General features: G+C 32.7%; 7 protein-coding genes across 7 annotated transcripts; 1 reads left to right on the forward strand and 6 right to left on the reverse strand.

Annotated features, from left to right (window-relative positions):
* The first annotated feature begins 24,428 nt into the window (after nt 1-24,428).
* Nucleotides 24,429-25,395, forward strand: LOC106720438 (UDP-glucuronosyltransferase 1A5). The gene is made up of 3 exons (XM_045684125.1): nt 24,429-24,661; nt 25,007-25,246; nt 25,368-25,395. Exons 1-3 carry the CDS (start codon nt 24,534-24,536, stop codon nt 25,393-25,395), a joined length of 396 nt encoding a protein of 131 aa, XP_045540081.1. The 5' UTR covers nt 24,429-24,533.
* Nucleotides 25,396-26,197: 802 nt separating this feature from the next.
* Nucleotides 26,198-28,568, reverse strand: LOC106720345 (UDP-glucosyltransferase 2-like). Its single transcript, XM_014514998.2, has 4 exons — nt 27,753-28,568; nt 27,447-27,669; nt 27,008-27,227; nt 26,198-26,483 (listed from the first exon to the last, which is right to left on the reverse strand). Exons 1-4 carry the CDS (start codon nt 28,566-28,568, stop codon nt 26,198-26,200), a joined length of 1,545 nt encoding a protein of 514 aa, XP_014370484.2.
* A 1,781-nt stretch (nt 28,569-30,349) lies between these two features.
* LOC123722416 (UDP-glucosyltransferase 2-like) lies at nt 30,350-37,220 on the reverse strand. The gene is made up of 8 exons (XM_045684126.1): nt 37,212-37,220; nt 36,659-36,699; nt 32,413-32,639; nt 32,212-32,358; nt 31,871-32,064; nt 31,462-31,684; nt 31,051-31,270; nt 30,350-30,632 (listed from the first exon to the last, which is right to left on the reverse strand). The coding sequence occupies exons 1-8, from the start codon at nt 37,218-37,220 to the stop codon at nt 30,350-30,352; spliced, it is 1,344 nt and encodes a 447-aa protein (XP_045540082.1).
* A 1,178-nt stretch (nt 37,221-38,398) lies between these two features.
* LOC123722417 (vitellin-degrading protease-like) lies at nt 38,399-40,404 on the reverse strand. Its single transcript, XM_045684127.1, has 5 exons — nt 40,395-40,404; nt 39,813-39,984; nt 39,431-39,683; nt 39,047-39,196; nt 38,399-38,608 (listed from the first exon to the last, which is right to left on the reverse strand). Exons 1-5 carry the CDS (start codon nt 40,402-40,404, stop codon nt 38,399-38,401), a joined length of 795 nt encoding a protein of 264 aa, XP_045540083.1.
* Nucleotides 40,405-42,302: 1,898 nt separating this feature from the next.
* Nucleotides 42,303-49,850, reverse strand: LOC106720353 (transmembrane protease serine 9-like). Its single transcript, XM_045684129.1, has 11 exons — nt 49,811-49,850; nt 49,476-49,665; nt 48,936-49,194; nt 48,556-48,705; nt 48,038-48,187; nt 47,579-47,582; nt 44,108-44,200; nt 43,598-43,766; nt 43,078-43,330; nt 42,763-42,912; nt 42,303-42,486 (listed from the first exon to the last, which is right to left on the reverse strand). Exons 1-11 carry the CDS (start codon nt 49,848-49,850, stop codon nt 42,310-42,312), a joined length of 1,635 nt encoding a protein of 544 aa, XP_045540085.1. The 3' UTR covers nt 42,303-42,309.
* A 1,749-nt stretch (nt 49,851-51,599) lies between these two features.
* Nucleotides 51,600-58,095, reverse strand: LOC106720367. Its single transcript, XM_014515037.2, has 8 exons — nt 57,079-58,095; nt 56,403-56,625; nt 56,059-56,278; nt 55,389-55,639; nt 54,017-54,852; nt 52,923-53,145; nt 52,309-52,528; nt 51,600-51,891 (listed from the first exon to the last, which is right to left on the reverse strand). Exons 1-8 carry the CDS (start codon nt 57,907-57,909, stop codon nt 51,603-51,605), a joined length of 3,093 nt encoding a protein of 1,030 aa, XP_014370523.2. The 5' UTR covers nt 57,910-58,095; the 3' UTR covers nt 51,600-51,602.
* A 5,679-nt stretch (nt 58,096-63,774) lies between these two features.
* Nucleotides 63,775-66,123, reverse strand: LOC106720439 (UDP-glucosyltransferase 2). Its single transcript, XM_014515142.2, has 4 exons — nt 65,278-66,123; nt 64,965-65,187; nt 64,493-64,712; nt 63,775-64,061 (listed from the first exon to the last, which is right to left on the reverse strand). The coding sequence occupies exons 1-4, from the start codon at nt 66,100-66,102 to the stop codon at nt 63,776-63,778; spliced, it is 1,554 nt and encodes a 517-aa protein (XP_014370628.2). The 5' UTR covers nt 66,103-66,123; the 3' UTR covers nt 63,775.
* Nucleotides 66,124-72,089: the final 5,966 nt, after the last annotated feature.

Genomic DNA, 72,089 nt, shown 5'->3' on the forward strand with positions numbered 1-72,089 from the left:
AACAATAATTCACATTTACGGTAACTGGGTTACAATTTTTTTATCTTTTATATTAAATAATAATACTGAGAAAAACAAATAACTAAATTTTAATTACGTCTTGAATATTAAACAAATTTAATTACATCTTATATCAATAGAAAGCTCTTGATATTCTTATTTTTAAATTGTAATGACAAAGTCAACTAAATAGCGTCAGATGTTTCAATAATAATTTTCCTATTATAATGTAAATTAAAACATTTATAAAATTAGAAATGTTCTCACAAAGAACAAGGCTCCTAGCGATTTTATATCCATTTTTAATCTTTATAACAAAATTTATGTTGAACATAAATTTACTATCATTTTGCGGCAGTGGCGTGAAAATGAAAAGAAAGATATTGGCCGGAAATAGAGACCGGATGATCTAATGAAAAACTGAGATACTGTGTAGATAGAAAAAAGGCAATTTATAGCTTTATAGACTGAGATAAAGATAAAAATGTACAGCTATATTTGTTCTTTAATCAAATATTCCTCGAATCAAAGATTTATCCATATTATTTATTTCGAATTACGAGCAGTATGAAATAAATTGTCAACAACGTTGAATCATAACAAAAGTAAATATCTATAATTGTTTAACAAATACAATGTATAATATAAAATTATGTTTTTTATATTTACTTAGGTAAAAAAAAATAATTTTAAAATATTACAATAATGTAAAAATAATAATAACTTATGACAACACAGAAGAATTTATTTTTCTAGATACCTATATGGTTCCACAAGCTGTCGCCTGCGACTCCGTCTGCGCGGAATAAAGAAAAACTTAGTAGCCTCAGTGTTCTTTCAGACTATGTTCTACATCTATGCCAAATTTACACGAGATCTGTTGAACCGTTCTGGAGATACCCTTCAAACATCCATCCATCTAAACATTCGCATTTATAATACTTGCAAGATTTGAAGAATTCCTCTAGAAAATGTTTAGAGCTCTAAACTTTATGCTTCAAAAGTACTGAATTCAATTACACAAAAATATAAACTCTCCTTTAAAAGAATGGTTTACAAAGTAAAGAATTAAAACTCTCACAGAAATGAGATTATAAAATTGATATCAACGTGAATACAGAAATTATATTTAATAAGCGAAGGCATATGAAATAAATGGTAACCTTAGTATACACGAATTTAATTAAGCATAAAATAAATATAATCGTTCAAATAAAGACTTCCATTTCCACGCAAATATAAGCATTGTGTCTGTCGCCCGTGACTTCGTCTGCTTGTACGATTAATTTTCATTAAATAATGTTTTTGTCAATACATTTATGCTATTATTGTTAACAGGAAAGATTTCGCATTGCATTGAATAGGCTCCGAAACTACTGAATCGACTTGAAAAAATATTTAATTGTTGGAAAGGTTTTATATTATAAGGTGAGGAACGAGAGAGCGGCCACCTGATTCGTCGAAATAGAGAAGCCACCGCGAAAGTTTTTGTGTTCCTATTGGGATATATGTTTGAAATAACTGCGTGAAGATTTTATTTTACATTTTAGTTTGAACAGAGTATCATATAAATTATTCATACGAACGATAATAATGCAAATGGCAAGTTTAAAATCAATATTTGTCAGTTCTAAGTCCATCAGCTAAGAAAGTAACAACTAACTTCGTGTAACTTGAACAAAACTTAAACTTTACTAACTTTGAAACGTTGAAACGAAATTATCGAATTAAAACTTTACTACGAACTATATAGAACTTGCTTTTGTTAGAGGTACGTAAACTTTAGCAGAGTTTTGGGCAACAAATTGTGAACATGGAAAAGAAATAAAGCACACACAAAATAATCTTACGTTAGTTTCACAGTAGGGTAGAACGACGACACAAAACACAAAATTATTCTGTTTTGGTTTTATGTGTTCGTAAATAGCAATACTGCAATGCTTCAATCCTCTGTCTTTATGTGAAAATAGCATTATTACTCAAGTAGAAAATATTACAGTATCTTGTCTTTGTCGACTTTACCACGGTAACAATTAGTACGATAATTGGTGCAAAAGTTTTGATAGTTTACTGAGGAAATAGTTTAATAATAGAAATACAATATTCTAATGTAAAACAAAAAATGCAAAGGAAAAACATTGTCCATTTCAATAAAAAGTTCATTCAAACAAATAAATGCTTAAGTCTACATAAATAAAAGTACCGGGTTTTAAATTACTATCTTTACTCCGATGCTGTAACACCATGCTAAGAATTTTCTTCCAGTTGACCTCTGATTTGCAAAGTTTCCAATTTAGTAGCATCACAGCAAGAAATTTCCACACAGACTCGTACAATTGTTCCGCAAAACTTCATCCGGTTCGTGTACTGTTTGAAAAGACTAGCCAAGTGTAGTGCCTCTCTAGTTGCAAGTTACTCTGTAATAAAACTTGCTACCCCTTGTTTAAGCCTTGATCCCCTCCGACTTAGACCTAGTTAGTTATTTGTTTGTTGACGGTATTATTTTGCGGAAGTATAATTCCATTTAAGGCGTTATATGTTTTTATTTTAATAAGAAGGGATTTAAATAAGTTAGATTACAGAAGTAAATTTGAATGACATCAAAATAAAAGTTATATATTATTATTATAAATTAAGTTCACTTTCTCATATATCAGGTATTTTTTTATTCCAAATCGTTGACTTTTTATTGTAATTAATGATTAATTTGTTTGTTTTATTCATCCTAAATCTTTTAACAATGTTAGTTGAAATTCCAAAAGTACTTTACTATACATTATTTCATATTAATTTATTACCTTATTATCTATATAATACATGTTATAAAAATATTAACAAAATATTATACCACCGGCTGCGGGAATCCCACGACTCAAACAACCAGTGGTGAAGGTTATAGAGACAGGAACCTCCTCACTATGCGCGCGGTTTCTAAAATAACTGCCTTATCAGGTCCCTAATCCGACTGTTTAGCGAGAGCTTCTTAAGATGTAGGTCGAAGCTCTTCGTTATCAGTCCATTCACCAATACGACTATTGGAATAATGGTTAGTCGATTACATACATACATATTACTATACGATACATTATTATTATTATTTTCTGTAAAAAATTTGTTACTTTCATGGTCTAGTTACTCTAGTTGATCCATTTGTCAACCCGCAATTATTCTACTGATGAAGTCTCATAACATGTCGATTAACGTTCTTATTTATAACTTACCACATTTGCAATAGAATTATATAATTATCAAGTACGTGTTATTCTATGTAACAAGAAAATAAAACTCAATCGGTGAACACAAAGCGCGTGCACAAATAGGTCGCATGTATGAATACGGCTTTATGTACAACAATAACAGAGCCACTAACGTAACTATTGTAATGTACGTCGTTTAAAGTGAATGTTTGCGCTTTTATTTCATTTCTAGGTCTTGTGTTATCAATATAAATATCATAAAGAGGAAAATTTAATAAAATTAAGCTGTTATTGATTTTCTATTCCATTTAGATTCTCAAGGTTACAAAATGGAAATACAGTTTTTTTTTTTAAATATTACTAATGAAGTTTGCAATAATTTTGTTTAAAACGTGAGTTTGATACGAGAGTCAATGACCTTTAGTACATCAAACGTTTGGTCATGGAGCTAAATTCACCATGTGAAATGATGTGATACGAACTATTAGTTTATAGCTTTCCAGACAATTTGACGTGGCGTTAGTATATCCTTCGAACAATAGCGGTGAAACGTTTACATTAATGAACATTATACTGTGTCGTATTCCTGGTAAATGGACAGGCAGTACAAATGAGTTTGGAACAGCCAACAATTTTAATTGAATAAGACTAACCGCAAGAACATATTCTAAGAAAGTTAATCTTCTAAGAATCCTAATTTACGCACATTCTGTTTGTTTGATATATTTAATTTAATTATAGTATACACATTAAAAATCTGCGCCATAACACGTGCACATGTTTGTGCAACGTCATCTATTGCCTCAATACTGTGTTTTAAAGTGACTACAACGCCATCTAGTTAATCTAATCCAAATTATTTTTTTTATTAGCATAGTATAACATTATTATTTATTTACGTTTTCTTTAAAAATCTATAAAAGCACATAGTCCTTGCCGAAAATAATAGCCTTAGTAAAGTCTTAACAAAGGGATTCTATTGTGTACCGAGGGGAATATTGCACAACTTTTTTAATCTCTTAAAGAGATTTAGGTCTACTTCCTTTAGTCGATTAAACTTTCTTTTACACAAAGGTTTATATTCTTTTTAGCTTTTTAGGAAGGACAATGTTATTTGATAGTTTTAGCATCAGCTAAAACCACCAATCAAATAGCAAAATGTATGAAATATTACAAAATGTATTTATCAATAACATCATTATTTAAATTGCCGTGGATTTCCAAATACTCTTACGTACGAGTACACATGTTTTTATATCTTTCACTTTGTCTTTCGTTAGTGGAAAAGATCTTTCGCAGTTGTACGCTTCAAAACAATAACTTTAAAAATAAATACTTCTTGTTAACAAATAGAGTGTGTAGAGAAGGTTAATGATGCGTAGAATGTTGTCTAAATTCGTAATAAATGAGAGCAATATAAACTTTATACATTTTGATGTAACGACACCCTTTGCCAGCTCACTGTACAGTCACTGTATCGTAGAAACTTCGGGAAGTGTAATGTAAACTAATAACGGCCTATCTACTGGAAGAAAACGCTATCTCTCTACGTCCTGAAATACTCAGAGAATGTAAATAGTGATAACTGGCAGTTACGAACATTTGTATTTGATTCTATCAAATGTAAGGTAGAAGCACTTAACGAATTCAAAACTGAAGACGACCGCTTAGGCGACTTAATCAAGTCTTTAATTTCTGTTACGTAATAGAAATATCAAGAACTGGGCACTAATAATAATTTTCATGTTTTTAAAAGTTGGATAATAATGAAAATGAATAACAGAGCAAATGCAAATTCGAATAATAAAAATATTTTCAAACGACGTCTATAAGAAAAATCTTTATTAAGCAGAGCAATATGAATGATGTTCAATTTCCTTAACGACTGTAATAAAACTCCTGGTACAGGTTAGCAGTAAACAACTTAAAGATAAAATAAGGAAAATGTAGGCGAATGTAATTACATAGATAGGGTCGCATTCATCTGCATAGGATATGGAAATAAAGTCGATTAGAGACAACCCAACTTATAAAGTCTTGGTAAGGCACTGAAAAGAAAGAGAGACAAGACAATTCATAGTGCAAGTTAACAGAAGCATTGGAGAAAAACGAAAGAGAGATGATTTTAAGAGAACCCGAAATAACGTGGGTTATTGTTTGGATGTATCCCAAGCGATGAAACTGTCTACATATAAAAAACATAGCGTGTTTTCATCTAATTTAAAATTTCTACTGAAAAAAACTTTCGCACCGATACAAAAGTTGAGCAAAAGTGCGAAGCCTAAAACGTTAACGTGATTTATTAATCAACTTCCAGCACTCAAATTAATAACCTGAACTTGTATATGGGAAGCCAACAAAACTTTTTTCCAACAAAACGTTTAGCTTTAAATTTATGGACGATGAGAAATGTTTTTACATGTCTACGCAACGGTATTTTCTGGTCTATTAATTAATTGGAGTTTTTTACTGCCCAATTTCGTGAAGTTTATTTACAACTTCGATCCCTTTCGAGTGCTTCATATTATAAGAAAAATATTTTTTCATAGTATTTTCTTCTTCGTCGCTACAGTCTTTTCAGACTGGTCGTGGTCATCATGTATCGGTGACCCGCTGTACTAAGCGCCGCCACTCCTCCCTACTCTCTGCCTTTTTTGTGCATTCGTGCAGGGGGACAGCTACAGCCGCTCTAATCTGGTCGGCCCATCTCATGGGCGACCTTCCCCGTGGTCTGGTGCCCTCTAATTTCCCCTGCACCACCAAGCGCTCGATAGACTCGTCATTACGTCTGCAGACGTGACCGAAAAAAGTGAGTATCCGAGTCCGAACAATGGATGACAGACGCTGCTTGATGCCAAGTTCCTCGAGGATTGACTTATTAGTCCGGAATGCGGTCCAAGGTATATAGTACATAGTATTTTAGTTATATCAATTTGAAATGTAAGCAACAGTAAAATCAAATAAAAATATTTAGACCCAGAAAACTTCCTCTTGATACTCTTGTGGAAATATAATAATAGTCATCTGAATCTTTAAAATTCATCAAGAAATTTTGGCTACAAGAGGTGTATGTTTTCATGTGTTAGTGAAAAACATTGCCCTCTCCTTAACCTTCATAAAGTTTTTCTTATCAGAAAGTATGGGAAGGATATGTGGATTTGGCGGAAGAGGAGACACATAGGAAGGGCAAATATCCTCTTTCTGTACGTTCCCTTTTCCGTTGATTAAAGCTCGGCAATACACCTGCATTTGCGGATGTCTATGGGCAAAGGTTGCCTCGCTATTTCGGCGAATGGATGGCCGTTTGCTCGTTTGCCACTTGAAAAAAGACGTGAAGATAGTTTTAGAGAAGTAAACAATAGGTTTTAATATACGATTATAAGTAACTTATCACTCTTGTTTCTATAGTCATTTGTGTAAACATTTAAGTGTAATGCGGTTTCCATGATGTCGCTTTAACTGTTTTATAGCCAACAATAACAGTTACCGCAAACGTCTGCATGTCTCTGTTTCTCGTGATATGATTACACTTAACATAGAGTTTAATCTAGCATTAGTTGTAGTTAGTAGTAGTTTGCCTGATCTTAAAATTATAAATTTCTACAGAGTTTCTACTGCGGTTATTGTAAATCTAATGTGTATATTTTTTCTTGTTTAATTGCTAGTAATTCCCTAAAATATGTTAGTGTTAAAGAAAAATTGGCCATTTTAAAATTTATTTATTTTAGAACGTGTTTTGTATAAAATAAAGTGTGATTCAGTTAATGTGTGAAGTAATTTGTCCACCGCTTTCCGTTGGCTCAAATGATTTCTGTTGAAAATGACCTTTAATTTGTCTCTAGTTTCGACCACCACATTACGGTTAAACGTGACATCACGAAGCTAAAATAAATCCAACATAAGGTAAATTGTATTAATTCAATATTACATTATTTTATTTCGCATATCTTTAATTTTTGCAAATAAATCGTAATCCCATAATTTTTCCATTCCCACAAAGAATTTCATCAAATTTTGCGAAAAACACAAACAATTTTTTGGTAGAAAAAAAAAAATCAATCTATTCAAAGCGGTCAAAAACCACTGACCAATTTCTTTCTTTGTTTTATATTCGTTTGATCAGTAACATAACAACAGATCTTCTCGGTATAGGCGCAAAATATCAAATGCGAGAATTGGGTTGTGTGATGCTTTGTTCAACAATTCCGTTTGTGCGACATGGAATTGGACGACGGCGACGGATATATCAAGACAATAGACTCACTCAGGTGTCTTATCGTAGTACGCTTGAAATTCTATACAATGTTTTGGTATTTTCACAGTTAATAAATGACATTGTGAATCATTATGCTATTAGTAGCGGTCAGTCCCAGCTTATAGTGGTATTTAAGTATGTTCAAAACTTTTTTTAATTACCCTACGCAATTGTGGTACAATGCAGCATTTTATCCCCGAAAGAATTTTAAAATGACACCAGTAATTTTTAACTTTATTCATAGCAAACATACAATTTTTTTTAAGTTATAATGTAATATAAGCTTTAGCCCGCGACTTCTTCCGCGCGGAATTTACAAAAAAACTTGATTAGTAGCGAGCTAGCTGTGCTAAGTTTCATCAAGAACAGTTGTACTGCACCGGAGATACCTCCATACAAACATCCATCCATCCATCTATCCATCCGTCCATCAAAACATTCGCATTTATAATATTAGTAAGATTATGTAAGGAGCAAGTTAGCTTCTAGAAGTATGTTATACGGAGGTATTAAGGGCACAAATATTACAGCAATAAAAATGTTCGTAGAAGGTTTACAAGTGTAAAGGAATATCGATAAAAACTATGGATGGTTTCTACCAAAGGTAATGTGCATACCAATTATTGAATTCATATGTATTAGCTATTAGAGGAATATGGAAGAAATATGTTGTGACAATGCTATCTGGCATTTAACAAAAATGATACTAAAGTCTATTTTGTCTTTTATGTACTTGCTGATTAATAAATAGGAGAAGGAAAGATAGATGATTTATTACCTAATCACCTAGATGATTAATTTAATTTGGGGTAGGCTTAAATTGGCTTTTTACTAAAATGCTACCCGTCTAACAGTCTCTAACCCATCTAGCTAGTGGAAATACTAAGCCATACCACATCGACGTATGTGTGGTCACCAAGTGGTATGTACACATTTAAAAAGTATAAAAGATCTTGTTTGTTGTTAAATGCAATTTGTACTTAATTTTCTCTTGCACCATTTTTACCGAAGAAAAGTCGCATATAAAAATGTTCAATAAAACATCCTGTATACGACCGTTATAAGACACGAAAGAAAAGTTGTTCACCCTTGTTCTCTGTAATGGTACAAGTAAACACAATTTACAATCTTTATAAAAATGCCAAGTCGACGTTGTTTCGTGTGAATTACCAGCTATATAGGTTTTATAACGCTGGAGAAGAGTAAAGTTTTTACCAATCCCTTACACTTACATCTATATCAGACCAGATGGTTTATTTATTACATTTTAAACTATGTGATTAATTCGAATGTTATGATATTCAATATACTACAAAGATTCCAATTGCAAATTATTATACATTTAGAACTTGTATCTATATTTTTATGTAAATCGAAAAAATAATAATTACATAATGTACATTTATCCGACGTTCTTACGGTGAAGGAAAACATCGTGATGCAACTTGCACATATCTGAGAAGGATATAAAGATATGTGTGAAGTTAACCAACCCGCACTTGGCCAGCGTGGTTGACTATGGCCTAGTCACCCCTAATTTGGGGTAGGCTCCGAGCCCCTCGGTGGGGACGTATAGTAAGCTGATAATGATGATCTATATTTTTATTTTTCATTCAGTACATGGGTATTCTGTAACCTTACTTTAACTAAGCTGTAATATTAATGAAACAAAAAACCTAACAATACTTTTTTTAATTAATATTTAACTTGACCCTTTCGAATATCATAAATCGTGCTATCACATTCCAAGCCACTTAGCACCACGTGCGGTTTACCAAATGATTGCGGAGGGTCCGAACCCTGAGTCGGCATTTTATCACATCCTATATACTCTTATAGTAACCATTCTATCACTTTCATTAATCGATTAATTAATAATTAAATATAATTAATACGCTTGATTATTAAATAAGTATAACTAAACAGTTTCTTTCCACCTAGCAGGATTACAATATTTTTCACCAGTATTGAAAGTAATGCTCAATACGTAGTGAACTGAGGTACTATCACGAACATTCGTGAGAATGCTTTTCGGATGACCATCGACAAAAATTGTTATAAAAATTTATTCATTATTAAAGTACACCATTATACAAAATTTTTACATATGTATATTGTCGATGACGTTACGAAACCGCATGTCGCAAATATTCGTGCTAGGCCTTCTGAATACCTCGTTTCAATCTAGTGTAAAAGTGAAGTAAACATAAGAACGTCAAATTCCATAAAGGGCATTATAATATTTCACTTTTTCAATAAAAAACTGTGACACATAAAGGTAGTGATACTGTAAAATAAAGTTATGGTACAAATATGTTGTAAATAATAAAATGAAATTAAAAAAGGTACAGATTGACTAATTTAACGAGAAATTAATGTTACTACTTAATTAAAATACATTCAGACGACTGACCTTCTGACATATGCAATGGACAGATCTCTGCTAGGAAATCAGTGATTTTGATTCGTTCCCTAAAAAGCGCCAGTTCAGTTTATTGTCGGCTACTTCTATCTCTATTATTTATCGACACTGCTAACGTCTGTGCTAAAATGGGCAAATGGAAAATCAAATCGGCACAAATTACCACGACTCTTAGCCTAACCAGTGGAATGTAGATGTCAGTGACTCGACGTTTACGCAATTGTGCATGAGTAATGTCATAAATCATTTCATTATCACTTTACGGGCCGTTTGATATCACAATTGCTTATTGCAGTCTACGGGGAGTGCCTACTAATTCGCACTCAAAAACTCATTCAACGAGTTCAGAATGCCTGTGCACGATTCTGTTTTCAGATTCCTCGAAGATCACACGTAACACCTTACCTGAATAACGCTAACTGGCTTAAAATGAAAGCAGCTCGACAACTTCACTTTGCCACCCTTCTCTTCGGTATTATTAGATCACGTAAACCCCTATATTTGTTCGACAAACTTCAGTTCTCCAAACGGCATGGGAGAACCATTTGTGAACGTCTACTCTGTCCTAAGCACCATTCGGCAGCATTCCGAGGCAGTTTTTGTTACAACGCTGCAAAATGTTGGAACAACATACCACCTCCTCTGAGGTGTTTTAAATCTAAATTTACCTTTAAAAAAAGATATAAAAACCTTCTAATTGATAATCAAAAAACCTAGATATTGCTGTGTCAAATTGTTTCGGCATCTCGGAGTTGCCTGTATATTAGTAGTTTTTATACCTTTGTTTGATTTGTGTTGTTTTTTTTCTTTTATTACTATTTTTTTTTTTTATTATTTTATATAACGATCATAATTGTTGATTTTTTTTTGTTCTCTTTTAGGTCTGTATGTTACATTTGTTAGTTGTAATTTTTGTCATAAGTTTAAGTCTCACGGTTGACTGAGCATTTATTCTAAATATTTATTTATAGTTTTTCTTTTATATTGTTTACTGTACTCATTTTTTAGGGTTCATTGAAAATCGGCGCTGCGGTACCCGCCGCAGCACATGTCGAATGAACACCTTTTCTTCTGAATAAATGTATTTCTTTCTTTTCTTTCTTTCTTTCTTAATAAACAAGAAGGGATTTATATAGATACTAGCTGTAGCTTGCAACAACGTCTGCGGGGAATTAAAAAAAAAACTTAATAAGTAAGTTGTGTTCTTCCAGACTATGTTCTACAACTGTGCCAAATTTCATAAAGATCCGTTGGGCCGTTCCACAGATACCTTCAAACAAACACCCAACCATCTAAACATTCGCATTTAAAATATTAGTATAACGATCAACGTACGCGTGTACTTAAGACTAATCCTACATAAATTTATGTTACTTGTTTTTTACGTCTTTTTTTTAATTACTAAGTAGTTTAAACGAGACAAGAGTCTTTTTACTTTTCTTGGTCAGTGTAATCTTATTTAGTAGTTGTCTACACGTGCACAACAAAACTTTCTACTCCACAAAACTTAAAGAAACTCGTTAAAACACTTTGCAAGTTTTCCGAAACGTTATTAGATTCAGGACGTTGATACTTGCAAAATATTATTGTCGGTCGAATGAAAGCAATCTCGACTCCAAATTGAACTTTACGTTTTGGGAATTACAATTTATATAAATGGAAAATGTTTTGATAAGGGACATTCCCTCGCCTTTATCCACCAAATACAAATGGGTCTTAAGTTCGCAGTGTTTTGTTAGAATGTGTGTATATTATGTTTCTACAAAAATTTAATAGAGATGTGGTTGGTTGTGGTAACAGAAATTGATTATTGGATAGACCAAAATTCACTTTACTTGTCAATCAGAAAATCGTTTAAGTTAGAAAACAATTCTAAAATAAAACAACAATACATAGTTCTCTATGCGGAATCCTTTAAACCAGTGATTCTCAAAGTGCTTCAGATCGACCCCTAATACCCACGATACACCTGAGTGGGACATCGATGGTGGATAATAAAACTGAGAATTTTCAAGTTGAAGAAAAACTTCAGCTGCAAGGGGGATCTATTTAAAAATATTTTTGGGAATCTCTGCTTAAAATAGCATAATTTACAAATATTTTAACTCAAATTTTATTCAACAAAAATAAAAAGGTTATTAAAATAAAAAATTAAACAGAGGTGTTGTTATTATTACTATAGCGTGTGACGTAAATCCGTTGGCAAAATGATTTAAAATGATTTGAAGTAATGGTCACGCTGCCGCATTTTGTTGGCTTGTGGCAGATCAAAATCACAATGAATGGATTTAAAACATATTGTTTCATAAAATAATCCGTTAAGGCACGAATTTTCATACAAATGTTAATAATAAAAATACACTTAAAATAATAAAAACAACGCGTTAATCTCGGTAAATAGAAAAAGTTAAAGTCATGAACAGTAGAAATTCGCCATTTTTATTTCTTCTCTTACAGGTATGTTTAAAGAAATTGATTGGTTAATAAACATTTATTTAATTCAAAATGAATCCGACTTTGGAATAAGATTTTGTGTGAAAGATTTTTTCAAATTGATCTTGTAATTTTTGAATTTATTACATACATACTAAAATTTAAAAATATAAATGTGTCCTCTTTATAATAATACCCTGGAAAAAACGTAATTGCATAATCTTTTCCACAACAATCTTCAGAATTTTAGTGTGGTGGTGATTTTCGACAGTACGACGTTAGCGTCCGGTATATGGACCAATAAAATGCCCACTAACGATCCAGAGTCACTGCGAATGTTCACCGAACGTTCGGCGAATATTCGCGCGCAGCGTCAAGTGGCCTGGAAAGCGATAACCTTGCAATTTATGTCCGCACTATTTGAATAGATCGCGTTCTATGTTGCCAACTGAATTTCAACTGAAGTTGTTTAAGGTTTTAATACACCCTGCCTCTTAAAAATAAATATTTTTCGTTTCAAAAGCCACCGTCAATAAATCCAACTCTATAGTTTTTAAACCGTTGATGTCGTCAAAGTGTTTAATATAATGTGTTTCTACACGTGGAAAATTACGAAGAAATGTTATTTTTCTTTGAAATGTTTTGGAACCAGCTTTGAGAAATTCTTTCTGTAATTAAATTGGAACAATTTTCTGCTTCAGACCGCTAATCAAATCGAAAACATTTTTGTCTTTTTAAAGATTTATAATTACATTTTTACCTCACAGAAGATCTCTACCCAACTAATTACTTTTCTCCTAGTGGTTATTTAATATGTTTTTTCCGAGATCCACTTTTGTCATTAGTTAGTTTATGATATTAACAGTGCAACTATAACAGATTTATACAACAAACTAAATTAAAAATTAAAAACGCACAACTATGGGATGTAATCCGTTGTCAACAACGACTAGTTTCAAAAACTTCGGGGGTCCTTCTTCGTGAAGAGTGATATATGCTTCGCGGTCGCGTTAACTGTACGCACTGACTTCTACTACTTTAAAAATTATATACATAGATTGTTTTATAGTAGAAAGTGGTAAGTAGCAAGCGGCTTACTAATTTCGCTAAAATAGCGAAGTAATCGTTGCAACTAGTTGTATATGCGCCGCCTACCTTAAATAAAAAGAGGACCCCCCTGTCCAATCCTATCCGCTCCTATCCTACAATAACATAAATGCAATAAATTAAATATTAACTTGTCTTTAAATAACTTTATTTTATTTCCAATTTGTATTAACTAGTGGTCGCGCATTGCTCGAAATTGAACCATAATTCAAACTGAAATAAAATTGATTTTTAATTAAATATACTCGTAGCTTTATGCACTTCACGGTCACCCATAGTTTGCTTGCCGTATTTATCTTATAAATAAAATTATCGTAATATGTTAGTTACCGTACTCCGCCGAAACGATTTGCCTCGATTTTTATGTTATTTTATATGAATACTTAGTAGATAGCTTTTTTAAATGTGTGCGAATGGAGTCGCGGGTGACAGCTACTATAAATAACGATACGTAAAACGAGATTTAACATGTATTTTATTTGACACAATACGCACGCTACCACACCGCCATTTCACGTTTCATCCAATGATTGTAAATTCTATTACATGTGTCGTAAGATGTAACAACGGGAACAGATTTGTATCAATAAATAAACCGAGCAGATAGGACATTTCATTATCATAATTTTCTTGAATTTATCGCGGAAGGAAAAGGTAAATAAAAAGTGAACACGTAAATGTGTATATTTGACAGCAAATAAAACGACTAGGTGTGTCTACGTCTGTGGTTTTCAAACTTTTTTGGCTACGGAATCTCTTTAGGAAGAGGTATATTTGACGGAATTCTAAATTCTAGGTTTGATTTTTCTAGAGATTAGAGGTTTTCGGTGCCGGAGGCCTAATTTTAGTCCTCGAACCCTTCCCACCCTTTTCTTATAAGGGAAGGATAGGAAGGCGAGGTGGATTTGATGGAGGAGGAGATGCATAGGATGGTTAAATATTCTTTTTTTGTTCGTCTCCTTTGTCGATTGAGGATAGGCAACGCATCTGCGATTGCGAATGTCTATGGGCAGCGGTCGCTTCGCCATTTCGGCGAATTCATGTGGCCGCTTGCTCGTTTGGCACCTTGTAATATAAAAAAAGGGAGAATACGAATTGAATGTCATCTTGATAAAAAAATATTTTAATTATTTGTTTTATATGAATCGGATTACAAAAATTATTCAATAGTACTAAAAAACGTATAGATTGTGACTTGGATATGCGATTTCTATTCCAATTTTTATGTCGGTTAAATTTACACAGAATCTATTCTGATTAATTAAAAATTTGCGTTAATTAAAAATGGTTCCATTTCAAATATTGATTTCGGAGGTAAATTGGACAAGGATTTTACAATGGCAGTCACAATGCAACTGTACATGTCCTGGTTAATACATACGTATATATGAAGGTAGTGAGTACATATCCACATACAAAAATACAAACTTAGAAGGCAAAAAAGAAAGAATACTTTAACGATTAGCAAAAGTTATTACGTAAGAAATCTGTTTTGTTTCATAACTTGGTCGCAGTTGTTGGTAAAAGTCAGTAAGTTAATAAAACAGCGAGCGATTTGACAAAACTTTACTAATATGGACTTCGTAAGAAGATGTTCCCTAATATAGAAAAAAACTCTTGGACCACATGAAAGGGTTTGAAGTTTCGTAAATTACAATTTGTTATAACATATCAAAATAAGTTTAGATATTCATTTCTTCCTCATATTGCAATTAAATTTTAAAACACAATTCTAATAAAGATCACAAAGAATAGTAATAAATAAGAATAACTTAAGTAACTGAAGGACAATGGGCAAATTTGTATGGAGTCTGGGCTAAATGCTCAAAAGTGATGAAACCCATGCCATTTGAAAGATTATGGGGTGTTATTTAATTCATACTATGGCAGCCATGTCGAAATCGATTGCGAACATGGTGTTTTCGAGCATTCAAAAATATAATAATTACTATGGGAGTTAGTAGCATTATCGTGTTGTGTTTTATATTTAAGAGAAAAAAACAACACGTTTGTTTGTTTATTGCTCTATTATCATTTATTACATATATTTAAACATTTTTTTCGAACTACAATAATATTTTAATAATATACAAACATCTGTTACATTTTTGTTTCGGTAAAAAAAACAAAAATGTAACAGATTTTATTAAATGTAACAAATATTTTTGTAGTTCGAAAAAAATGTTTAAATCTATGTAATAAATGATAATAAAGTAATAAACAAACAAACATGTTGTTTTTTTTTCTCTTAAATATAAAACACAACACGCTAATGCTACTAACTCCCATAGTAATTATTATATTTTTGAATGCTCGAAAACACCATGTTCGCACTCGATTTCGACATGGCTGCCATAGTATGAATTAAATAACACCCCATAATCTTTCAAATGGCATGGCTTTCATCACTGTTGAGATCTTGGCCCAAAATGCCCATTGTCCTTTGATAGTTAAATTATATTTAATTCTTGTTCAATGTTACTATGTTAAAATTTAAAGATAATTGTTTTAGCAGACTTGAATTTATAATATGCGCCTACTAATATTTGTTATGCAATGTTAGTACTAAACTAAGTTTAGTTTCAAAACTCTTAGATTTAACAATAGTGGAAACATTTGAATAAAGTAGCTCTTAAGCGCTTATTCGAACGGGCGCTTTTTTTAACGCCGCGTTGGCGACTCTCAAACGACGAACATTTTAAAATAAAATTGTTCGTTTCGTCCAGCGATCATAATGCAAGTCAAAATGCGCGATAAAAAGCATCGCGTTTTCAAAGCACTTAAGAATGCACAGATACATATGGAAAAGCATTAGTTCAGTTTGACCGCGTTTTTAACTCACGATAAAAAAAACGCCCGTGCGAATGATGGTTTATAGTTACAGACGACTATGAAATATGAACAATATTAAGCAAACAAGACCTGAAACTTAAGCAATAAACGTAACATTTATGCTTAGTTCCGTAAAATATCCCGAGTAAGTAGCTTTCTCATTACATTACCGTTTCAGTGCCTTGTTTTGGGTACTATATGAATTATTTTCATAGTTAGTTTCTGAGCAATTTTCTGTTACTCAGGAATCTTTCTTTATCTTTTCTTAGTCTTAGAAATATTATAAATGCGAATGTTTAGATGGATGGATGGATGTTTTTTTGAAGGTATCTCCAGCACAGAATAAATTTGACACAGACGTAGAACACAAAGGCTACTTATTACATTTTTTAATTCCGCGCGGACGGAGTTGAGGGCGACAGCTAATAATATTTTAGATTCGAGTATTTGGATGGATGGATTGATGGAATGAATGGAATTTATGTTTGCTTGTAGATATAAGGTAATATGACATCGACGTAGAACATAGTCTGGAAGAACACATAGGCTACTAATTATAATTTTTTTTTTGATTCAACGTGGAAGGAATTGCAGGAAATAGCTAGTTAATAATAAAAACTGAAAGGACTTGAATGAAATTGGACAAAGATCGTAGTCAGGAAAAATGCACAGGCCAATTAACATCCGGGAATAGACTCTCGAGGGTTAGATTTTTTTTGCGAAACTCGATAACTCCGCAACGAAATAATCACTTTTATTTCTGTATTTAACTCAGAAGAAATCGCGTCAAATGAAAATGAAAAATCTTTATTATTGCACACTAAGTTTACAATATTCAATGTTGTCTTGGCTCCTTAACTAGTGAAATAAAGCTAGTATTATAAAGAAGAGCATTTAACGTCAAGGATGGAAATAGAGTATCTGTTGTATAAATCTTAGTTAAGTTTCCGTGGCCCAATCTTAAGATGGCTAATTATTTTGAGTGACATTGTTATCCGCCTCGAACACTGCAACGCTTTGTATAGCTGCATTACATTAATTACTGCAACATAATGTAATACGATGTTATTATGTTAGCATAATATCTCTTGAGAAAATGTTAAACGTAAACTACTATATAAATTGATATTTTCACTAGAGCTAAGAGCTCTAGAGTTTATTCTGTGTGGGAGGGGATGTATTGATCCTCTCTGTTTGCGACTTTTTATACATTTGACGTTCGGATTCTTAATATTTATTTTAACGACATTATGTTTTAAAATTAAATCTTCGTATCTTTCATTTATCTTATATTATAACGAGGAGATAATTTGCATTAAATCGGCACCGAAACAACTAAACCGTTTTGAAAAATTCTTCCACCTTTGGGAAGCTACGCTATCGCCGGGTGACATAAGCTATATTCTTATTGATTTTTTTTAATTCCTCGGGGACGAAGATGCGTGTAACACTTATAATATATAAAAATAATTGGTGACACTAACCAAAGTTGTATTAATAATAATAGATTCATTAATTTTTTTAAACGTATGTAAGTATGTATGTGGGTTCTTATATACTAGCTGTCATCCACCACTCTGTTGGCGCGAATTAAAAGAATCCTAATTAGTACCCTATGTGTTCTTCCAGACTATGTCCTACATCTATGCCAAATTTAATCGAGATCCATTGGGCCGTTTTGGAAATACCTTCTAACAAACATCTATCCATACATATAAACATTCGCATTTATAATATTAATCAGGTAAGTTTCTATGAGACGTTCTAGAGTCTAGAGCAGTGATTGTCAAACTTATTTCTTTCACAGCCCCCTTTGAAAATCAATTATATTTCAGAGCACCCCTAATTTTAATTCCGCCTTAAAACTTAAAAACCACAATTTCATTGCTTTAATTAATTTCAATGCCCCCCATTTTTTGGGCCTCTTATCGCCCCTCTTAGGTTCCAAACGCCTCCAAGGGGCGCTTTCGCCCCCCAGGAGGCGTTTTCGCCCAATTTGGGAATACTCGTCTAGAGCTTAAATGAATGATCTGATTTTTAGCCGACTTCAAAAAGAAGGAGGTTATCAATTCGACTGTATTTTTTTTTATGTGTGTTACTGTGAAACTCCGCCCCTGGTGGTCCGATTTCGATAAAAATTATTTTAATCGAAAGGAAGTGCTTGCAGATGGGTCCCATTTTTTAAATGACTAGAAGATTAGTAGTTTTAACAAGTACCATGTCATTCAATTTGTATTTTTGAATATCATAGAATGTCACTGACTGTCAATGTGATAGTGGTACAGTCAGTCAGGGTTTTTAGTTTTTAATTTACAATTAGAGTAAATAAATAAGGATTGGTATGTACATGGTAGTATAGGTTTGATTTAAATTAATTTGAAGTTGTATGGAATATTACCTATTGTTGCTATATTGTTAAGCCGGTTATGAATGTCTCGTCAGTAGCTTCATAGCATCCGTGCGGCTTAGTTGTCGAGATGAGAAATGTAAGCGTCTCTAGAGCTTTATGATACATAGCATTTGCTCAAAGGCAAAGGGACTTACTGTATCCATTCAATCCGAGTGCAGAAGTCACCTTGTATTACTTGCATGATAACATAAATATAAATGTTTAGTTATAATTGAAGTGAACGTCGATCTATATCTAATAATAACGTTTTTTCAATACAACATATATGGTGCCTGATGAAAAAAATAACAAAAAAAAATTCTTACGAATATTATAAATACGAAAGTTTAGATAGATGGATGGATGTTTATTAGAAGGTATATACGGAACGGCTCAACGCATCTTGATGAAAGAACAATGGCAGCCGCCTATACATCAAAATAGTTGAGCCTAAATTATAGCGTCTAAGCATGAAAAATATCTTAAAACGATAATAATTAGTTGCGGAGCAAATATCTGAAAGAATTTCGGCCCGAGGAAGCCGCAAAAAATAGATATTTTGATTTTAATTTTTCGTTTTTTAAGGTTACGTCATAATGACAGCTTGAGAAAATTCGCAATGAAGGTTGTTTTTTAAGTAAATATCTAGTATTAAATTAAATATTTTGAATATTAAATCAGAACTGTATCGTTATAAATCAGGCAGATGGTGGTTACAAGTAGTTATGTGGCTGATTTCGAAAAATATAAGAGTACCACTAGCTGTCACGCGGCATGTTGGTACTCTTTGCTACGAACGCCACACGAACTCAACCGACACAAGGCGGAGTATTTGTGACATGCGTGACATTTAAATGTTGCCATAACCATAAAAGCGAATAGTTACAACATAGTGCGGTTTGCATTCGTTTAAAAATGCCTGAAGCCCAAAGAACTATCTTTTTTCACTAAGTATACACCTAATATAAATAATAAGTATCTATTTGAAAGTAAGTATTGGAATATCATACAAAAAATAATTTCTAATTCGTACACTTTGCTAAATATAATTCCGAAAATACGGCATTCTTTAAATGGTGGGAACACTTTAATGGGTGATAATCCGATTAGTCAATATACATTCTTGAAATTATTATAATGTTTCTGTGGCTTCAACAAAAATAGAATTATTTACGTAAATTATTAAAAAAATATGTAAATTAATTGTATCTATATGACATTTCTAGACGCTAATTTTTTTTTCAACTATTTTTCTGCCATTGTTCTTTGGCAGTCTAGATCTAGAAGAACACATTGGCTATTTGTGTTTATTTTATATTTAATTCCGAGCGAATAGAGTGGCGGGCGACAGTTAGTTTAAAATAAATCGAATAAAAGAGTGAAAATTATCGATATTATAGCCTATGTATTGTATTAAATAATCGTTAACTATTTATTTAAGGGTGTATCATAACAGCTCGTACTTTCCAAATATATTGGCGTTGACATACTTTAAGCTACAAACAATGAACCCTCGTGATGTGAAACATTCGGCTTTTAACTTTATTATGGGTCAACAAAAACTGAAAATGTTTCAGCTAAATTTCGTTTCCCGAAAAAGGTAATTTTTGTATAGATTTTTATCCGTGAAGGGTTTATTCTAAAAGAACGGGTCTTAATATTGTAAAGGGTAAATCTATACAAATATAAAAAAATTGCGAGTCTGTCTATTATGTTAAAAAAAAAATATTTCGTACACAGGATGTATGTGCGTTATTGATTCTTTAGATTTTTGTCCATCTGTCTGCCTGTTCGCAAGGCCGCGTTCATTCCAGGTAATCTTTAAAACGGCTGGGTTGATTTTGATGACATTTTACGGGACAATATCTGATGCACGCGAGAATATTAGACGATTTAGACGTTCAATATTTAAAAATATATAATAAAACAATAAACTCTATTGATGTATAATAGAAACATGTGTACTGCGTTACAAAATAACTTATACGAGTATAGCCAACTAAGTAAATTTGAATGGTAACGTTACATGTACTATGAAAACATCAAAACATCCGTAGATTCGAATTATATACGAATATCTGACGGGGGACCAATAAAAGCCATGACAATTTTGTGACCAAGCCATCTACACTTGATATCAAAGTTTGAACAAACAAAGCAATCCAATTACTGTGTTAATTATCAAAATTCTGTCCAACATGAAAGGGTTAATAACACTGTAAATATGCCTCTGTGGGTTATTTTCAACTAATTGTAGCTTTGTTTAGAAAATATAAAACTTTTTGTCCGAGATTTGGACCTCCGGTAAACATTGATGAACAGTAAAGAAACAAATATTAGTATGTTACTTGTAATCTTTAGATTACAGTGATATTATAGTTTAATCTTACTAATATTATAAATGCGAATGTATGGATGTTTGTTTGAAGGTATCTCTGGAACGGCTCAACGGATCTTGATGTAATTTGACATAAATGTAGAGCATAGTCTGGAAGAACACATAGGCTACTAATAAAGTTTTTTTTAATTCCGCGCGGACGGAGTCGCAGGCGACAGTTAGTTTTACATGACATAATATAGAAGCTAACCGTAGTTAACAATATACATAATAATAATCCCATATTGCGTATATCTTTATTCTGATTTATGGTCCGGCTCGGCACTAGGTTCCTTGCCAACGTAAATCAACGACCATATCTACTACGTTATTGACATAAATTGTCAAATATTACCACAGATACAACGTACTATATCAGTGTACGATGAAAAAATGTTGAAGAAGACAAATAAGCTTGAAAGTTAATAATGTCTAATTACAACTGTTCAAAATTTTTAAATCAAAAATAGCGAGGAAAAAATCTGTAATTACGGATGTCTGGGCAGCGGTTGCTTCGGCGAATTAACGTGACCACGGGTTAATAATTATGTCAGTAACGCTCAGTCAGCTTCAGAATGCAGACGGGTTTTCTTAAGCGATTCAGGAAATTAATTGTACATTATATACGACGTCTTTATATATTGAAAGAACAAAAATTTGATAAGTTTTTAGTATCATGTTAAGTCTTAAATGTTACGTTATAATGAAAAAAAATGTTTAAATAACAAAAATTTGAGAAAAAACAGCTCAAACATTCCTCTAGTGTTGTTTCGTTTTGCATAATCGCCAGGTAAAGAGGATATTCTTGACACGTTGTTTTTCCTTCCCACATAAACATCTTGTCTTGTGCATTATTTTGTATACCAGCTGTTTATCTCAGTATACAAAAAAATATAGTTTTCTATATAATAATTATTGTAAGAACAGAACGCGGACAGTTAAGGACTTTTTTCAATTAATCTTTACCACATTTCGATGGTCAATATTCAGCCCTGGCTTATTTTCTATGTCAAGGTAACAATATTGAAATTAAGTGGCATTATTATTCTTGACAAAAATACTGACCATTTTATCCCCTTCGTACACAAGGCAACTTAAATCTTGGAAACTAATAATGTATCCTTGCGTCGCAAGTATCGCGTTGCGCGCGCTCCAATCATACGACGTAGAATTGTTGACGAAAGTCGTGTATTCGGTCAGTACATTTATAGCGACTACTTTCAACTGTATATATTTGCTCCAACATCTTTTGACTTTTCTTACGACGATCTTTACAGGTTTCTAGGGACTGGTTTTGGCGATGAGTGATAGAAATGTCGGAGGCACGTGCCGTGTACGAACCTCTATGACATTGTACTGCGTAAGTCGCGTTGTCTTTTATACGAACCTTAGTGAAATTCGTAAGAAAGATGACGAAAATAATGGCAGTATTAAGAATATAAGTGACGGAACTGCTTTTTTATTTATCAATTTATGTTTATAACCTTTTTTTTCTTTCATTTTATATAATAGGTATTTAAAGGTTTACACGTATCCAGAAAATAACATAGTTAAAATGTACTCAACAACTATGCTGGATATGGAAACGAATATACGTTACGTGTGGTGCAAAGGAAGTGACTAATGGCCGGAATTCTTTAGGGACCTCGCATCCTGCTAAAGGGAAATCTCACAGGTATGTGTATATCAAAATAGAGACAGTATATTTGATAAAATAGTCAGTTTATTTTAATGTTAAAAATATGAACAAGTAAATTACCACTTAAAACTAAAAAATAATTTAAGTTACATGTAACCGACCACAAGTTTAATTTTAATTTTTTTATTTTATTACTCAACTAGCTTTTGCCCGCAACTCTGTTCGCGCGGAATTAAAAAAAAGTATAAGTAAAATCGGTTCACTCGTTCAAGCTCTAAACCGTCACAAACAAATTTAACATAAAAACAAACTGTCAGTCTTATAATCTATAATAGAAATTCTAGTAAGTCGTAACAGTCGAATTTTTTTTTTTTTTAAGTAAGAAGTAGAAATTATCTTTTATATCTCAAGGGATAACAAACCGCATATCAAGTTCATTACATTCTGCCGATCCTCCAAGTTCCCCAACTATTATTGATACATATAAACTTTCAAATTTCCTCATCCCTAAGGGAGGAGAAATTTACAACTAAATTCATAATATCTATACCAAATCACAATACTTCGTTAGAACTGTTTCTGGGTAGGTTTAAGTTTAACGTTATAATTTATATTGACTTACACAACTTGTACTAGTAATGTACGTGTTTCTGTAGTTGTATATAAGTATAGTCGAACAAGGATACCTGCACAGGTGAGAGAGGCACTGATACAGGGTTTGGTTCTGTCAGAATTTATATAAAACCTACTTGGATACAAAATGTCATGAAAGCTATAGTACAAAGAAGATTTATATTGACAGGAGTGAGCTGTCACAATTTAGTTTAACTTATACGCACCAGTTCAGATAGTCATCATCATCAGCCCACTCTACGTTCCCCTAAGGAGCTCGGAGCCTACCCTAAGATAGGGATGAACGTAAGTATCACGGCTGTGAAATATACAACACACAACTCTGTGCCCTATTTAATTTTTCTTCAAACTATTAGTAACAGGGTTTTAATATTAACACTAACCTCGTAATATATCTTTTGTTAACTACTGATTGTTGCTTTTATTAAAGAAAATCGATGGAACAGAGAAAGTTATACCATATAAGTGCTTATTTAGAACCCGCGACTATTAAGGACTTTAGCGATAGTTGGATTTCGATGGTAAACTGATTGAGAACACGTTAGTTCAATTAACGAAAGCAGTTCCGAGCAGCATTCAAATGGAATCACTTAACATTTAACCATGTGTATTTGGTAACAATTTTAGAAACTGTGGATTCGGAAGGATTTAACCAGCTAGGAAAAATATGCATTTAATAAATTGGCGCGTACCATCTTTCGACCTCATCACCTCTAAAAATACTAAAATACTTTAATTATTATTTAAAAAAAGAAGTAAAATTTAATTGAAACATACCCTTACATATCATCATTTATTGCTAATTTTGTTAAGACCGCAGAAATAATTTTCTAATAATAGTAATCTAAAAAAACAACTATCGTAATTATATAAAAATAACTTAGTTGTAATAAAATCTATTGACTATTTATTTATCAATCTTTTAATCACAATGCGGAAAAAATGACCAGCAGAATTAAACATAGTAACAAATGTAACTTGTATTTCAAATGGAAAATGAATATTAAACTAGTATAATATTTAGTACATCGCCTTGATAGCTGACATTACTCACCATTGCGATTATCGCGGGTATTCTTGCCTCGCACAGCCGTTTGGCAAACTCTGCCTGAGTTTAACAAACTAATAAAATTATAAATGAACTTAAATTATTTCAGGACATCCAAATGTTAAAGTGTTCATAACTCAAGGTGGGCTACAGTCAACAGACGAGGCAATTACGGGCGGGGTACCACTCATAGCATTCCCAATGCTAGGGGATCAGTGGTATAACGCAGAAAAATATGAATATCATAAAATTGGTATACAATTAGACTTTGAGAATCTAACTGAAGATAAACTGAAGGATGCAATAACTAAAATAGTGGATGATAAAAGGTGAATAAATGATATTAAATTAGAAACATTGAAAATAATTAAAGATTTAACAATAAATGACACAGTTATAGAACTATTTATTTAGCGAAAAAATAACTAAAACAATTAGATTATATGAAAGCTAACAGATGTGATACTGAATTGAAATAGAATAAGTGAAAAATTACCGCCTGTTGTAAAGTGTTTATAAGCGCCTACTGTAAAGTTTACTAATCATCCGTATTTTGTTAACACGACAGACTTCATCGTTAGTTAAGAATGAGGTGTCATACTATTTATATTTTTATTTGAAAAACAGTCAGGTGGTATTTAGTTTATTAATTAATTAATAATCGCTTTTTCCAGTTATAAAGACAACGTAGCTCGTCTACGTTCTCTGATGCAAGATCAGGCGCAACCTCCAATAGAGCGGGCCATGTGGTGGATAAATTACGTACTCAGACACGGTGGAGCAAAGCATCTCAAATCTCCCTCCTCTAATTTATCATGGACCGAATATTATGAAATCGAATTAGTCATCATAGTTGTTTTAAGCTTCGTTATAACAATTACCTTGTTATCTATCTTGATAAGATATTTGTACAAGTATGCAATCAAGATATTTGGAAGAAATTCAATTAAAATGAAAAAAATGTAAAATATATTTGAATATCTTTATTCCTGTATGAATATGAACGGTTCGCTGTTTATCGTTATTGTGTTCTAGCAGTTTCTGTGCGGCTTCATCTGCATGAAATTCCATTCGTTTTTGTGACAAAATTCCAAGTCTCACGTGACAACGTAGGCCTTTGCCATTTCACTCAAATTACCATTACCATAGTAACCATCCATCTTTGCTGCTATTGGTTTGCAATTTCTGTTTCTTTCTTGCATGATATATTTTTTTTCAATTTATACACCCTTTAAATTAAATGGCGTGAAAATATATAGCGCCTAAAGCGTGTTGTAATTATAGAGTTTATCATTATAAAAAGAATTATTCAAAGATATGCCGTGATTGCTTTGATCCATCTGCTGAAAGAAGTTTGTTTACGCTTTATTATTATTTTACTATAGATGTGTGGTATTATGTTGGTACTTCAAAGTCTGCATAATTATTTTTCACCTTTTAGTACACCATCTTTTTCATTTAAACCCTTTTTTTATTGTTGCCTATTAATTTATATGTAGGTGAAATGTTAATAGAAGTATAAAAACCACTTTGCTATTATTTCTTCTTAGGCGTAAGTTAATCAAAATAAAATTATTTATTTGATATACGTTATCTGATATATCTTGTGATGTTGTTAGATTAAGTTTTTTAAACAATTATTGGACACTATGTACTGTGGAAACATCCATTAATTTATGTCTCCTCCAACATGATTCGATGACGGAAATATTTATTCAAATAGTGACAATGTCAACTTTTTGAAATATATAACAATACAGATTTGATCTGTTACTGTAATTTTAGTTTCGTGAAAAATAAATGAAAAACATTCGAAATTAAAGTAATTATTATTCTAAAAGAATATAATGTTTTTTTCTTAATAGTTATTCTCTTTTTACCTTGAACTTTCGGAAAATACCATTGATTATTCTTACAAAAAACTTTACAATTAAAATTAAAAGAATAATAAGTAATAAGAATATTGCTGTAAAAATAGCAATCAATTCAATTTCCAAATATTTTATCCACGAGATATTAGCTGTAGGGCTTTTCAAGTGTTGTGCTCCTTTGTTTCGTATAACATATTCCGTCCACCATATTGCCTTATCTAAAGGTGATTGTGGCTGATCATTCATAATGTTCCTTAATTTAACTATATTGTTACGATATCTGTAAAAAAATAGTAAGATAAAGCTGGTATCTATCAAATTGACATGCGTTTACGCATTGAATATATGAAATATTTCAGATTACAAAACCTCTCAAAATTATAACACTAAAAGCCGTATTAGCTGCACTGCTATTATCTATTAATACTACCAATAATACTTCAAATTTTATCATAACAGCCAAATATTAAAAAAACAAGTCTGATTGACTATTATAGGGGTATATCAGCACGGGTAATTAGGCATCGAATAAAATTCGTCTAAAGTACAGGCTGTCACAATGATACACGCAAACACAATTGACAGTTGGAGTCTTCAGGAGTGGAGGAAGGAAACATGTCCTCTTTATGTACGTCATCTCCTCTGTTCATTTAAACTAGGCGACTCATCGTCAGCATGTTGGAGAGGTCTATGGGCAGTGGTCTCTTCGCTGTATAGCACCACATTGTAGCTATAGTGAAATTAGGTTACTGCTTGTACGTTTGTGCCCTTCTAACACTTGCACCATAATAAAATGATACTCACTTGTCGTCGCCTATGACGGTATCAATTGCTCGTTTAAGCTTTTCCTCCGATAGTTCATTATAGTTAAGTTTTACACCGATATTAAAATGTTCATATTGTTCAGTATTGTAAGCTTGATCGACAAATATCGGTATACCGATCATAGGTACGCCGGCTGCGATTGCCTCATCCGTTGACTGCAAGCCACCTTGTGTTATGAATAGTTTAATTTTTGGATGATCTGTAAAAAATATATATATTGTTATACTAGTTCATCATCATCCTACCCTTTTACTTACGAGGTACGCAGAGCATATAATAATTTTCCATGCATCTCTATCAGCAGTCACTTAATCAATCCATACTTTCTTGAGTGGTCCTCTACCTTTCAAGATATCCATTTAATCGTATTACTCATTACATGTTAATAAGTTATAGAAATACATACACATATACTCACATAATAAATCCACTTGTGGAAACCATTTGGCAATTTTAATGTTTTTGGATTCATTTATTAATTTATCTTCATCCCATTTTAATAGTATATCATAGGGTAAATTTGAGAGAACATTTGATAAAACATGTTTCGTATTCTGTGAAAATGTCTTATTGCTTACGTTACTACCAAAACTAACATAAATAACACCGTTTTTGGACGAATCCAACCAACCTTCTAAATCCTGAAACAATAATGTTATCGTTTGAATAATATTTTGTAGGTACACAAAATAAATCTCTATTAGGTTTTCAAACTCAGTCATACCTTAGGTAGATCCTTTCTTGTGTTTTGAACTATTCCTCCAATAAAAATTACATTAGGTGGTACTGGATAGTTATTGGCCCAAAGAGGATTCGTGTTTAGGAATAACATATCAATATTGTTAGTTAATTCATCCAAAGAAGGTGTATCTTCACCAAAATGTTCACGTAGTAAATCATTTTCTAAATTTCTAGTAGTTCTCATTACGTATTTAGAAACAGCAAATTCAAGAAGAGTTGCAAGTTTATCTGTTAATGATAGCTTATGAATTCTCTTGCGGACGCTCGTTGGGAAGAAGAAGAGATGCATAGGAATACCAAGAGCTTCATAGTTACTCATTAATGCTCCCAGTGAACTGACTTGGATTACTGGTGCCTTAAATATATGTGACAATCCTAAAGTAGGGGTTGCACAAGCTTCTATAAGTAACAAGTCAAAATAATCTTTTTCTAATTTTACTACAGCTCGAAATTCTTCGTTTTCCAGTTGTGCTCTGAAGGCTCTGACGAATAACTGGGATAACAATTCAACTTTTCTGAATGAACTTGTATCCTTTTCATAGGCTTCTTTCGTCGTCTCATTCTTAACTGCATAGGATTCATTGTGGACGTCTATTTCAATTATGTTTTTCGGAGCTCGTCCCTTAGCGAATGCTGGATTTGGAGTTAAAATGACGAGCTCGTGACCTCTTCTTGCAAGTTCTTGCGTCAACGGTCGGAAAACAATTTGGTGACTTATAGATGGTGTTGGAAATACAGCCAAAATTCTTGCACAGTGTGTTGTTGATGTACCGATCACAAATATGAATATTAAAAGCATTGTAAGTACATTTGCTTTTCAACTATTTTTAACACACTATATTACCGTCCAGTGGTTGACGCCCAATTGATCCTTCCAGTTATCGCTGGTTAAATGAATTCTATGGCTGCTCCAAGTCTAGGACTGGGTCGATCGAGAAAATTGGAAACTTGTGTCAGAGGCAAAAGTCCACTTCGGTTCACTGCGTCAGTTGTACGTTAGTTAAACTACTACTGGAAGCTACTAGAAAGATAATACAGACGAATATTTACTGCTGTCTCTGCAGACTAATACTAAAAGAAAACTGACAAAACAAAAATAGTTGTATAGGCTATTGTTTTATTTGTCATTAATTTACAGTATTTAAACCATTACTTTAATTGTGATTGTTATTTAATGACGTTCTCGCTTAATGGCTTTATATTATACCGGTATTCTAGTTTTCTTTCTCTTATATAAGTTGACTTATTTAGCGTGGGCAGACCCAGATCTCTGAGAAAAATACTTCTAACAATGATCGTAATAGTAAAACTGTTGTATAATTATTTTGGGTCGTCATTACATCGACATAAAACAATTGAGTAAACAATAAAAATACCAGTGAAGATTTTAAACACGCCGTTATCATGTCTCTATCACACTTATCTTACTAGAATTATAATTGCGAAAGTTTAGATGGACGGATTTATGGATATTAGTTAGAAGGCATCTTCAGAAGGCCTAAAACGATCTCGCTGAAATTTTGAATAGATGTAGAACATAGTGTAGAAGAATACATATTATATCAATTAAGTATCTTCTTCCGCGCGGGCGGAGTCGCTGGCGTCAACTAGTAATCTAATAAATACTTCGCTACTAGCTACGAAAATACGGCATATGAACGAAATATGATATATTTTTTCAATATTAAATACAGACACTACAATTTTGTTAAGAGTATATATAGGTTAAATGAATGTCCATTACATTGATTAAATTTTGTAATAATTTACTGAATTCTATCTCTATTATAAATTTGAATTCTCATCACAGCCACAACCATCAGCGCAAAATGGCGAAAATCAAATAGGCACAAAATACCCTGTCAATGTATAGGGGTCAATGAATTCAGTATTCAAATTTAAACAGTGGCACGCAATGGGTTAATCGATTGTCCATTAAACAAAATTTAAACCATCGGGATTCCAGTCACGACGGAACAGAATTATCACCTCCATTTTATCCTAACCAATTTCGGCCAATGGCCAGATGGGAGTGTAAAGTAAATTATAGGTTGGGCTAGGCGAAAAGCGATTGGCAATAAAACATTTTCTTAGACGCAATAAAAGATATTATTAAAATAAATATTGCCAATGACATGTTTCTAATTTTAATAAATTACTTTATTATTTTTCACGTTATCGTCTTTTGGTGGACTTGTTTGAAAACCCTTTCAATTGTTTTTAATGTAGCAAATAGAATCGCCCATTTCGTGGCTCATACTACATTCATGACTTAAATATAAATCTTAGGAAATTTGTCAGAGCAATCTTAGCAGTGCAGTGTTTATAATTCTTGTTGTTTTCTTATTCTATTATTTGTACTAATGATATTTTATACAGTTTTTTTTTCTGACGAGCTCAAACGTGAGAATCAAGACGTCGCCGCTGACTTCTGTAAGCGCCGCTTATTTTAATTGATCTTTTTATGTTTAATGAAATTATTGCGATTTTTATTTAACAGGCGAAGTTAAATAAAATACTGCAAAAATATTAAATTAACATTTTATTAAAACTTTACCTCGAAATAATAACTAGGGATTTTTACGAATTTTTCTCTTTTATTTTACAAATTATCATCTTGCCAAGTACCTTACACGTTATTCTTATTATAATCTTCAACATAACATACAATATAAGAAATACAATAGTTAGGAAGAATAGAAGCTCCAACTCCAAACTGATCCAAGATATGTTTGCAGAAGGTGAACGTAAATGTCTTCCGCCATTTCTCAGTACATATTCCGTCCACCAAACAGCTCTCTCCAATGGTTTTTGGGGCTGATCAAGTATTTGCTGCCGTAACTTAACAACATTCTTCCTATAACTAAAGTATAAAATTGTTTTATTAAATCATTGTTGCTTTTGCTTTAAATCTTATAACACCTTTATAGATAATGTTCAATGAAAAGTCAACATCCTGTATATGATTTGCTAACTCTCAGTTTCTGATAGACTGTATAACTAATATTAGATCTTTCAGAAACCACACTTTTATGTATTTAACTGTAATTTTTATGTACATTTTATTAATAAGCTTAAAATTGTTATCATCAACATCTGGTCCTTATCCCACGCTATGTGGAGTCCACGCACCAGTGTTTTGTCCTCCAGATTGATTTATTTTCTATTAAGTCGTCACTCCCTTCTTATCGTCATCACGCAATCTATTAATCTCTTCCTACACATACTCCTACCAATGTACCTTAATCATAAACTTAGTCAAAAATCAAATTTTTACTGACCTGTCATCCAATGTAAGTCTATAAATACTCTCTTGCAGTTGCTTCTTATTCAATGTATCGTAGTTGAGCTTTACACCGATATTGAAGTGTACGTATTGTTCCGTATTATACCACTGGTCTGCTAGTATTGGTATACCTATTAATGGTACGCCAGCTGTTATGGCCTCTTCTGTTGACTGCAAGCCTCCTTGAGTTATGAATAATTTAACATTTGGATGTCCTGAAATACACAATCTTTGTGAATTCGGAAGATCAATGTTTCTCATTCGTTATATCTCAGATTTCGCAGACAAAAGGCTGAAATATTTTAAGGTGGTGGCTTCTGCGTGGTCGTGGCATTGTACAGGTCGAGACGCTGATGCTATTGGAGATTTAGCACTTCACATTGCACGTCATTAAGAAAATACTTACGTAACAAAGCCGCCTGTGGGAGCCAGTTCATAATTTTTATATGATCACTTTGTTTCGGTAATTCATTTTGATCCAATTTCCATATAATATTTAATGTTGATTCAGTAAATACGTGTGCCAAAATTCTTGTAATTTTGGCATTGATTTTATTTGTTTTTACATTGGATCCAAAACTAGCGTATATAACACCATTTTTCGAGTTATCTAGAAAGTATTTCAAGTCCTGGAATAATAATAATGTAGGCTTAAAAATAGTCTCAATATAAAACAAAATTATTAAAAATTCAAATTTTAAACTGCATTTTGAGCTAATTAAAATTTTACATTACCATTAATGCCAGGCCATTTCGAATTATGCAATACGTAATTATTTTCGTTAACACATTTGTGTTATTATTTAGTACCTTACCTCTGACAATTTCTCGTCAGGATTTTCATGTATTCCGCCTATAAAAATGACATTAGGCGGAACCGGTGTATTTCCTGCCCAAATTGGATTTGTTGCGAGAAGTAACATATGAATATTGTTGTTCAATTCAGCGATACGAGGCACGGCAGCTCCAAAATATCTTCGCAGCATTGCATTTTGTAAATGTTCACAAATAAAATGTGAAAAATAAACTTGCAGAAATATTTTAAATTCCATCAATTTATCCCACAATGAGAGGTTATATAAATTTTGTCGCAGTGTTGTAAAGTACACTGTTGGATGTATTGGTACTCCTAACGCTTCATAGTTAAATAACATACCTCCAAGAGAACTTATTTGAATAACTGGTGCTTTAAATATGTGTGAGAACACTAAAGCAGGTCTGCTGCAGGCTTCAAGAATTAATAGATCATAATAATTTTCATTCTTCTGCAACAACTTTTGCATTTCTTTTGTTTTTAACTGTTCTTCAAATATATTTGTAAACCGGTTAGCAAACATAAATATTTGTGTATACATACTTTCCTCCTTACCATATATTTCAAATATATCTCCGTTAGTTGTTCTGTAAGAAACATTATGCAAATCAATTTCAACTAGTTTCACTAGATCTGGGTCTTTTGAATTTACTGGATCTGTGGTTACAACTGTAACTTCATGGCCTCTTCTTGATAGTGCTTGCGTTAAAGGCCGAAATACAGTTTGATGACTTATAGACGGAGTTGGGAATATGGCTAATATTCTTGCTGTTTTAATATAATATAAGTTTATTAAAATTAATTTGAAGAAAATGATTTCCTTCATAGCGGAATAGAAATTAGACTAGTTAGTCAGCAACAAGTTGGTCCTATCTTAGATCGTGTTTTACGTTAATGACTCTTTTGCCATTAAATAACATTAGCATAATTTTTATTACTTTTTCGAAGTTGTTTCCTGTAATAAAGACTAATTTGTTAAAGACAATGATAATTGATTCGAAGCACAACAGTCGCTATTTTTATTAGTACTGGATCGCAGTGTTGTAACTTACCTAGGACCAGTTAAGCTAACGTTCTAAAAGTGTAACGGAATGTAGTCAACGAAATCCTAGCCCTCATTTTGACATTTTATTTTCACTACATTAAAGGAATTTTAATTTTTCTTATAAATATTACTTTAACACTATATTATATTTACTATACAATAATACTACTATACAAACGTTAAATTTGTACAAAACATGAGAGACATTTTTAAAGCAATAAACATCCGCTTCAGTTAATCGCAATTCACTAGACGTGTACGTCACGCTCAGAGAAGAAATTAGATTCCAAATCCAGTTATTGACTTGGAAACTTCAATAGACATTGTTGGAATTTCTATTGGAACTAATTTAAAGAATCTCTGTCTACTTCTTTACTATAAATTTTGTAATAATAATAATATTGTAATAGTTAATATAGATTAATTATTCCAATAAATTTAAAAATAACTTTTTCTAATAAATAACTATACCATAAAAAGTAAAGAACAGTTTAAATATAAAATATTAATATGACATAGGTATAATAGTGGTAGATCCCGCGATAACAATATTTGTTGGGTGCACGAATTGGCCGGATCGACCAGTGCAATACCACGACCACACAGAAGACAGGCGTGAAGTGGAAGCAGTTCCGCGTTTTGTCTGATGAGTGTGGTGCCGGAGGCCTAATTTTAGTCCTCTTTCCCTTCCCACCCTTTTCTTATTAGGAAAGTATGGGAAAAGGAAGTGGATTTGGCAGAAGAGGGGACGCGTCCCCTTCTCCGTTAATTAAAGGTAGGCAACGCATCTGCATTTGGGGATGTCTATGGGCAACGGTTGCCTCGCGATTGCGGCAAATCCAGGTGGCCGTTTGCTCGTTTGCCATCTTTTGATATTAAAAAAAAAGATCTTTCCAAGTAACTAATTTTAAGGTTTAATAAGGATTCTAAGATGAAAATTTCCCAGGACTGCTGAAGCTTAATGTCTTTTGCTTTAAAGATCATTGCGCTCTGTATTCGAAGAATCTTTAATATTAATAAAGGATTGTATCGAAATTATATTTAAGTTAAACATTCAAAGGGTACGTAAAGTTATTCGTTCGTTTAACGACTTGTTAGGCTTAAAATTCGCTCGGTACGGCAATTAATATTATGCCCCATTAAAACGAATTGCCAATTAAGTATGATGCATTGAGGAAATTGTTTTAGTTAATATTTTATTGCACAATTTTATCTTTATATTCATCTATATATATAAAAGAAAGTCGTGTTAGTTACACTATTTATAACTCAAGAACGGCTGAATCTATTTGACTGAAAATTGGTGGGCAGGTAGCTTAGAACCAGGAAAAGGACATAGGATAATTTTTACCCCGTTTTCTATTTTTTATTCCGCGCGGACGGAGTCGCGGGTAAAAGCTAGTTTGTAATAAACGAAACATTATGTTGCTGAATTTGTTTTTAATACTACACTCTTTTGATTTGTTTTTGCGTTTTGTTTGAATGTGGGTTGTGCTCGAAGAGTTCAGATAAGTTAGTCATATTTGAAGTATGTTTTTATAGTACTCAGATATATTTTAGCACGGCTCTCTGTTTGATTGTGACGTGTTCTACACTACACCGACTGGAATTTGGCTTGACGCCAGAAGGGTTATATACGCTTCGGTACGAACGGTGTATCGCCGTCTTTTGTTCATTACGGTCTATTACATACTTATGCAAGAGCGAGGCACGCTCGTGTTAATTTTTTACGAGTATTTTAAGTTTTTTTTATTGCTACTGGAGGGTTACGTGTGTCATGAATATGTAATTCGAATTATAGCTCGCTAAATTAAAAAAAAAAACTTTGGGATCATTCTTAAAAAAAAAAACTTCCTTTTTTCATAAATTCTATAAGGAATCATGAAAATCGCTCTTATGTCTATGCAATTGTCGGTACCGATTTGTTCAGCTTGGTTTGATAGACTAAGTAAATTGTATTAATCTTATCTCATAAACGAGCAAATAAAACTTAGAAATACATTTTTGTCTTTGTTTGATTTCGAGTTTAATAAAATATATTGTTTATGTATTTTTCTTTCATAAGTCTTAAGGCTTTAAAAATATAGATATTTATTTAAATGCAATTTGAATTCACTTTGCATTTAATCCTCTTCACTTTGGAAATGTCACATATAAAAATAAATAATAGCCTCCTAGATTAACGATTATTGGACAAATCTTATACACTTAAATAAATGTAAGATGGCTATTTGGACAGATAATTTTGAACATCTTATAAGTTTTAAAAATACGAAAGTTTGTATGTATTTTGTTACCCATAATTCCAGAATAGTCCAGAACTCCATATTACAGTCTAGAATTTTATACAAGCAACTGAGGTTCTTACTAAATTTCACATACACGAAGTTATAGGTGACATCTATGAAGTATAATACTTGGTTTATTTTCGCTTGTTCACTGTTGCATAAATCGTTACGTGAAATGGAAGGAAAAACAATGGCAAGCGAGCAGAGATGCGGACAATTGAGCTGGCTCCGGTGGATAGGGCCGACCTCGATACTTCGGCTGAAGAAGAAAATGGGACATTCGCTACGACTTGGATGAAATCAGACCAATTACCTTGATGGAATAGAAATCGAATTATCAAACTAATTGTTCTTGATTACGTTTCCTTTAGTGCAATCGTCCTATACTAATAATATAACATTATATTATAATAGAATCTTAAAATTATTATAAATGCGAAGGTTTAGATGGATGGATGTTTGTTAGAAGGTATCTCTGGAACACAACGGATCTTGATGTAATTTGTCACAGATGTAGAACAAAGTCTGGAAGAACAAATAGGCTATTTTTTTTATTCCGCGAGAACGTAGTCGCGGGCTATAGCTAGTAAAGTAAATATAATATAACATTATACTAAACTAAGTAGATTCTGTCCCTGTTGGGAAGCTACACTATCACCTATAGGCTATGTTTATTAGTATACTAACTGTCGCCCGCGACTCCGTTCGCGTACAGTAAAAAAAAAAAACTTAATAGCGGTATGAATTTTTTCTCGCCTTTTAAACCTTCCCTAGATCTCCACGAACATTTCAAGACTAAGATAAGATAAATCCGTGCAGCCGTTCTCGAGTTTTAGTGAGACTAACGAACAGCAATTCATTTTTATATATATATAGAGAGAAGATAGGTAGATAGAAGAAGAAGATAGAACATTATTTCGACAAATATAAATATTGGTGATTTATATCACAACATACAACTACATGTTATTTCAATAATGAAACGTTTTTCTTTAAGTTGTTTTTGTGTCAATACTTTATAATTAAATAACATGTTATCGTAGTATATAACAAAAAAGTAATGAGATTGAATGTGAATAAAGGTAGAGGAAGATCAAAGAAAGTATGGATGGATTGTGGGAAAGAGGATATGCGTAAGAAGGGTGTAAATTCAGATATGACGGCTGATAGAGATGTATGGAGAAGTAGTACATACTGTGCTGACCCTCAATAGGGATAAGGACAGGTTGATGATAATGATGACTTTATAAATAAATACAGATTAATTTGTGCCGAAGATAAATTGAGAATGGATTATCCATTTATCAATAAAAAACAAATTGGTTCCGAAATTTACAATATTAATTAGCAAAATGTTGAGTAAAATTATCAAGGTAAGTATACACTACGAGTATAATCTAGATTACAGCATAAACTTTATTGCTATCCATTCTTTATTGTATCCGTTTCCGACGATGAATTTATTCTGCTTGAAAATATTTTTCTCGTACAATTTATCTATTAATTTTAGGGAACCGATGGAATAGGGTATGGATACAAAAAATGTATACAACTTTACATAAAGGACTGAAACAATCTGTTTTAATTATACAGTCGAAGTGTACAGTTAAAACTGAAGGAATGATAATACTCGTATAGGTATTTTAGTAAATGAGTTTCGGCAGTCGAAATTTACATAAAAAATGACAGTAAAAATTTAAATCTAAAATCATATTTTAAATTATAATGAGTGTAGCAATTTTTATATAAACGTCGCCATGTATTTTATCATACTTGTTTTAATTAACGAAGATATTCACAATTTTAATGAAAAATGCAATAGCAATTCTCTCGTAAATTTTCACCTGTGTGTTCACGCGCTAAGCTTTTAATGGTTTAGCTGACCAGTGATAACAAAAGGACGGACGTTCTGCTTCCAAATCTGAGGCCATGAAGTTTTTGAAATCTATATGTATGTAATTTTTATTTGATTTTTGAATTGGTAATATTTTTCACAACTATGACTATACCATGATCATCTCCCTGTCCCACTCTATGTGGGGTCGGCGCGCCAAGTAATAAGTAGACTATCTGTTCTTCCAGACTATGTTCTTTATCTGTGTCAAATTTCACAAAATCCGTTGAGCTGTTCCGGAGATACCTTCAAACAAACATCCATCTATCCATTCATCCATCCGTACATCTAAAAATTTGTATTTATAATATTATATATATCGTGAGTTAATGTTAGATTTTTATCCCGCGCTGTTTATGGCCCACAGCTATAGATTATTTTAGTTCGTCGCTGTCACAGTAATCTTTATTAATGACTACCACTGAAATTCACCTTTCCTTAATTTTCATTTTAACGAATTAAGCAAAAACATTTATATGCCATTCTATCGGCACACTAGGAAGGTAATTATTATAACCTTAATTAAATTGAATTGCTTAAATCATAAATTTCATTATTTTAGTTTGGTTTTAACTAGTACTTGTCATCATACCCTGTCTGTTGGAATGTGGGGTCGGCGCACTAGGTGGTTTAATTTTTACGGCCAGCCGTCTGCCTGTCGCCAACCTTACTTCGGAGAAAGTGTCATCTAGTGCTTTGTATTTCTACTATTATTACTGAAGAACATTATTTGTATTTCAACATAATTTCATGTAATTAGTTCTTGAGTATTCTAAGTAAATCTTTGATATTGATATAAAACTTCCAAAAATAATACGTAATTTTCTAAGATTAATTAATTTCAATTGCAATCAATATCTAGTAAAGTTGTTGCATAATTTTTATTTTTAAAACTTTCATGAGTGTCATAAAAGCGATTTGATGGCGCGACTAAATTATTAGGAGTATTCCTTGAATAAGTGTATTGAAATTAACTTATATAGAAACGGCTAAAACACTCACGTATATATATCCGGTGTCGTCACCGACTAGTTTCGAGTCGCTCACAGCGACGGGCCGCGTCCGCGAAATAATACCAGTCCCACTCACCCTGATGAAGGGCCCCCGAAGGGCTCGAAACTAGACGGTGACGACACCGGATATATATACGTGAGTGTTTTAGCCGTTTCTATATAAGTTAGTGATAATGTCTCACGAAAGTTTGAATAATGTATTGAAATTTTCGGAAACTGTGCGTAAATATATATCTGTTTTTTCTTAGAAAATATGACGTGAAATTAAAAGATTATGTAAATGAAATGTCTATAATTTAAATAGCTTATCTAATACAAGAAATGGAAACGGTCTAAATAAATGTTTACGACGTAAATATGTGATGCTTTGATCGATCCAGCGTCTGAGTGCAGATACCTTGGCGTAGACACCCGGGAAGTTCGGCCGAGCGCAGCCCAAGCCCCACGATACAACGCCAACCAATCTCCCATTGTGGACCATTGGACCACCGCTGTCACCCTGAAAGTTCGCGAATATTTTACAAATACTTTTTTAGTAGCTAGTACGTTTTTATTAAGTATAGGAAAGTATGATTGGATTGTACGAAAGAAGATATGGGTAAGGACATTCAGATAAACAACTGAAAGAGATGAACGGAAGAGTAGTTCATACTTTGCCGACACTATGAAGAAAAAGGACATTATGATGATGAAGCACGCAGAAAATAAAACAGCGTCATCTATCGGTGGCCCGTTGCTTAGGTTATGCATCCAATTCGCGAATAAATTAGAATCGATTTTTTATTGATGAGTGAGTTTTCCGCATATTATAATCCTGACACGAAACATAGGAGAAAGCGTACTCTTCTACCTAATGTACCAAATCATGCGTTGAGTACTTCTATACCATTTCATATTTTGAAGCAATGAATGATGATAAGTATCAAAGTTCACAAACCTGACACGCATCTTTGCCACCTTCGGGCACTCCAGCGCACAACATGGTGGATGTTATGTTATACATCGGCGAATAAGCTTTATTGCATTCATCTGAATTCACTTTGGGTACAAGAACCATTTGTAGTTTAGTTGGGTAGCCACCATTTTCCTGTAGCAAGTAAATTATTTGAAAATCAACAATTTACAGTGCAATTTTTTGTAAGATATTCTTCTTTCTTTCCTATTGTTACTTTTATTCTAGTTCTTCCTTCTTCTTCTTCAAAAAAGTTGGATTTTAATGTTCTCGTCTCATCTCAAATCATCGTAATATCTGCTTATTTTTTATCATAATTATGGGGAGTTTTATCCATTTTAAATTAATGTTTAAAAAAAATCTACTCACGCGCAAATTTCCCCATCCAGATACCATTGTAATTTCACCGTCTTCAATTTCTTCGTCGTGATTTATCAACTCGATAGCAGCGATGCCGTCATTAAATGTTAATGGTTTGGAAAGAAAGAGTAATGCTACATCACTGTCCATTTTGGTATAAGTGAAATTCGGATGCCAGAGTAAATCATTAACTGGATAAAGTTCTCCACCTTTTTCGTAAGAAGATGAGCCAACACGGACTGAATAATCTTGGGGAGTGGTACTAAAACAAAATAAATGAAATACTTTCAGCTGAGGCATATGTTCTGTATGGTCGAGATAGGGCACAGAGCAAGCTGACCACATGTACAGAAGCTACAGAAGCATTATTAGTACAAATATCTGTACTTACTTTAAAACACAATGTGCTGCTGTTAATATTGTATCAAAAGCAATAATAGATCCACCACAGGTATGTCTACCTTTTTTTACTAGTGATATTTGATACGGAGCTGCTGTTATATCTATGTCTTCTCCACCAACAATCCTCACATCTTCTTTTGCTTTGATTGTCGGTACTGATGCTGTAACAACAATTAGTACAAAAACTACTTTCGTATCCTCTTGGTTTCGAGATACTTAACCATTTACTTGGGAATTAATAAAATGTCGAAGTAAACTCGTCAAATTCTGAGATACTATTTCACTTGCATTATTAGGTTAAAGTCGAAATAAAAGAAAAAAAAATTGTCAATGATTTTTGATGTGAATTAGCTAAGAGTCTTCGTACACAAGTCAACATAGATGGCGGAACAGATCAAAACAGTTGACATGTAGTCACTATACCTGTACTGAACGGATAGACGACTCAATCAACGAATTCGACGTTTACAGAGCCAGAATACAATAGTTTCGAAGATTTACTTTGCTTTTCATACAAAGGGGCTAACAGTTTTTGATTTAAACATGTTTATATTAAACGACAGTAACGTACAGAAAACCATTGCTTTTAATAGCTAAAGATTAAAAAAAAAATAACCTGCAAAGATTACTTTAAGTCAAAGGTATAAAACTCAATTTTGATACGCGCAGTTAAACTTTCGTATTAAAACTTTAAAAGAAGGTAAAATGTAATGTGTTATTTTTTCAAATTATCAGTCTTTTGTCTATTAACTAGACTTGGTATATTTCAAACCAACGTCTTATTGTTAAAACATAAAGCGAAAAATTAATAGCGTTAATACTTTGCCTCTCCTTTTTAAGGGAATTGCGCGAACAAAGGAACGTGTTTGACACAAAATAATGTGGATAAGAAGTGTATAAAGTTGTTTATCAACAAAACAAAATTGAATCAATAAATTTATAAATTATGGTCGAATTTCACCAATGGGAGACTATTTTTTTTAAATAAATTGCCTTACCTACAACACCGACAGTAAGAAGTAAGAAAATAAATTTGAACATCTTGTAGCAATTACTCTAACGCTCTGTATTAAGTTTCTGATTAAGTTAGTGCATATATACTTAAATTATATAAAAAATTATTCGGTCAACAATTATAACTGATAAATTTTAACCTTCACATCATTTCAGTTGTAATGACAGATAATGTGGAGATTTTAAGATAATATTTGTAATTGTGTTTAGAGTGCGATTGATAACGATTACAAAATAGTATATTTATGTTTTCTTGATATAATGATGGTATTATAAACCTTTTTTATATATTTGTTATGTTTTATATATTTTGCATGCAGACGTGTGTACATCTAAAAATATTATAGTTACTACGAAATTTGATTTCTTTTCAAAACGAATCTTACTCCTTGCTTGTATCTTACTTATATTATAAATGCGAATATTTAGATGGATGGATGTTTGTTTGTTTAGATTTCTCCAAAATGGCTCAAAAATCTTGGTGACAATTGGCACAGATGTAGAAGATAGAGCATGGCAGAATACATAGCCTACTTAAGTTTTTTTTTTAATTCCGCTCGGACGGAGTCGCGGGAGACAGCTAGTTATGTTATTTTAAAGTAATTGTTTCCAGTAAGTAAATTCGTCTAAAAATTGAATTTTTAATATTACATTTTGTATTAAAAAATTATAGGTATTACAAATAAAATATTATAAAGATTTGGATTTTGGCCGTGACCGAAGTTAATGTACCTTAATACTATAAGATTTTGTTTTACCTTCATATGTAACCGTTATCTATTATGTTGTTAAATATTTACTTAACTGTGGGTTTCGGTTGCTGTGACATTTATTTTGATACATATTGTTAGGGATGGCGAATGTCATTGCAGTCGAAACCTAAAGTCAACGTAGGAATATTTTAACATCACACCACAAACTCTCAGGGCTGATGCTTAGCGGTGTGCATCACCGAAAAAATAACTAGTCTTTCCGTACTTAGTATAGTATAAGTTTTCTAAGCAGTACCTTATTCCTCTACCTCTTCTTCGTGGCCTCTCACACTGAAGAGTATTCAATGCTCGTCGCTCGAAACTAATCGGTGCCGAAACTGGATCAATTGCGTGAATGCTAATCGTTTAGTTTTAGGACTATACATTATTCATAAAAACAATACACTTTCAGAATATTAATTTAAGTTTAATTTAGTATCTGGCTTTATTATCCTGATCACTTCAAAAAAATATCGAAATTGTTTCCCTGAATGCTATTTAGTTAAGTGGCAATTAGACATTATTAATTATCTCTTGAAGGACTGTTATGGACGTCATTATCTATCAAAGACTTGTTTGTGATAAATTATTCTGCGTCGTTCTTTCGAAATAATAAATAATAATAATAATAATCGATATTATGGTTTATTCAAAATATCTACTTTAATAAATTACTAAACAATAAATATAAATTAACTCAAAATAACATTTCTGCTTAACCTAAAACGCTCTTAAAACATATTTCTGGCGCAATATTTCACTGTTTTGGTCGATCCAGTCTCTCAATGCCGCAACTTTTGCATAAACTCCGGGATAGTTTGGTCGAGCGCAGCCCAAACCCCAGGATACGATTCCTGCAAGACGACCATTGTGCACCAATGGACCACCACTGTCACCCTGAAAACAAAAAAATAAAATGTGATTCTTTCTTTCTATATCTTACGATAATTCTCTAAATAGGTTTAAAATAACGCGGTAAAGTAAAAAAAAGTGTTAATGTTGCTACCAGAAGTGCATATTACTGGTTAGAGAATTTAAAAGGGAAGAATAAAGCAAGAGTGACCAAGACCAAAACTGATCTATCAATGAAAAATCATAAAACGTATGTAGAAGTAACAAAAATGTAGAATAATGAAGTGTACCGGAATACGTGTTATTCTAAGGTTCATGTACCTGACAAGCATCCTTGCCGCCTTCTGGTACACCAGCGCAGATCATCGTAGACGTGACAGTGTAGGACGGTGAATACGCTATGTCACACATGGCGGTATTTACTGTCGGTACTAACACCATTTGTAGCTGTCTGGGATATCCACCAGTTTCCTATGAACACAGGAAAAATTTAAATGTGATTCAAAAACGCTTTTGAATTCATTTATAACATATTTATTCATGGGTGATTTCTTTAGTAGATCCGCTTTACGTTACTTCTTACTTCTTTTTTTTAACAAAAATATTAACTGGTGTGCTATTAGAATAACCACTTACCCGAAGGTTTCCCCATCCAGTAACCATAGTAATATCTCCGTCAGGTATCTCTTCATTAATTTGTAGCATGTCAATAGGTGCAATACTGTCGCTAAATACCAATGGTACTGACAGTCTCACTAAAGCAACATCACAATCCATCTTGGAATACGTGAAGTTGCGATGCCATGCTAGATCACTAACTGGTATCACTTGACCACCTGATTGACTTGACGATGAACCAACACGAACTGAATAGTCGCGAGCGTTTGAACTGAAAATAAACAAATATAAATTAGCTGATATTAATAACGATATGTTAAAAAGTATTTAAGGTATAAAGGGTGCTAAATGATGTAAGGAAAGGCGTGCTTAAATTGCTTCAGTCATTTCGTACGCTATATTATTTATACATCGCCTTTCATAATAATCCCAAAATCCAACTATTATGGTAAACTACCAACTATGTATATGTATAGGAACACTCCTTTTGACTATTTTTGGCCACTGTTTCTATAGATCATCTTCTCTAAGTACTTACCCAGTAACACAATGGGCGGCTGTAACAATGAGGTCATTCGCAATGATGGCTCCACCGCATGTATGACGACCTCTTCTTAATAACGATACTTGATATGGAGCTAAAGTTATATCAATATCTTCTCCACCAACTATTCTAATATCTTCCTTTGATTTTGTGGGTAGCGATGCTGTAACCAAAATAAAATTATAATCAAATTGTTAATATACATTTCATAAATTTAATCATGTAAAAGTCGTCAACTATAGTAACTGTATATAGTTGCAGTAACACTTATATTGTCGTTCCCCACATTTTCTTTGAAGAAAAATTGAGACAACATGTGCCAATAGAAGCGTCACTGCTATGTTGCACTCGATTAATGATCTTTATATAAAAAATGAGAGTTATATAAATCCTTGTTCTCTTATTTGTTACAGTTCAATTTTAATAAACTTTAAAAATATTTCATTTTTTTTTTAATTAAATGAAGTAGAATAAAATAATATTTGTAAATTGTAAGCTACTTACTCGCTAGACCAATAATGGTTAAAACAAATAGTAGACTATACATGGTGGATATTAAAGCACTGAAGACACTGGATGTCAGATTCATGGTGGAGACTATATTTATACTTTGTAGTTACATAAAATATTAGGTCAAATATAACAATTATCGGTGATAAAATCAAACCTTCACACAAATTAAATTACAATGACAGATAAACGTGAGATTAGAAGATAGTGTTAATTTTGAATGGAGCATCAGATAATTTTATCTAGCACGTGTTTGTCTATGATATTGTTTACCATTCTTTCGGAAGAACTGAAAGACTCTATTTGATTGTATAACAAAATGCAAGCTAAGATACAGAATTATGACTTCAAAGGGACTTGACCTCATTTTGGAAGCCTTGGCCTTTTAGTTGTAGAAATAAACATCTCAAAATATAGTATAAATCAGAACAAGGCAGTGTAAATCGAAGATAAATAAAAAAGTGCTTTTTCAAATTATGGATGAATTCTGATGATCTTGACCCTCTTGAGTGTTAATTTTATTCTAGGGTTTTTTATAATTTTCATGTCTGTTAGTGATTAAAATCATCATCGTCATCATCATCCCCGTGTCCTTATTCCATTTAGGTAGGGTCGGCGCATCAGGTTTTGGTCCAGCAGAACTATTTATTTATCTAGCCTATCTGTCATTCTAGTTGTCACCCCCATCTTAATCTTGTTACCTTTTACGCAATTCAACCTTCTCTTCTGGTCAATCCTACCCCACTACTAGTACCTCCCTTCCACGTAATACTAATACGGTTAGTACTTAGAATGAAAAAATTATATTTGAATGTTTTAAAAACTTTTTATGCCGTTACTTCTCTTATATGCACGTAAATGTTATTCTACGAAATTTAAAAACTTTTATTAAAAATAAGAGATCCCTGTAGGATACATATTAAATATGAATCTAAAACATTTGAAACTGTGATTAACGCCGGGATAATTATAACGTGGCTGTAATTCTTAGAACCTTCAACTGTCACTATGTAAGATATCATTATACTGCTTGGCTAGAGCCCGTAATAATGGTAAAAAGGGACTTCTCTTATTCTAGGTCTTAGATAGTTACTTATTTATGCAGTATATGTGTGTGTGTGTGTGTGAGTGTATGTTTATTTTTTTATTGTTTGTTTTATTTTTCAATTACTAAGATTTTCTGTTTCATTCCCGAAATATTAGTAAATTAGATTTTGCCATCGTCCACGTGGATTTAAAAAAAACTCAATTAGTAGCCTGTATGTTCTAGGCTACGTTCTACACCTAAGCCAAGCAGCGAGATCCGTTGAGCTATTCTTGATATTCGCATTTATAATATTTGCAAGATTAACAAAAAATGTTCTAATATTTTAATACAAATATATCAATCCGATATTATATTAAGATCTTTTGTAATTCATAAAAACAAAGAAATATTTTCTACTGAATTGAATTTGAAATTTCTTAACAGCGAGTAACCGTAGGCTACACATATTCTTGTAAGTATAATACATTATTTATTTTAGTTTAGGGATGGCGAACCTTTACTTATCAACGGACCATTTTTCTAAAGACATGTATGAGATCAGAGACATGCCATCACACATTTTTGACTTTGCTGTTATGTGTGAACATTTCGTAGCGTAAGAATTACTAGTGTTCAGTCCTCATATTATACTTACTTCACACTTTTTTTCGTACTGCAAAATTATTTTGTGATGAGTGATGTGCTCAAAATATTGTGTTGATCGCCGTCAATGACACGCGTGCCATACTTGTTATATTAGGTCCTTACATATGAAATTGGCGTTTTTCGTACTGGCCACTTTAATCACGAATTTCTCCTCTTTGGTAAGGAATTCCAAATTCAAATTTGTACAGCTATAGACTCATGTATTTGTGGTTTGATGACCGTCATTCATTTGTTTTTTTTCTTCTGTTTTTTTCTGTTTGCGTCACTCATTTTACAAAATGGAAAACTTAAAATATCGCATTATTTACGAGTACGAGTTCCGCCGTGGCACTAGTGCTGCGGAAACGACTCGAAGGGTGAATGATGTGTATGGCGGTCGTGTTGCAAAAGAAAACACAGTTCGTTTTTGGTTCCAACGTTTTCGTTCTGGAAATTTCGATCTGCAGAACAAGCCCCGTGGACGGCCTGAGACTCGAGTTGATAATGAAGAGTTGAAGGCTATTGTGGAAGCGGATCCATCGCAAACCACGTCCGAGTTAGCTGCAGGCTGCGATGTTAGTGATAAAACTGTTTTAATTCACTTGAAGCAAATTGGGAAGATTAAAAAGCTTGAAAGGGGGGTACCTCACGAATTGACTGAAGCAAACCGGCAAACGCGCGTCGACTGTTGCGTTACATTACTAAACCGGCACAATAATGAAGGTATTTTAAACCGAATCATTACCTGTGATGAAAAATGGGTTCTTTACGATAATCGGAAGCGCTCAGCGCAATGGTTGGATCCTGGCCAGCCAGCCAAATCCTGCCCCAAGCGAAAATTAACCCCAAAAAAGTTACTTGTAAGCATTTGGTGGACTAGTGCCGGTATTGTTCATTACAGTTTTCTCAAATCTGGCCAGACTATTACGGCTGATGTCTATTGTCAGCAATTGCAAACCATGATGGAAAAGCTAGCGGCTAAACAACCTAGGCTGGTCAATCGCTCCACGCCACTGCTGCTTCACGACAACGCTAGACCACACACTGCGCAACAGACGGCTACTAAATTAGAAGAGCTTCAATTGGAAAGTCTAAGACATCCTCCGTACTCCCCGGACCTTGCTCCAACAGATTACCATTTTTTTCGAAATTTGGATAACTTCTTGCAAGGGAAAAAATTCAACTCCGATGGGGCAGTCCAAATCGCCTTCAAAGATTTTATTGATTCCCGTCCGACTGGTTTTTTTAGTAAAGGGATCAATGAACTACCTATGAGATGGCAAAAGTGCATAGAAAATAATGGTTCATACTTTGATTAATTAAATATATTATACTAAAAAATATTCGACTTTTTGTTCCTCCCATACAAAACGCCAATTTCATATGTAAGGACCTAATAGTTGTATTATTTACCGTAAAAATCCACTGGTGAAACTAATGTATTAATAAATAAAGTAGTCCTTCTTTAGTCGAAGAGAATAAAAGGGATCACAATTCATGTTCATACAAGTGTCACGGCATTGGAGTTCTAAAGTTCGGCTAGTCTTATATTTGATAAAATCATGCTTATTTGATTTTTTATTTGTTATTAGCTAGCACTGATGACTTCGTCCATGTCGCATAAGGAATTTCAATGAAAATCTTAAAATATTCTCAATTATTTGAATTGAAGCGTCTGGTATGCATCGTATTTATTTAATATATAAATATAATTGTTTTGTTAATTCTCAAGGAATTCTACAGAAGGCATAATATTTCTATAGGGGATGAATTTGGAAAATCTATTTTAATACTCGCCTACGTAATAACAGAAATATATGAGCAAATTTTCAAGTCTCTAGGCCCAGTAGTTTGGGCTGTCCATTGGTGTACAGAATATCTTAGTCAATCAGTCAGTATGTTTCTTTTTCTTACATACATAGAAATTTGTGAAACTCTTTTAACTAGTCCTACAGCATGGTTGGGCTTTTCAAAATTTTATTTTTAAATCAAGATAATCGTTCACTACCTTTGCTATTGCTGCCTTTACCTGCTATTGTTATAGTGCAATTACCATCAATGTTAAAAAACTTTAAATAATATATAATTGGGATTATTAAAAAAAATCACTTATAATTAATTAATTTATTAATTGAAATACACAAAAATACAATAAAAAATAGAATTAAATAAAATTACAGGAACATAATAAATTATTACAACTAGCTACTCCACAATAAATAAGGTTATAGGAATAATTGTTAGTGGTATGCTCTCAAGTAGTAACTTGTCTCGTCTACCCATCTTCTTAGAGCTGACACTTTGGTATACACTCCAGGATAGTTAGGTCGTGCACATCCAAGTCCCCAGGACACTATTCCCGCTAATCTTCCGTTATAAGCTAGAGGTCCTCCACTGTCACCCTTTAAAAAGATAATACAGGCATAAATTTTTACACAATGTTTAATCTATACTATAGGAATTTGAAAGGCTTTAGAATAACGGCCTTGTAATAATTTGATTTGGCTGTAGTTAATTTTGACAAAAAGTCAATTCTTTTTTGCCCACACAACATCCAAAAAAATCTATATTCTTTAAAATAATATTAACGATAATCTAGAAGTCATAACGAACACATCTATAGAATATGTTTACTGTTCACCATTGTTTCCTAATGGGACTAAATTCCAAAATAAATAAATAAGACAATTCTTGAGTTGAATAGAACCTAAATTGTAAGATTGTTGGCCAATTATCATCGAAGTTACCCTAAACATTTATAAATGAATACCTGGCAAGAATCTTTGCCTCCGTCAGGTAGACCTGCGCATATCATTCTTGGTGTTATCGCGTACTGCTTGCTGTAGGCATCTTTGCATTGTGTTGGATTGACAATCGGTAGTAGTACCATTTGCAAGGTCGATGGGTTACCTCCTCCTTCCTAAATTGGAATTGAAAAGTTTTTATTGACAATTATGTGAAATTCTATTACAACTTTTATAACTTTGATTGCCAATTAGATTAATATTCAGTTACTTCACAGAGATTTTTAAAAGAAATTTGGTTTTTATAACTTTTAAAATTAAGAGAGACAAAATCCTAACTTTTAATTAAAACATCCTGTCAAGACAGGAGTTAATTTAGTTATACAGTAATTGTAAATATATTTACCTTAAGATTTCCCCATCCTGTGACCATTGTAGTATCGCCATCAAGTATTTCTTCATCTTCATCAACTAATACAATAGGAGCTACACGCTCATTAAACTTGATACGTCTCGAAAGCCATAGTAAGGCAATATCGTTATCCATATTTGATGATGAAAACTTTTGATGCACTTGTAAAGCACCCACTCTGTAGAGTTCACCTCCTGACCTTGATGATGACGATCCAACGCGAATCACGTAATCAGTTGGCCTATAGCTGAAACTTTAATTGAATGTTAACCACAGATTTTTTAAGTCAGAATTTACTGTAGAATTTGATCTTTTCTATGATCTTAATGTTTAACTAGGTTTTATAAATATTTTAAAGTAGAAAATAGAAGTAAATGCATAACCCAGTTCGGATTTTTGTTGCTTGTCTATTTTTACACTTATGACTGCCTGACCCTTGTACATATTGTTGTCTCTGTTCTTTCTAAGAGAATGTAAGGGTAGACAATTTGTGCCATAGAAGTAACGAAGTTATTTCTAACAAGTGCTACTTACGATGTAACACAATGTGCAGCGGTCAGAATGAGATCATCTGCAATAATGGAACCTCCGCATGAATGTCTACCAGCGTAGACTATTGACACTTGATATGGAGCTGCTGTGATGTCTATGTCTTCACCACCTACTATTCTCACATCTTCTTTTTCTTTAGTGATTGGTGAAGCCACTGAAATAAAAAGTAGTGCTTATTTTGTGTAATACGTCAAATTGTGAATGATTCGTCTTCTTCCTAATTTGTTCTTTTACTAGTTCCTAACCCGATTATTAACTGACGAATTTTTCAATTGATGTATGATTTTAGAGAGATGAAAATTTTGTTTCTTTCTTACCCACTAAACCAAAAATCGTGAAAAATAACAACTTGTACATTGTGTCACTACTTTCAGGCAATTGTATAATATGTTCCAGAGATGAGGAATTTATATCAAAGACATCGTTAAGAATTATTGGTTTTAATTTGATCTTCAATGATAAAGTTGAAACCTTCACACAAATTTAGTAGCATTGACAGATAACGTAGATATAATGGATTTTGATAATTAAATTGTAACAATTTTCTTTTCACCTATTTTATAAGTCGATGAAATTATCTTTTACATTAGGAGTCGCTTAAATCACCTATTTCAGTTTACTCTCTCTTTTTTTTGTTTTTACTTAATGGATTGAATGACCGGTGATTTCAGCAAATTCAAAAATTGCAATACTTTTCATCTTTATTTCTTGTTTCTTATAATATATACTCCACTTAAAACATCATTATATCTTATTAGTGTTATAAATGCGAATGTTTAGATGAATGGATGGATGGATGTATGTTTGTTTGAAGGTATCTCCAGAACAGCTCATCGAATCTTGATGAAATTTGGCATGGTTAGTAGACATAGTCTGGAAGAACACATAGGCTTCTTATACAGATTTTTTTAATGCCGCGCGGACAGAGTCGCGGGCAAAAGCTAGTTGCTATAATGCGAAAATTTTGTACCAATTTTTAAGGTAGTTGCGCGAACAGATGAACGTGAACGACACATAGGTTATGTGGAGAATATAGTTAATAGTAAAAAAATATTTGATAAGGGATAATAGTCCGATTTCGACCAATAGGTGACCAGAAGTATAATTAAGTACGCAAATAGAAGACAAATATATCAAACGGTACATATTTAAAAATTGGTATCAAGCTTTCACACTTTTTTTTCTTAATTTCAGTTTTTTCAAATCGCTTAAGTTAATATTTTCTGTCTTATCTTTATAAGGTATTTAAATAGGACATGTTCGTGACATAGTATCTTTGTATCTATATAGTATTTTCTAGTTCACGGGTATGCACACAATTACACAACGAACACCAAAACAGTTTTAAGTAAACGTTTAAGAATTTATGTTTCTTTGATTGCTTTTTTTTTAATAGTTATTAATGCCATAATTATTACAAAAGTATTTTCCACTACACTAATTAAAAAGCTGGAGTAATCTATGTCGTGGAGTTGTGGAAGCCAGCCAAGCTAGCACCTTTTCTTAAATTAAAGAAGACGACATCTTCTTTTTCTTTGACGGTTTTACCGTTCTTCTTTCGGTTTTTACTTTCAACTTACTCTTTCTCTAAATGGGATAAGTAACTATTGGACTTATAGTGACAGAAAATGTTGATCAACTCTTAAATAGCGTGTGTTTAAAGAGTATCCAAGACTAATGTGGGTTTTCTATTGTACCTATAATCTGAATTGGAAATTAAATTAATTCGAGTCAACATGTCGTTAAACGTCAGGTTATTGATATTAATGGATGGAGGTTTTTATTTATTGTTGAATTGAAATTAAATGAAATTACCCAATAAATTACCTAATATTAAATGGCATTAATACATGTTATTAAAATATATTTTTTATACATACTAAAGAATCTTAATGTATGTCATAATAAGTTTAAGAATAATGCCCAAATGGCAACCTAATTTCCTTACATTTTTCTCATTTCTACATTCATAGACTATTTTGAATATTCAATCGGGATAAAAAATATATATAGCACCTAATTTATCGAATTACGTACAACTAAAATGAAGTTACATCCCAAATAATAATTATTACAAAATATTATGAAAATTAATTTACAATTTAAATTTTACTCGTTCTTTAGTTTCTTATCATGTTTGATTTTCGACGCTATGATTCTAACTAGAACTCTCATTACTAAGAATATAGATCCAAATAGAATAAATAAAGTACAAGTGATGAATAATAATAGATCTAGTTCTAGATATTCAGTCCAGGATATGCTAGCGGCTGGGGCTCTCAGGTGTTTTGCGCCACCGTGTCGCAGCACGTAATCGACCCACCACATGGTTCGCTCCAGCGGCGTCTGCGGTTGATCCACCATTAGAGAACGGAGACGAATTATGTTGTCCTTGTATCTGAAATTAGATTATCATTACTTGTAATTGGTATCGATGGGTGAGATTGAAAGGGATCAGGGACAGGACATACAAATATTGGATTGGGTCCAAGTACCGCTCACGAATGGTCGCTTGGGAGGAGACTCTTATCGTTCGTTTCTTGTAAAATCCTTAAACGCCAAATTATCAGGATATTTCTGCAGTATCTCTTCTTTGGGTGCCATCGAAGGTTGGTCGTTGATGACCGTCGGAATGACCGTAGTATAAAGAACGAATAAGTGTTTCTTTCATTAACTGTACGGCAAATATTTACAAAGTTTACTACCGCCATTATTTCACTAGGCGCTGGACTAAATAATTATATTACAATGTCATAGTTTGTAACTACATGTGTGTGTTATCTAACACCTAAACAAAAAAAAATTATAGATGTACCTCTTATCTTCAGCTACCTCTAAAATAGCATTTTTCAACTTTTCTTCGGTAAGCTCTTCGAAATAAAGTCTTTGTCCAATTTCATGATAAACATATTTTTCAACGTTGTACCATTGATCTCCTAGCATTGGTATACCAAGGAGAGGAACTCCGGCTGTGATCGCTTCATCAGTAGACTGTAAACCTCCTTGTGTTATAAACAATTTGATATTTGGATGCCCTGAAATCGTATTAATTTTTGTCTTCATATATCAATCCCACACATGTCCAGCCTTCAAATGAATCATACGAGTATCATCCGGAGGCCTAATTTTAGTCATCTTTCCCTTCCCACCCTCTTCTTACTAGGAAAGGATGGGAAGGGGAAGTGAATTTGGCGGAGGAGGGGACGCATAGGAAAGAGAAATATCCTCTTTCTGTGCGTCCTCTTCTCCGTTGATTAAAGGTAGGCAACGCATCTGCATTTGCGGATGTCTATGGGCAACGGTCGCCTCGCTATTGCGGCGAATAAAGGTGGCCGTTTGTTCGTTTGCCACCTTATGATATAAAAATAAAATCACGTAAAGTGTAATTCATATAGTGTATTGATTAATATGGGAATAAAAATTACATACTTAACAAATCAGCTTGAGGTAGCCATTTATATACTTTTACATTTTTTGATTTCATAACAACTTCATCTGTATCTCGTTTCCAAATTACATTATAAGGTAATTGAGAAAGTACGTTTTCAAACATCTCTATTTTATTTTGCGGCAGCATAGACAGTTGAACGTTTGTGCCAAAACTAAAGTAAATCACACCGTTGTCTGATGCATCCAGATATTGTTGAAGATCCTACGAAATCGTTCAATTACTTATTATAATTTAATAGTAACCGTGGATTTCTGAGACCTAAATCTTCATTTAAAGTTAAAACATATTGTTATATCTGTTTTGTCCAAAAATAATGACAGGTATGACGGTATGTTTTATACAGATATTTTGGTCTCAGAAATATATTGCGTATTAAATCACAACTTAACATTAGCTGGGATTGTCATTAAGCGCTAGTTAATTCATTATAAAAAAAACTTCAAGGTCTCAAGTTTTTTAATCACGATGTTTTCATTTGTATGCATATATTATTTTTAGATACAAATCAAGAAAGTTACAAAAAATCTTTATCGTGAGTTTCTTTGGCAAAAACATGATATCATAAAAAACATTTTTTTTGCTCTTTAAAACTTAAGGTGACAAGTCCAGTTAAACACCCGGATGATATAATACGAGCAAATGAGATAGCGTGCAGAGTGAACGTGTGGAAAAACACTGACAGAAACATTAATGGCTATTTAACTTCAAGGTAATAATAAACTAGTGGTTATGCTAACATGAGTTAAATTACTTATATGCCGTGGGATTCTGAGACCAAAAACTTCATTAAAAATATATTGTTATCTCTGTTTTGTCAAAGATAATGACAGGGATGAAGATATGTTAAAAATTACACAAACTATTGCCTGCGACTTCGTCCGCGTGCATTTAAAATACTTCGTTACTGAATTGTTATTTCAAAAAACAAAACAAGTCTTTCCTACGTAAGTAAATAGTACAATTTCCCTTGAATTTTTCATCCAGATTCGTTCAGACAATTAGGAGTTATTTTGTAACAAACTTTTATACTTTCATCCATCCATTCAAAAGCAAGTAAAAATTAAGATAATACCTGGGGTAAATTTTTTGGTTCCTTCATATGTAATCCACCCATATGTATGACATTTGGTGGTACTGGAGTATTCCCTTCCCAAATTGGATGTATATTGATAAATAACATGTCCACATAATTCTTCAAAATATTTAAGGGCGGAATATCTGGTCCGAAAAACTTTTTAAGCAATTCGTTCTCTTTTTCTTCTCTCCTATTCAATTCATAATGAATTACCAACTGATTATATAGTTCATTTAATTTTTCAAACAAAGTTAAATTGTAAAGTCTTTGCCGGAACATGTGGTGATATAAAATTGGATTTGTTGGTATACCCATTATCTTGTAACTATCTACATAAGGTCCGAATGAACTTATTAATACTGTTGGTGCTCTAAATGTATGTGATATAGCTAACGCTTGAGGGTACATTGATTCTAATAAAATCAAATCATATTTTTCTTTCTTGTTATTTATAAGATGTTGAACTTCTTTTGTTTCCATTAGCTCTTCAAAACTGACAGAAACAAGATCTAATATACCTTTTACTTGATTTAATAAATCCCAGTTATTTCCAGTAACATAAGAGACAAAGTACTTTTTTAACACAGCGTAAGATCTGTCATGTACATCAATTTCTGTTAGATTTTCATGTCCACCACCTTTCGGGTACATTGGATCAGGTGTGACAACTGTCATTCGATGTCCTCGTTTAAGTAATTCTAATGTCAACGGACGAAACACAATTTGATGACTGATTGAAGGACATGGATACACTGCCAGAATATTTGCTGATACAACAAAATCAATAATAGTCACTAATATAAAAATCACACAAAGCTTCATTTTCTTCAAATCTCAGTAAAATTAAAGTAGAGGTTTCCACTTTTAAATTAATAGGCACATAAAGCTATTTGTCTTTTGTTTTGTACGTGATCTGTGCGTAGTTTAAACGATCCGTGAAAAGATTAAAAAATAAACCCGTTTAACGCTTACGCTTCACATATATAAATGGTACGTTACCTGCAATTCTATGTATAAAGTCGACTTGCCTTTACAAAGACTTGTAGTTTGAATAAATTAATAGTTGTTAGTAGTTAGTGTAAATGAACTATATAATTAATTTTGCAACGACGTATAAGGACTTGGAAACGTGACGTGTGTAAATAATGATTGCACTTTTTTATATTCAAGTGTATAAGTTTGTCTTAGTTTATTTGTAAATAAGAAAGCAATAAATTAAGTCTTTACCTCTATTATTAATAAACAGATGATTACATGACACTAAACCCGGTGGGGTGAAAAGTAAATAAAAATTAGAATTTATTGAAAAATTATGGCCAATTTTTGTTTCCTCAGTTCTTGTATTTTTTTCATTTATAATTATAGGTACATAAAATAAAATAAACTAAAAGTTTAACCACTAAGACTGTCGATATAAGTACAATAAAGCAATAACAAGCGATGAATATAATTAAATCTAGATGTATGAACTCAGTCCAGGATATGTTAGCGGCGGGGGCTCTCAGGTGCTTGGCGCCGCCGTGTCGCAACACATAATCGATCCACCACATTGCTCGCTCCAGCGGCGCCTGCGGTTGATCTGCCATCAGCGAACGGAGACGAGCTATGTTATTCTTATATCTGAAATTTTAATTCATCAGTATCATTAAAAACTCTTCCGATTTAATCAGTAAAGCAAGTTACATTTCTCCCTCGATCGTCGTGACTAATATGATATCACGACTTAATGTTTTGCCATTAAATGAAATACGTCTACTTTCCTTTATCCTTTCTTTCGATTGTTACCATTGAGTAAATTCTAGAATACAATGTGAGTTAAGTTTGTGAACTGAGATTCTGCTTATCAGTGTGCCAAAATTATTGAGCTTACTGATAAGCAGAAATCTGCTTTTTCCTCTATCCAATGAAAAAAGCAGGTAAGCATTTAGACAGACATATGGGAAGCTATATTCATTACACACCTTCTACTATCAAGAAATGAAAGTTATGGACGTCTTACAAATATCCCTTTGGAGAACGAAGAGCAGTAAACAAATTACCTATTGTCTTCCGCTACTTCTAATATTGCATTCTTTAAAATGTCCTCAGTGATATCTTCAAAATCGAGTTTTTGTCCAATACCATGGTAAACATATTTCTCGACGTTGTACCACTGGTCTGCTAACAATGGTATACCAAGAAGAGGAACCCCTGCTGTGATCGCTTCGTCTGTAGACTGTAAGCCTCCTTGTGTTATGAACAACTTGACATTTTTGTGCCCTGAAATGTATAAGTGAAGAACACTTGTATATTTGACTATTTCGGACAATGCTTTGAGAATTAAGATATTTTTAATACATTTATTTATAAGATTTCTTATCCATTATTTATAACATTAACATACTTAACAAATCTGCTTGCGGTACCCATTCCAATACTTTAATATTGTCAGATTTTACGACAACGCTGTCGTTATCTCGCCTCCATATTACGTTGTATGGCAATTGAGAAAATACTTTTTCGAAAATATGTATTTTTTCCAGCGGCAGTAAAGTGAGATTTACGTTTGTACCGAAACTAAAGTATATAACACCGTTGTTTGAACTGTCTAAAAATTGTTGAAGATCCTGAAACAAAAAAAAAAAACCTTAAGGTCCTTCGTACACAAGGCGATGTAAATTTTAGATACCTACCGATTTTAATCGCTAAGTAAATTTTGTAATACAATGTCATATAGGGTTGTACCACGCAAAATACGCGCCAGTCGTGGATATGCGGAAATCGAGCCCTTAAAACTATAGGGTTGTACACAGGCGCGCATCCTCGACATTGGTTGCAATTTTCAAGATGTCAGAGCAAATCAGTTGGAATATAGTCACTGCTGCGCTGACCAAATAGACGACTATTACACTTTGTGTGTACAGAGGGTATGCTAAACGTGATTGATACTCGCGACGCAAGGATACAATTATTTTTGAAGATATACATTGCTTTGTGTACGAAGGGGCTAAACGTGGGTTTCGTCGTTTTGAATGGATGTTTAGGTTGGATTAGTTGAAAAAGAAATAAATATTGAGTACCTGCGGTAAACTTTTAGGTGTGCGTGTTTGGACTTGTAATCCGCCCATATACACGACGTTTGGTGGTACTGGATGATTTCCTTCCCAAACAGGATGTAAATTTACAAGCAACAAGTCAACATAATTTTTTAAGACACTTATCGGTGGTGTGTCTGGCCCAAATAGACTTTTAAGTACTTCATTCTCTTTTTCCTCTCTTATTTTATATTCGTAATTAATAACTATCTGGTTGTAAACCTCTGTTGCTTTTTCTAATAATGTTAGATTGTATAGTCTCTGTCGGAACATACTGTGGTATAAAATAGGATGTGTTGGTATTCCCATTAATTCATGAATACCTAAATACATTCCAAATGAACTTATTAATATCGTTGGTGCTTTAATTACATGAGAAATTGCCAATGCTTGAACATATATTGCCTCTATTAATATCAAATCGTATGCTTCTTTGTTATTGTTGATAACATTCTGAACTTCCTTTAATTTCATTTGTTCTTCAAAACTAAATGAAATAAGATCCATTATACCTTTAACTTGATTAATTAAATCTGATTTGCTTCCTGTTACATGTGAAGCCAAATATTTTTTAATAACCGAATATGATACATTGTGTACATCGATTTCTGTGAGGTTTTCATGTCCTCTACCTTTCGGGTACATTGGATCAGGTGTGATAACTGTCATTCGATGTCCTCTTTGAAGTAATTCTAGTGTCAACGGACGAAACACAACTTGGTGACTGATTGAAGGACATGGGTACACTGCCAAAATATTTGCTGATTTAACAAAATCAACAAAAGTGATTACTAGAATAACTATAAAAAACTTCATTGCTTGCGAGTTTAAAATTATGCTTCAAATTAACTGTACTGGTTGTAGTTGTTAAAGACTTGAATTTTAAATAACCAGGAGTAACCTGTCACACCTTGATTTATTTACTCTTGTGATGATCAACTAAAGCACTTGATGACTAATTTTTATCCACTGCCGAATACTTGACCACACATAGCTTAAGAAAGATAACATGACAAAAATTCACTTAATTGAAAAAGCTAACATTTTATCACTGGAATATTTGTCTTATGTAATTAAAAATTAACTTGTAGTCTTAGCGACGACCATTTTAACAATGCAATTCCTTTATACTTACGGTTTGATAACCTTTGTGATATTCTCGACTCTCGCTTAACTAGTCGTGGCTTTCTGAGAACAAAATTTCCGTTCGAAACATATTGTTATATCCGTTTTGTCGATGATATTGAAAGGGATGACGATATGTTTTAAAAATAGATTTTGGTTCTCTTCTGAGTGTGGTTTCTACCCACGGTTATTGCATCATAATTAAAGGTCATCTTTAGCTTGATGTACAGTTGGGCCTATGAGAATTATTTTCATAATTTAGTTCTGACCAGGATTCAGTGAACTTTTGAATAGACTAACAGAATATGCTGGATAGTCCGCTGCTTGCAAATGCAGTTGAAGTTACTGTCAGCTAGTTCTATATCAATTATTAGTTTGATATTCCAACACAGTTATCGCTACCATCAGCCCAAATCAAAAAGGCACAGATATCAGTGTCAGGACAAAAATAAGAAGAAAACATTTTATTCCAAATTTCAATTGCAACTGAGAATAGAAACAAATATTCATATAGTGTGGCATAGTCCTAGGTAAACTTTAATCTACCAGATTAGTGATATAACTGTGCCCAAATCCTCGTACAAAACATAATTATATTGTTGTCTCAGGTTTTAAATTATAGTTAAATGGATGAAAATAAGTTTTTGTATGAGCATTTCGGTACTTAAATCCCACGATTAAAAAGGGATGTATAAAGAACAGCCGTAACAGAGTATGTAGTTATGTAATTTAGTTGTTGTTTTAATCTATCTATATATATCTATATATATAAAAGAAAGTCGTGTTAGTTACACTATTTATAACTCAAGAACGGCTGAATCGATTTGACTGAAAATTGGTGGGCAGGTAGCTTAGAACCAGGAAACGGACATAGGATAATTTTTACCCCGTTTTCTATTTTTTTTATTCCGCGCGGACGGGGTCGTGGGAAAAAGCTAGTGCTTAATAAAAGAGATGTATCATATACGTGTCAAATGTATATCCGATTATTGTAACTATAGACATAAAAACTTATGTGACCCGGTGGTTGTAATTAAAACTAAATTACAGTAGATCATTAGCACCCCTGTCATTTTGAAAAAGTATCAATACAAAATCCTTCTCATATCGTAGATAGCTGTATTATCGTGTTCTATGTCTAAGTACGTTTTATTATTTTCTGATGAAAATAATCGCAATGGCAGTGGCTCTCTCATCGGGCCAAATATGTTTGTCGGACTATACACTTTTTGATTATATAATCAAAAAGTCACACTCATATGAGTGTATCTTGTTTATTCATTTTATAAAGTACCAAGTTCATCGGGTCATCTAGACTCGTGATAATTATGACACACTTTAGTTCTCGAGTGTTTTCTGTATAAAGTAATAATAATTCAGACGTTTATATAATTTTAAGTATTTTCTATCAATTAAAAATTTCAACAAGGATCCTGTGACCATTTTTTCACTAAGGCAGAGGTCTCTAACGAGTCCCTAACTTTAAAGCTTCAAAAATATTTTTCTTCATTAGATGTCTCAGGCTCGTGTAGTTTTATGTTGAAAATTTTCACACAAACATGTCCCGACGGTCCATTACAAGAGGCGTACGATGAATTAACTTTTGGCGTCGGCAGTAAAGTAGTAACACTTCAAGTATAACGAGCTTTGCTGAAACTTTCAGCTGAACAAATTAAATTTTGAGGTTAAATGTAGGTTTGTCTTGTATATTAACAAACAAAGGACTTTTCGTTAGTACGAAATTACGTCACTTTGTGATGTTGGAATTTAATGAAATAACCAGCAGTTAACCAAGAATCAAAAGCTACAAATATTTTTTTCCCATAAACAATTTAGTCGAAATCTGATGAATGTCTCTTTTTAAAATCGTTCAAGCCATTTAAACTACAATTGGTGATATTTATACAGATTTCTCTAATCCAGGAAATCCCACGACTGGAGATAAGAAATAAGTGATAAAATTTTCAGTTTATTTTGAATCTAATTTCAACCATAATGGTTTACTATGGTAAAAGTTTTTTAGATAAGGTACATCGTAAAGTCACGAGAGTTCCGTTAAAGTTTAAATTCTGAGACTTGGTTAAAATTTGTTGTATGCCTCTAATCTTCATTTGGTTCCATCTCCTAATGAAGGTTGGCGATCATCATAGCAACTTGAACTCTGGACACGGCAGCTCGAAATATAGAACGCGTACTTTTGTGTCTCTGTATGTAAGATAATTATACAATATTACAATCATATCCTCAGTTAACTACCAGAATATAGTTGAATGTGATAGAGTAGCATTAGTTGCCACTCGAATTACTAGATAGATGCAATACCACGATCGCACAGAAGACAGAATTGAAGTAAAAGGAATTGCGAGTTTCATGTGATGAGTGAATGCCGGATGTCAAATTCTTGTCCTTTTCCCCTTCCTACTGTTATTAGGACAAGTTGGAAAGGTGAAGTGGATTTGGAAAAGGAGGAACGTACCGGAAGGAGAAATGTCCTTTTCCTCTTCTTCCTTTATCTGTTAAAGTGTTAACTGTTGCAGTTGTCTATTGGCAGCGGTTACTTCATTATTTTAGCGAAAGGGTTTTTTTCTTACACGATAAAAAATAAATAATGGCTAATTATTTCTTCCAGTTAATTTAACAGTAAAATCACGTGTATGTTTGATTAAAAAAACCAAGAGTTGTCGGAATTCGAAATCCAATTAGACGCTGGTCAAATTGTTTGATTCTACCTTACTCGTTGCATTCATTCGTGCGTGTAACTCAATTGTCCATGTGTTCCACTTTCAGTTCCATTGTCTAGATTATAGTGAGATTTTTCTGTGTTTCGAACAAAAATAAAACAAATTACTTACTCAGTTCTCTATACAATGTATGCACTTTGTGTTAGTTGGACATATTCTTCGTAAAACTATTAAACTTAAACCTTATTGTCTTTTCGTTCTTTCGTCACATAGAAGTCGATGTTTTGAGGTTTGTCACCTTAATGTGTCTAAACTAATGGACAGATTTTAATTAAACTTTGGTAGGATATTCTTCGGTTGCCACAGATGGTCTTAGTCATAAAAGTAATCTTAAAAATATTTATTTTTTATACAGGTTAGCTGGAATCAATACGGATTTGCGGACAGACATGAGAAAAACATTTGTTTTTCTATTTGTTGAATAAAGACACTCCAATTTTATTAATTGTGTAGATAATGTATATTTAATAATAATATTTCTTACGAACTTCTGACGAAGTATCTTTATATCAGCTTAAATCCACAAATTGACAACTCAACGACATGTGTCATGTCAGGCTGTACCTTGTTATCCCAATAAGCCTCTTGTAATGACATTTCATGACGAATAGATAATGCTAGATAATGCTTTGTAGGCTATTTTTAAGTTACTTTATACAAAAAAAAAAAAAAAAAAACTTTTGCCAGTAGGCATACCTTTTGCAATTTTCACATTAAATTGACGCAGTGGGTTTCGGGTGTTCTTAATACCACCCAAGTCTACGCTTACAAAGCTTAATTTACTAATTTACGAATGCTTGAATGGATGGATAGATTGATGTTTGTTAGAAGATAATATATAGATTTAGATGAAATTTGGTATAGATGTAGAACAAAGTTTAAAGCAAATAGGCTACCTATGATCCTGGAATTAAAAACGGTTCTCGTGGTATACGTTTGATTCAAATCACTCGATAACTCGATAACAACAATAGTCTCGAGTTACACATCAGAGACATATCAACTTTTTATTAATTTTACCCAAATAAAGTCGCAGGCAAAAGCCAGTTTGAATGAGACATTATGTGGCATACAAATTATGCAAATATAAATAATGCAGTGTTGCAATAATCTGCAAGGAATTATGTAAATATACTAAACTAAATCAACATGTACATTATCAGCTAGGATGTTAACTATCTAAGCGCCTGACGTCGCGCTTTAATGTAACTTTAATGCCCATCATAAAGCTAAAGCGAACGTCAATAATTAAGTCCGCAAGCTACAGTTCTATCTTGAAATTACAGAGAAATGAAACATGTTGAAACATGATTACTTCAGTGCTTAGTATACTCTTACTATAGTTTATAAATTTGTTGTAGCAATGGGTTTCGACTGTCGTGCTACATGTATTAAAACATGTTTTTGTCTGTGTTTTTTTCTAAAGTAAATGTAAGTAATCACAAAATCTTGTATATGTTTATTTTCCTCAATAAATTGTGCTTCTGTTATTTTACGAATTTGATCTTTGATAGGGAAATTTGGTCTTTCGAGACTTTTCTATCGAAAGACTATCAATGTTAGTTAGTACCCGGAATTTGAGTTGGCACGTCTAACAAACGAGTGATCTTATTCCCGACGTGTCAACTTAAGCGCTGTGTTCTATAAATCACCACTATGTTAACAGCGCTCTTAGTGCGTGTTTAATTCATGCGTTATTCACACCATACTCCGTGACAATGAATAATGATAGTATTTCATACATAGTAGAGCATAATAAACACACGCCATTGTCGAAACTTACCAAATTATTTTCAAAATATAATATTATATAGTATATAGGCCAATGTTCCCACTACTAGCTGATGATAAATATAATTTTATCTTCAAATTTTCAATGATCATTTTAGAAGCTAATTTTTTTCTGTAAACTATCATGAATCATGACAAAGAAATAAGTTAATAATGTCCAAACGCTTGTTCACGAGTAGGTGAAATTAATTCTTTTGGCGCCTATAATAATTTGAAAAGAATATTTGCTATTTTTTTTATGTAGGTAATATTAAGATTTATGAAAATTATTAACTTTTGTAGACTCGCAATTTATTAATTGAAGTTCATTTGTTTGAAACTTCATATATGCTATCTCTGAACATTAATTACAAAATTTTACGATATGCCAATACGTGAGCAATAAATTATACTTTACAAAGGCGCGTATTTCTTAAAGTTACAACTTTGCACGGTTATTATTATTTAGATCAGTTATTTCTATAAACGTTTAATATATGATGTACAATTAAAACTTTATAAAATGCGAGTGCAGAACAAAAATATATATAAATATATGAAAAAAATGCATTTTTTGGTGTCATAGTTTTCTCGTACTTCCGTTCAATTAATATCTTCTTTGGGTTTGGAGTTAGCTAAAATTAAATGTGAATGCCACACATAGTGAGGCAATTAGTAACTCCTTTGTTAGACGTAACATTTCTGAGTGACTTTTGCACGACTTCTAAATTTCATTTAGTTTATGTTTAGTTAAAGTTTCACCTGAACTCATCGTCCGCAAAGTTTAACTAAATAACTGTTTAAAGTTAATTCATCTCGACTCTAAATATAGTCCAACTAATAAACTTTTTGGCAACATAATTATGTTGGTAAACAAAAGAGATGAAGTTGCATTTATTTTGAATAAAAAGTAACTTAGTTAAAGTTTTTTTTAAAGTTATTTTTAACTTAATTTTAAAAAAAATCTGTATAATAATTGTTATTTGGCTTTGTTAGTTCTCAAATATAATAATTACAACACTATTTATCAGCAGATGTATTTTCTATTAATTCTTTTTGAATTTTTCATTACTTGAGTATATAAAAAAAGTCTTTATAACACAATATGATATAACAAGACATAATCCAACAATAATACACAAGACAGCGATTGTAATTAGAATTAAATCGAAATGGTAATACTGTGACCATGACAAATTTGCGGACGGCGTTCGTAAGTGTTGAGCGCCGCCGTGCCGGATTACGTGCTCTGTCCACCACACAGCTCGATCGAGTGGCTTCTGAATTTGGTCTTCCATTAACGTTCTCAATTTGATCACATTTTTACGGTAACTGTGGAAATAAATGGTTAATTTATAAAATGAAGAATTACTAAGCTTGTAATTTTATTCAAGTGTCTTCAATTGGTTAGAGACGGTTACAATGTAATTATCTGGAAAACATTACTCTTAACATTGTATACTTCTATCTTCGTTCCTAGTCTTATCTTTGCATATTAGCTTATTATACGTATGGAAGTATTTTATATTTCGCAGTTGACTTTTATTTATACTTATTTAAAACAATGTAAACTTTTTATATCATAACGTGCCAAACGAGCGACCATATAATTCGCTAACTTAGCGAAAGCCACCGTTGCCCATAGACATCCGCAATTGTAGATGCGTTGCCACTTTAATCGACGGAGGAGGGGACGCACAGAAAGAGAATATTTTCCCTTACTATGCGTGTACCCCTCCTAAAAATAAAGTTAGCAAGCATACCTTTCATCTTCAATGACAGTTTGTATGGCTTTCAAAAGTTTATCTTCAGTAAGAGTGTCTAAATCGAGTCTTACTCCTAATCCGTGATGTACATATTTCTCAACATTAAACCATTGATCGCCTAGCATTGGTATGCCGATCAGTGGAACCCCTCCAGTTATAGCCTCATCAGTGGATTGTAATCCTCCCTGTGTTATGAAGAGTTTGATTTTCGGATGTCCTAGAAATTTTAGAAACAATAGATAATTTAACAGACAGAGCAGACCATCTCTTTTATCTGTTCTTTTTTCTTTAATACATCACCATTAAAATTTATGTAATGCGATGGTTATAAAATAACATATATGTCACAATTTCCTCCTTCAATTCATTCGAAATAAACACCCTCACACACACATTTATTGTGAAACTCTAGTTCCTGTTCTGTATCACCGAAACATTCACGCATTTAAGTACATGGAAATATACTTACTTAATAAATCTGATTGTGGGAACCACTTCATAACTTTTACATTATACGGCACGGTATAAGACATTTTAGATTGCCATTTCCATAAGATGGTGTATGACAGCTTTGAGAAAACCTTTAAAAATATATAGATTTTTTCTGGCGGTAATAAGGCAGGATCGACGTTGGTGCCAAAACTAAAATAAATGACACCATCTTTTGAACCATCTAAAATTGAAGTCAGGTCCTGAAATAATCGGCATATACAAAATAAATTAAAATGGACTAATACTATTACACTATTTAGTTAAATTTAGTTATGATGCTATATTCTTACATGTGGTAATTCTTTTCGCGGCCTTTGGTGTAGACCTCCCATATAAATAATGTTTGGTGGCACTGGTCGATTATTATCCCAAATAGGATGAATATTTAAAAATAGCATGTGTACATTACTCTTTAAATTAGCAAGTCCAGGAAAGTTTTCGCCGAAGATTTTTCTAAGAGCCCTATTTTGCTTCTCTTCTTGGTTGTCAAATAGTTGAACCATCTTATAATGATTGTAATATAGTTCATTTAATGTTTCCCATGTTGTTAAATTATAAAGTCTCTGTCGAATTGGTAATGGGTAAAATATTGGATGATTCGGTGCACCTAATAATTCATAATTTCCTATTAGACCACCGAACGAACTCACTAAAATAACTGGTGCTTTATAAATGTAAGATAATGATAATACTGGCATAGCACAAGCTTCCAGGAGAAGTAAATCAAATGTATTATTTTTATTTTTAATAATTTCTTGAACTTCAACAACTTCCAATTGTTTTTCAAATATTATACTTATCGAATCAAAAGCCACTTCCAACTGTGTTTCCAAATCATCTTTATTTCCAGTAGCAGATGATAGAAATTCTTCCCAATAACTATATGATATTTCATGAACATCTATTTCTCTTAATCTATCTGGTGTTTGACCTTTTGGAAAAGCTGGATCTGGAGTTACAACAACCACTTCATGACCTCGTTTTGCCAATTCTTGTGTAAGCGGTCGAAACACAACTTGATGACTTATTGAAGGTACTGGGAAAAATGCTAATATTTTTGCTGATTCGATTTGAATAAATAAATTTGAACTTAGAACAATAACTAATAAAAACATTTTTACACGTTCGTATATTATCAAGGACCTGATATAAATGACTGTCATGGTTGTACTCATCAACATTATCTGACTCTGCACATCTATTGACGTACAATTATTATTTAATAATATTGAATGAGTACTAAATGCATGTAGCCGTAGTATTCGTGTATAGTGAAGGGAGGAAGTTTGCAAATTTATTTTGCAGCTGGATTTTTATTACCTTTCATTACTTTTTCATTTTTTTTTTGTATTAAAAAATTATCGCTGCTATACATTTCACATTCTTGTTTATTATTAAATAACCCACTAGGTTTTACTTGAGATCTCACAATTTTTTCTTGCGGTTGTTACTGCGTTGCAAGACTCAGCTTTCTGTTTATTTTATAATTTGTTATTTTTGATTTTTGTTTATTAGATTACTAGTTGTCGCCCGCGACTCCGTCCATCGTGAATTTACAAAAAAAAACTAATTTAGTGGCCTATGCGTTCTTCCATACTGTTCTACATCTATGACAAATTTCAGCGAGATCCGTTTAGCGGTTCTGGAGATATTTTCTAACAAAGATACGAGTACATCTAAACATTCGCGTTTATAATATTAGTAAGATACGATTAGAGAAAGAAAAACTTTACAAGAATATACTAATAGAATCAGTAAAGATTTACTGCTTACCTACCATCTAACAAAAGTAATATGAAGGTACCGACTTCTTCTATCGAGGATCTCACGATTTTATCATTTTTGTAGTAATTTGAATCGATAAAAGATATTAACATTCTTAAGTGGTAAATATGCAGCAAAAAGAAAAAAAAAGATAAATTGGTACAACACTAGTTGTACTTTATTCTACGTTATACAACAGTTAACAGAAAATATCACAACGCAATTGGTTGTCATTATGTGTCTTCGATGTGCTGTATCATTGAGACAAGGAAATGAACAGACAACTCCATGCATATATATTTATCTATCTATAAAGTTAATAAAATAGTAATGTCTGTATGTATCAAAATTAAATTTGAAATTTTTTGTCTGTCTGTCTGGTTGTTTTGAAATCCGCGTTTGTCCCGGATAATCTCCGAAACGGCAAGGACGGTTTTGACGGGACTTTTACTGGAAGTTACCTAATGTATGCGTAATATTATTAATAATAATAACCAGAGCTGGGCATTAACTCGTTAATCCGTTAATCGTTAATTAACGAAGTTAACATTTTGCTTAACGGATTAACTTTTAAGTTAACTTCAAAAAGTGTTAACGCTTTTGTTAACTTCCGTTAAACTCAACTTCCGTTAATAAAAGTCCGTTAATCGTTAAATTAGAAACTTGGAGTCGTGCTGTCATTTTGTTAAAATTACGCGCCACGCCACGCTTGTAAGTTCAACTATGTTGTTCGCCTGTCGGCGACTCGAATGGTGAACGACAAGTTGATAATTGATATATGTGAAGTTCGCGTGCAAGTGTGATGCGTCAGAGCATCCGGGAAAGACGTGAAAAACAGGACAAAATCAAAACAAGGTTCGAAATAGTTTATTTCATTACGAGTATATAAAAGCAAGAGTATGTAATAGCCCACATTTCGAACGCTCTTCGTCCCTGCAATACCCTCCAATCTCTTTTTGAGCAACTGTATTAAAACACTTTTTTACTCGTGCTTTTTTTTGCTTTTCCAAACTCGTGCGTTCTCTTTCCCAACTGTCAAAATAATGTCTATTAAAAAGAAAAAAATTACGACCACGAAATTTTTACAAAAAAAAAATTGAAGTTTTTATGATTCATGCAAATATTTCTAGAAAGAAGCTTCTAATTTGTTATTATACAATATCAGATTTAATGATTTGATTCAATGAATTAGGTTATGTTTCATTTTATTTCATCTAACTAAATTTCATTTTCATTTTATATCAATAAAAATAATCTACTGAAGACTTGGCTGTTTGGGCATAGTTCCCGTTGCCTACCCAGAATGGGTGAAGAAAACAAAAAGAATCCCTGTTTGCATTCTTTTACGGTTGGGCCATTTTTCAAACATTTTAGTTGGTTAAGTTTATTGTGTTTTTATTATTCTATTAAATTGCTTCATTTTTCGCAACTGTATTAAAAATAGTTGTTTAGTACACGAGCCGAACTTTCATTACAACTTATTCCAACTATCAACCCTCACCTTCGGCTGCGCCTCGGCTCGGTTAGACATTTGTCGGAACTCTTTGCAATGACTGGCTTTCCGCACTCGTAATGAAATATGTACTATATATATATACTATAATGCATTCATACTTGTCTCTAATACTAATGTGTTATAGAATATATAGTCAAATTACTATTTTAAACAAGAGTCGCCAGAATAAGTGTGATATTAGTATGCATAATTTTGGTATGGTTAACTGTTAACGATTAACTTTAACTTGCGTTAAATTTTCGATGTTTTAACGCTTTAACGATTAACGAAGTTAATTTTTTTATTAACGAATTAACGATTAACGAAGTTAACTTTTTGATTAACTGTGCCCACCTGTGATAATATATATATAACTAATATATATAACTAATATTATTTATTGACGTGATAACGTCTTGTGAGTCGTCTGCACGCAAGAAAAATCATGACTCATTGTCACTTTCCGCGTGAGCCGAGTGTGCAAGCGAGAGCGCGGAACTTGACGAACGGAACTGGGATAGAGATGCACGATCGGCCTAAGCGTTTGGTTTGTGATGAATCTATCTCTCTTCTAATTCAGTTCAATTTATAAATTTTCATGATTATTTTCTTCAAAAAATAATCGTCCGTAATCCGACTTTAGAATAAATAATTTTTTTGATGACTAGCCGACAAAGTCGCGAGCGACAGCTAGTTTTAAATATAATCACGTGTTGGTGGTTAATGTATTGTGTCGTTGTTTCAATTGCTGATACCTATAGAAAAACATAATGTTGTCTTTGTATTTTCCTTGAAAAAGAATGAGAAGGGTAATTATTATGTTTTTGTACAAGTTTTTTTGATAGCGGAAACTTACTGACAGGATGCTAGTTCTGCTATAGTGATGACTGTTTTTTAAATTACATAATAAATTGTTGAAAATTAAAAAAAAAAATTAAAATTACATATTACTGAACGTCAATAATAAGCCCATTACAGCTTTAACTACCAAAATAATTTAAGCATCCTTACAAGCGACATCAAAATAAAAAAAAATCACTTGGTAATTTGTTTAAACAAAATCATAATCCCAATTGCCTGTATTTTTATACAATTAAGGGAAAATTACGAATCCAATGACATCCTTTAGATTACAAGAGGTAAAATAGATCGGACGACATTACATATTTTGACATTCATAACCGCAAAAAACATTGTCCATAAATCAATCGAATAGTTAATTCATGGGCATCATGATATATAACTGATTAATTACTTTGACTGTAACATTATACTATTTATGTATAACTTATCTTTAGTCAATTAAGAGAAAACATTAATTATCTATATGTATAACAGTCTGTAATCTAGATAACATGTGGTTCTAGTTCGTCATGAGACATTTGCTTTATTAACATGACAAGCAGATTAGGTAATTAATAACGAATAATTAGTTAAAGCGAGTTGTATAACTTGACATCAGAATGTGTTGAAATATATTTGTGCATCCATCAAAGCGTCATTATCGAATTTGTATATTATATAAAGCAATTGTGATTTCCGACTTCAATTACATTCAAATTTCAATTATTAAATAAAATTGGAGTGTCTGTATGTAATGTCGGGAATAAATCATGTTGCGTTGCTTATAATTTTTGTCTGATTATTTGTATTTCTGACCTCAATTCCACGTTTTGTTCGGGTTGACAAAAGCTTGACTGACTTTGACGGCAATTTGACTCGAAGGTAGCTGATGTATGCGGGAATGTTATAGGCAACTTATTAACTTGCACTCACGAAGTCGCGGGCGACTGCTAGTTAAGCTAAAATCTGTTTTGAATAAATTCTTTTATCGGTCACGCGGTCTGTTTTCAGTATCCAACATCTTCAAGAGGTCAGTGTACAATCGGCCAGCATACTTTTGCGACAGCGATCTGTTTATGCAATCCGTACCTTTACCGGATTAAGAAATCCTGAGTTTTTTTAAAAGTCCCGAATCTTTTTCCAAAAGCAAAAAACAAAAGAAACAAAATTGATAAGTCATCATCATAGTTACAGAGAGTTACAAAAGATGCCCAATCGATTTAATTCTGTTTGTTATCTTTTTCCGATACACGTTTAATCCGGTTCCTGAATTAAATGCGACATAACAAGGGTCGACGATTACAGAACGAAAACCTATGACACAGTTCGTTTACTACGACTTCTTTGTAAATTATCTGATTTGACTTGAAGCAAATATAGTCTTAGTGTGTCAAAATCTTTTCCCCTTACGAGTACAATTCCTACTTAATCCAAATTGTGTAACAAATTACGATATTTTCTAGACAACCATTAAATAAACGTAAAAAGGTGGCAGGTGTCACAGCGCGTGGTCCCCTACAGTATGGCTCTAGCATCACACAGTCCAGAAAATACGGTTTTTCGTCAATGATGTCCTGTGTTGCATGTCATTTTGGTATCTCATAAAATAAAAGGTATATTGTTTTGTAAATACCAGACAATTAAAGCAAAAAAAACTTTTTTTTAGATTTTCGTTTTTTGGTGTTGTCCTGTTGGGCAAACACATGTCCGTCATGGCATTCAACATATTAAGGAGCCAAAGACATGTTTTTATAGTGGTTTTTAAATTATTATAAATGCGGAGAAATTAAAAAAAATAAAATTGTTTCTTAATTAAAATAGAAATGGTTAATTAAAAATTATAATATGACAGCTAAGTATTAGTTAATTAGTACATTAATTATTTATTATTATGTTAATTAACAACTAATTTAAAGGAAGGGTTCAACGGCATAACAGCCTTACCATTTGTGATGTTAATATTTTCATTAGAAACTTTTCATTAAAAGTCCTAATTCTGTCTTTTATAATTATTTAAATTAATTTGACTTGTACAGTGGTAGATCCCGTTACAACAATATTTATCGGGTGCACGAATGGGCCGGGTCGAACAGTGCAATACCACTACCACACAGAATACAGGCGTCAAGTGGAAGTAATTCCGCATTTCATCTGATGAGTTTGGCGCCGAAGGCCTAATTATAGTCCACATTCTCTTCCCACTCTTTTCTAATAAGGATACGATGAGAAAGGGAAGTGCACCGCTTATTAAATCTGGCAACATCTTGCTACTCGCACGCGCCCTTGGCATTCACGTGTTAATGTCGGCGGCGGGACGCTGTTCGACAATGGTGTAGACAATCCAGATAGAGAGAGATATAGAGCAATACGCACAACATGCTTCGTCGAAATGAAAACCTAATATGTTTAAAAATTGTTTATTAATTGTATGCCTAAATAAAGTGGTACAAAGCTCCATTCCGCCAATAGTCTACTTCCCGCGTCCTCGGTCTCATCTGCCATAACCAGTTTCGAAAGAAGAAATTCATCAGGTCGCGGATCACCCTCGGGACAATTGGAATAAATAACGTTGAAATCGCAATCCTACAAGAAACAATTAATGGAAACAACTGGAATTGCAAATATAACATTAGGAACAGGAAGAGGAACGGAACAGAAGAGGTTACGGAAGACCTCCGTATTTTTTTTTGAAAATCTTACGAGTGTAATCTTTACATAACTATAATTGAATAAGAACTTAATTTCTCAGAAGTTGATTTGAAAAAATATTAAAACAGAAAGTTACCTGAAATACGTCACCTTGAGACACAATAACCGAGAACTTTTGAAGAATTACAGCCTGAACGCGACTGCATTTGTTTACACCATCTAAAAGTGATTCCAGAGTGCAACGTCGAAATTGAGCTCTAGCACTGCAAATATACATTTATAGGGTTCATCCATTCCTCAAATCACCCGCATCTATTTGTGCGGGCAACTACTGTAACCTTAATTCTATAC

The sequence above is a fragment of the Papilio machaon genome, chromosome 25 (genome assembly GCF_912999745.1).
Source record: "Papilio machaon chromosome 25, ilPapMach1.1, whole genome shotgun sequence".
Taxonomy (NCBI): domain Eukaryota; kingdom Metazoa; phylum Arthropoda; class Insecta; order Lepidoptera; family Papilionidae; genus Papilio; species Papilio machaon.

What these genes read in the sequence shown, in the direction of transcription:
- LOC106720367 (XM_014515037.2), bottom strand. Translation starts at nt 57,909, where the DNA reads ATGAAGTTTTTTATAGTTATTCTAGTAATCACTTTTGTTGATTTTGTT. An exon ending in ACCGCAAGCAGATTTGTTAA is followed by an intron (nt 56,279 to 56,402) that starts GTATGTTAATGT and finishes TATACATTTCAG; the next exon opens with GGCACAAAAATGTCAAGTTG. An exon ending in ACCTCAAGCTGATTTGTTAA is followed by an intron (nt 52,529 to 52,922) that starts GTATGTAATTTT and finishes ATACGATTTCAG; the next exon opens with GGCATCCAAATATCAAATTG.
- LOC106720345 (XM_014514998.2), bottom strand. Translation starts at nt 28,568, where the DNA reads ATGCTTTTAATATTCATATTTGTGATCGGTACATCAACAACACACTGT. An exon ending in CAAGAAAGGATCTACCTAAG is followed by an intron (nt 27,670 to 27,752) that starts GTATGACTGAGT and finishes TTATTGTTTCAG; the next exon opens with GATTTAGAAGGTTGGTTGGA. An exon ending in ACCGTCATAGGCGACGACAA is followed by an intron (nt 26,484 to 27,007) that starts GTGAGTATCATT and finishes ATTTTTTTACAG; the next exon opens with ATATCGTAACAATATAGTTA.
- LOC123722417 (XM_045684127.1), bottom strand. An exon ending in GCAGCACATTGTGTTTTAAA is followed by an intron (nt 39,684 to 39,812) that starts GTAAGTACAGAT and finishes ATTTTGTTTTAG; the next exon opens with TACCACTCCCCAAGATTATT. An exon ending in CTGGATGGGGAAATTTGCGC is followed by an intron (nt 39,197 to 39,430) that starts GTGAGTAGATTT and finishes TACTTGCTACAG; the next exon opens with GAAAATGGTGGCTACCCAAC.
- LOC123722416 (XM_045684126.1), bottom strand. An exon ending in AATATATGGTAAGGAGGAAA is followed by an intron (nt 32,359 to 32,412) that starts GTATGTATACAC and finishes ATATATTTGAAG; the next exon opens with AACAGTTAAAAACAAAAGAA. An exon ending in AGACTTACATTGGATGACAG is followed by an intron (nt 30,633 to 31,050) that starts GTCAGTAAAAAT and finishes TTTATACTTTAG; the next exon opens with TTATAGGAAGAATGTTGTTA.
- LOC106720353 (XM_045684129.1), bottom strand. Translation starts at nt 49,850, where the DNA reads ATGTACAAGTTGTTATTTTTCACGATTTTTGGTTTAGTGG. An exon ending in CACGATTTTTGGTTTAGTGG is followed by an intron (nt 49,666 to 49,810) that starts GTAAGAAAGAAA and finishes ACACAAAATAAG; the next exon opens with CACTACTTTTTATTTCAGTG. An exon ending in GCGGCAAGGATGCTTGTCAG is followed by an intron (nt 42,487 to 42,762) that starts GTACATGAACCT and finishes TTTTGTTTTCAG; the next exon opens with GGTGACAGTGGTGGTCCATT.
- LOC106720438 (XM_045684125.1), top strand. Translation starts at nt 24,534, where the DNA reads ATGCTAGGGGATCAGTGGTATAACGCAGAAAAATATGAATATCATAAA. An exon ending in AAAATAGTGGATGATAAAAG is followed by an intron (nt 24,662 to 25,006) that starts GTGAATAAATGA and finishes CGCTTTTTCCAG; the next exon opens with TTATAAAGACAACGTAGCTC. An exon ending in TTGATAAGATATTTGTACAA is followed by an intron (nt 25,247 to 25,367) that starts GTATGCAATCAA and finishes ATTGTGTTCTAG; the next exon opens with CAGTTTCTGTGCGGCTTCAT.
- LOC106720439 (XM_014515142.2), bottom strand. Translation starts at nt 66,102, where the DNA reads ATGTTTTTATTAGTTATTGTTCTAAGTTCAAATTTATTTATTCAAATC. An exon ending in CCCACAATCAGATTTATTAA is followed by an intron (nt 64,713 to 64,964) that starts GTAAGTATATTT and finishes TAAAATTTCTAG; the next exon opens with GACATCCGAAAATCAAACTC. An exon ending in ACTGTCATTGAAGATGAAAG is followed by an intron (nt 64,062 to 64,492) that starts GTATGCTTGCTA and finishes TTATTTCCACAG; the next exon opens with TTACCGTAAAAATGTGATCA.